Raw genomic sequence first — 69,725 nt, 5'->3', positions numbered from 1 at the left:
TTTGACAGCTCATGGTTGAGCTCCACTGTCCTCTCAAGACCGTCACGATCATATACTGTAACAACATCTCGATCTACCTCTTTTCTAACTCGGTGCAACACTAATAGACCAAACACGTGAAAATTGATCTCTATTTGATCCGAAAATATGTGACACTTTGGTGATATCCACGTACTTCGCATACCATTCTCTTCGCAATATACTGACATATTCACTAAGGGCCTTCTCTCACGCTCTTTCTCGATTTCCGGTCCAGCCTCAACATTTGCGAAGCCCCCTGTTGATGCTACGTGGATGTTGGAACACATCTTCCGCGCTCCCAGCATCCTCGCCTACCAATTTGTGTCTGCAGACAGTGTATTCTTAGAGACCTGTCATTGGACTTTTCGCATACGCTACTAGCCTGCTAACGCATCAACCGATGTGATGTCTATCTGTCAGTGATGTGACAGTTGCTACGTACGTGGCTGCATCTTAGCGAGTGCAGACTAGATACAGAAGGTTCGCATGCACTTCTTAATCAGTGCAGCACAGTACTCTAGCTGGTCCATAAGGGCAGCTCCAGTTCTGGTACTGGGTCTGGAGAATCTTGTTATGTTAGTACTAATAATGTACGAGTAGGTGTAGCTAGAATCGTCACTGTCATGCACTCATGCGTCGTTTGATCATTGATGGGTTATTGCTAGCTTAACATGTTAGGTACATCTCTGTACTTACCACCAGGTAGCCAACTGATTGATCGATGGTCACTGGTCACGAGTCAGGACAGACTTTTCTTGTCGAGATGCAGCCAGGAGCAGTACCTTCTGAATTCTGATAGATAACTCACTGCTGACCCATAATCCATCCAGCCATTCATATGTGTGGATTCACTGACAGTTATGGTCAGAACCAAAGCATTACTAGTCCAGTGTTTGCAACAAACTAATTACCAAAAAAGAAAAACTGAACTTCATGCACACATGAAGAACAGTAGAACACAAAGCGATTGTAACTGTATAGTATCTCCATCCACGTCAAGAAGAGTATCGATGCCCATGTAGGTAGCTAGTGCATAGTGGTATTTATGCGTTGGTAGCTCAACTCAACCGCCACCGCACCCCTCCTTTTTAGCATCCCCGTTAGGTCGCAAATCGCTCTTCCATGCTCAGTCAGTTCGTCAGTGTTTACCGCCAAACAGGGAAACCCTGACCTCTGCACTTACGCGACAACGACGGGTCTATCGGTAGGATCGAATACTTATTAAGTAGGCAGGCGGAGAGGGTGAAGGATTGGGAAAGCTAAATTTAAAATTTAATTGATCAATAAAAAATCTAAATTATTCTCGTATTCCGTTTTAGACAAATTGTTATCATGTTACTAAAAATTAAATGATGTATAAAAAGATCTGTAAGTACGATTGCACTCAAATTTTAATAGTAAAAACTAGGAAATGTTACAAAATTAACCTGATAAGAATCAGGTCAATCGGATTCCTAGATAAAGAATTATTACCCTTGCAATCAGACTATAACAGATGGTGACGAAAATTGATTAAATATTAATTTGGCAATTATGCAAGAATTACAAAAATTCAACTAATAAAACTTTTTAGAACCTTACCTAATTGCTCTAGGATATTTTTTGATAGATCAAATCAAGACATTACATCAAACCAAAATATCCACTAAAACCAAAACCGGAAGACAAAACAAAGAGCATAGAGAAAAAAAGACCAAATTAACAACTCATCAACTTGCAAAATTTTATCTTTATTATATAAATGGGTTCACAAGATGTATCTCTATGACATCCTAAGAGAGTCTATACATAAGGCTAACCCTGGATGAGTTCTCATTTTTCTCAAAAAAGAAAATCTCTCAACTCTCTCGGTGCTGTTATGTCCTATTTATTTTCAACTGGGCTCACGTCGCTCTCCTAGGCTGCGCCACCCGAGCTGGGCCGGTCCCCCCCCCCCCCCCCCCCTGCGATCAGCTCACCGCGCGCTCCCCGGCCGACTGGGCTGTTGCGCCCCGAAGCCACGCCAGGGCCACGCGCACAGGCTGAGCCGCCTCCAGGCCTCGGCCACCAGCACACCAGGTCGTGCTCTCGCTCGTGCGCCACTGGGCCACAAAACCTCCCAGCCACCGCTCATATGCCAACCGTAGCCAAAACACAGAACCCGCGCACATCCCCCATGCGCTCGTGACACGATCCACTTGTGTAGGTCTAATGTGTAATTCATCTTCACGTGTAATGTCTTCTAGTCCGAATGTGTCACGTGATCTTCAGACTGTTTTGATCTTAGTTTATCTCTAAATATAGTCTCGATCCTGTATCCGACTACGTCCGCCGTATGACACACCTACATAGACCAAATAAATAATCAATTTCAAGCATAAGTTATTCAAACTTGACTCATGTTAATCCACATGATATCGTAACAATTGTCGTGCTAAAACTTTGTCTTTGCCAATTTCATAATAAATTCAATTTTTCAGCATTCATGATTTCACACAGCAAATTTGTTTTATTTTTAGATGTCCCGTCAATTATATCTGAGACAATGGATGTGTTAAAGTTCTTTGGAGTTCCCTAATGTTGCAACCCAGCCAATTGATGAGATAAAAGCACTGGTTCTCGGCCATTTTGTGCTGTTAGTTTCCTCTAATTCGTTTTGTGTTGCATGGCCATTCCGGCACCTACAAGCTTCGGCCCGGCAATACAAATTCTGGCTGGGCCGGGGATTATACAAAAGACGCCAAAATCTGGGCCTTCACTAACTTATATATATACGTATGATATTATTGTAGGAAAGTGTGTCCTTTAATTATTTAATTGCATACTTGTTAATATAAATCTCATATTTAGGTTTTACTGGTAATTTCTAGATTATTCTTGTCACCTATGTTACAGTCAGGGTGTTAAGGGTATACTTGGTTAGCTCCGCTGTCATGAATATGGGTGTGTTACTTAATAACTTGATTAACTGTCTATGCAACATGAACCAGATTAGGTAATCTTTTAAACCAATATGATCATAGGGATTTAGGCAAGTTAGTTTGCTTAGTATGGTTGTTGTGTGTGTATTGGGTAATGCGCGAGTACATGTTTTAGATCATAAGAGCAACTCCAACAGAACATCTATAATACATCATCTATATTATTATATGGATTGCTACCTATAAAACTTCTCTCTATATTACTCCATCACTTCAACAGTACATCCATATTTCATCTTCTATATTCTCTCTTCTATTTTTTAATAGTATTCTATAACTAACAATATTTGAAAAAAAACACTATGCAACTTAGGGTTGTCAATAATTTTATAAAATAATACATTATTTTATATGAATATTAATGAATTTACCTAATTTTTGGGAATTAAATTTGTGCCTAAAAATTCAAGAAAAAGTACAAAATAGTTAAATTTGGAGATTTTTTTCATTTAAAATATGTAAGGTATTTTTAATGGGAACTAGTTAAAATGGATTCTTTGTTATTTATTCTATTAGTACAAAAATTGTTGTGATTTTAGGAGCTCTACAAAATCATTTTTTGAATTTATGAAAGAGGAGAGAAGAAATAACTTTTTGAAGCAAAAGCTAGCTGTTGGCCTCTCTCGTCTGTCTACAGCAGGATGGCGTGGGGGGACATGCACGCCACATCTGGCGTGTCCAACGATGTGAATGGCGTGCTCTGCAAAGTAGCTAGCTGGATGAATAGTCTGTTGGAGGTTGTTTTTTTTTGAGAAAATGGATCGAGGATGGGATGGAGGGTGGGATAGAAGGGCTCTTGGAGATGCTCTAAGAATATGTTTGTGAAGCATATAAGATAGCTCAATAGTATAACCACGAGGTTAATATGGGTACGGTCTGGTTGAATAATTAGTGATCCGTCTAACTATGTACACATTAATTAGCTGCTGAGTGGCATAAGATGTAGCCTTACAGTGGATGTAATCCCTATTAGCGGTGAAACCTTAGTGGATGTATATAGATTAGGAGACGTTTTGTAAAGACCTTGTAGTGAGGCCCCAACTCACACCCCGAAAGTGTGAAGTTACAATGGAATCATGAATCGTGTGTAAAGTTGTACAATCTCTGCAGAGAAATAAAACTAATTAATCAATCGTACTCATGGTCAAGAGCAGCTTGAACTTCTTCATGATTAGTGAGAATCTTGGTTGGTTTTGGTAGTCCAGTGGTGGTGATCTGAAGGGTTGGTAATTAGGTGTAGAATACCTATTGAGTTTGGTAGTCAGATGAAATTCGATGAGTTGTATCTTTTAAAATATTATCATCACACATAGTAAATAGTTCTATTATACCTTCTCGAGTCCTAAGTTAAAATGACTTAGTTACAACAAATCACAGCCAAGCATTTTTTTGTCTTAAAGACTCATGTCATATTTTCCCACACTTTCTCAATATTCTATATGCTCATCCTTTTTCCGTTCTCTTTTCCCTACTGTGATCAATTGTTGTTCAGATCATGGTGATGAATTGGAGTTCCAAGAGGAAGACTTCGACTCGAAGACCCTATTCTAAGATGGCGCTCCTCCGGACAGCGCTTGTGGCAGATACAAGACCCGCTATCACTAAAGGTTTATCCTAGTATTTTCTTTAAGACATACAAGTCCTTTTGTAATAAATTATATCATTATGTAATGACACTCTAATGATTTCACTTATAACGTCACCGCATATATATGAAATATGATCTTGACATACATACGGAATACATCTGATCTGTTCTCTTAAAACCGGGTGTGACACAAATATCATTATATACACACACACATACTATATATATCTATTGTGTGCCTAGACGCACTGTAGTTCACTGTTGCCGCCACCTCACAATTATGATAAAAAATAGTATAGTTGCAACTCACAAGATATGTCAGTTACTATAAACATATATGGTCGTAACTGGATATCTTATGTAGTTGTATTTATGTATCTTTTGTCATGTGATCGTAAGTGGGTCACCTCTACGCACACCACCAGTTACGATCCAAAAAACAGTATAGTTGCTACCGTAAATAACTTTTTTGTCATGTGATCATTACTCAATTATTTGTGTTATCGTAACTGATTATTTTTTTAGTCGCAATTGGGTTACCTCTGCGCACGCCCCAGTTACGATAAAAAAGCAGTATAGTTGCTATTGTAACTAATTTTTTGTCATACGATCGTAACTCAACTATCTATACTATCGTAACTAACTATTTTCTTAGTTGTAACTGCGGATTGCGCAGCAGTAAAGTACAATACTTCTCGTAATTATACACTTTTTACCATATAATCGTAACTTACCTATATGTGTCGTCGTAACTGACTAGTTTCTTATTCGTAACTAGGGTGATGCAAAGATGACTGTAACAACTGAGAGTGACGTAACATAGTTCACTGTTACGTCTAGACACAGAATAGACTCACCGTATATATATACATATATATATATATATACATATATACATATACATTCATACATATATATATATATATATCATAAAATAATATATACATATAAAAAATAGTATATAGTGTTTGTATATACATCTGATGGCAACAAATAAGCGCTGTTGTATTCATCTTTACAGGGCAGAGAAACGATGCAAAATATATATAAGCTGTGTTGTGTACATACATATGGAGCAGTATAATTTATCCTAGCTACATTACCTTTTACAAATCAAAAGAATCAATGGTACCTCTCCATCTCCTTAATTTTACTTTGCGACAGCAAGAAGAAGCAGAGAAGAATTGCATGGCCTTGCGGTGCACCGAATGGATCGTCGGACCTAGCTAGCGAGCTGTGCCGACTGCTCAGTGGATGCAGATGCCGGGGAGCTTCCACTGGAACTTCCCGGCGCGGCGCTCGTCGGCGGACCCGGTGGTGTAGTTCCTCCAGACGTCGAGGACGCCTCGGAGGTCGTGGAGCTTGGCGCCGAGGCCGACGCAGCAGTTGGCGTGGAGGGTGCAGATCTTGTTGAGGTCTTTGCTGAGCTGGCAGAAGCCGCTGATGTACTGGGTGTCGAGGAACTGGATGGTGATGTCCAGCTTGGCGACCATCTCGTGTTTGATGAGGTTGAACACGTCCTGCTCGTGCTTCCCGAAGAATCGCCACCGCCCCTGCTGCCAGCCGCGGTAGAACTCGATCGTCTTCTCCGACGACCGCACGAACAGGAACCCGCCGTTGGGGAAGTTGCGCAGGCTGTAGGGGTCGCCGATGAACATGTCGCTCGAGATGGCGATGTCCGCCGCCATCGAGATGTGACGGAACGGGTCCCGGAACCACATCACGTCCACGTCCTGCACCAATTCAATCGATCGTTAACTTTTTGTATATATAAAAGCTGCAACTGTTGGAGCATTGACAACGACTGTTGTCAGGTCGACGGCCAGGCGTTCAACTTGAAGCGTGTGCGGCTCACGGTCACGGTGGCAGCTGGCTCCGACGGCACCAATGTCGCCGTCGAGCCGGCGAGAAAGTCACAGCACCGTTTCTTTCTGTCAGCTACTTGTAGCCCTGGAATCTTTGAGGCCTCACAAGTAACAGTCGGCTCAACGTGACAAACCACATAATCCATATATGTTGAACCCAAGCCTATCACGGACTTTTTCAAAGTCCAAGTTGGACAACTCCGTCCAGCACGAGCACGAGTCCACATGTAACGTGTATACTGTCACGAACGTTCCAAGAAGAGGAAGAAACAGATGAAGAGAAGAGGAAGGAGTAGTACTGACCGTGAAGAGGAAGTTGTATCCGAGCTCGAGGACGGTCTGCTGGAAGCGGTTGCGTCCCCACATCATCTCGAGGTAGTCCTTGCTCATGAACATCTTCTCGGAGCGGTAGTCGACGCCGTTGGACGTGCGGAGGAAGTAGCAGTGGCGGTGCACCGCCTGGCAGCCCTCGTACGCCGCCGGGTCCATGGTCACGATCACCAGGTGCTCCAGCAGCCGCGCCACGCCGCCCTCGCCCAGCCGGAAGCTCTCGAAGAAGAGGTCCAGCAGCGACCCCGGCCGCGTCCACGCCGCGTTGATCTGCGTCATGATCACCGTCCGGTCCTTGGTCGCCGCCCGCCGGAGCACCTCCTCCAGGTCGCCCCACGGCGACGGACCCTGCAGGCATTTCATCGCTCGGTCAGAATAATTAATGTTCAATTGCCAAAACTAATCGAGCTTCTTGCTAATTCTGCGCTGGATAAGTTAATAAGTAGTAGAGTCATCCATCGATCCAGACCAATCAACGAATGCCATACTGCGAGAACCAAATCAACTGAAGACGATTCTTCCTGCACTGGTACTGCGACCACATAGATAGCATGAACATGGCCGGGCAGAGTGACGTCGCGGGCCGTCCGACCAGGAACCGGACTAGCCGTTTTCAATGCCACGCGTACCGTCAGCGCTGCGAACACGTGGCAGGGGCAGTGCAGTGAAGCGTGCCGACAGCAGCTACAGGAGGAGTCCAAATTGTTGCCAGGAATCCTCTAGGGCTTTAGAAGTAGCAGTAGTAACAAGCCATGCGATGAGTCATCAAGCTTTTATATTTATCTTTATCCTCTTTAGTAGTAGTAACAGTACATGTGGAGAAGCTAACAAATCTGGTGATGAGTCATCAGGGTTTTTTTTTTCTGAAATAAAGCGCATCAGTGTTTTTTACCGTGATGATACATTGGGACTTTGGGAGACGAGGAAGTGGTCGGCAAAAGGTTTGTCCGAGAGGAGGAGAAAGCAGGCATACTTCCACGGGCAAAAGGTTAGCCTAGAGACGTGAGCTGGTCTCTGTAGGCCAGCTTTTGCTTTTGGAGTCTAGGCTTTGGCTGATAAACTATTCACGCTTTGGTTAACCGGTCGCCGTCAGGCTACGTAACTTGTTCAAAGGGGATTCTGTTTATGTACTACTTTCTTATTGATTGCTGATTGAAGCACAAATTAACGGCATCTCTCAACTCTGATTTCTTTCTCCTTTTGCAATTAAATACTAGTGAGTAACATGGTACCAGCTCCATAAACTTGTTATGTTCCTTTTCTTCTCTCAAAACAGGGGCAAAGTGTTGTGAACACGACGATGAGGAGAAAAAATTCCAGCTTGAGCAACATTATGTTTGCCCGATGGTGAACAGTCAAAATAGCCATTTGTTCTGAAATCGAACGATTTTCCCGTTCAAGATTTCTTCAGGAGTATGATCGGACTCATACAGTAGAGTTTCTACAACGGGAGAAAAGAAAAGGCAGAGAGAAAAAATACCTCGACGGGTGCAGGAGCCGGAGCCGGCGTTGCGGTGGCCTCGGGCGCCCTGACGCCGAGTTGCCCTTCCGCCGTCGCAGCCCTCGTCTCGCCGTTGCCGTCGGCCACGCCGCCCTGCTGCACGGAGGAGAGCAGCTCCTCCTGGTCCGCGGTGCCGTTCCTGCTGCTGAAGGCGGAGATGTCGACGAGGCGGCGGCCAGGACTGGCGGACACGAAGAAGAGGACGCAGACGGTGGCCATGGCGGCGCCCAACATGAAGGACACCAGCGGGCTAATGCTGCTCATCTCGCCGCCCTTCATCTTGGCGCCCAGCATCGGTCACCGCTGGCCAAAGCTGATTCTTTTCCCTGCTGCGGGGTTCACTCGATCCCTTGTCAGCAGGTAAGGTTCTTGGCAGGGCAGGAGAGGGAGGTATGGGAGGAGGCCGAGCCTTTTAAGAAAGAAAGGGAGGAGGAGGAGGAGGAGCACCGACCTCGGAGCACAGCAGGGGAAGGATTGACCGGCTGATCAACAGCTTTGCCCCTGGCTTTGGGTTTGGTCGTTGGTGCCGTCCGCGTCGCGCTGTATGTCCACGTTGTCCCTGCGATCTTCAGGATCCAGGGGATTATGCTCCATGTTAATTAATTAATTAATGTTGATCCAGGCGTTGAAGTGGACGGAATACTCGATATTTTTCTGTGTTCGATTTACTACGAGTCGGGTATCATGTCCATTCTTGGTTTTTTAAAAAGGGAAGCTTTATTAATATCATTGCTATATTAGGATAATACAACTAGAGTTTATTTTCGATTTTTCATATTGGAACGCACCTAACCATATAAAAGGATGGAAGAAAAAGAAACGAAAAATCACATCCCAACCGATGCGATGTGAATTTTGGTGAGAATTACGGCGGGGAGCGTTGATGAGAAGTTTAGATTGTTATTTAAACCCGGTGAAAAACTCCTTAGCCACCCCTCTAAGTGTGCATATTTATGCTATTGTAACCAACTTTTGGTGTTCTTGTTATTGCAAGACAGATTACTTATGGAACAAATGTGTATTCTGGTAGATGATGATGCGCCTCAGTTCAGTTCTCGGTCGCTTGGGACGAGTACGTAGCTGAGCTGAGCTGAGCGTAACCCTTCATCGTGGCGCGGGAGAGCGATGTAGTACGAGCCCTGCGGAGGACAGCATGCCGTTCATCGATTTCAGCCGCTCTTTTTTCTTCCTTGGGAACTGTCGAATCAAGTGTCCAACGGCTGTAACTTTGCAACTACTAGAAACTGACAGAACTCGTAAGCTTCCACGTCATGGTAGTTAGAATTAGCAGTAATCGTTGCAGAACAAGACAATTCATGTGACGATTTTTTTCCACACAGGTAAGTGGCCACCGCGTGGCCAACTCAATCGTGTCCTCGTGAATCATGCACTCATGCATGTGGTGAAGAAATTCTCCATTTCTGTCGTAAACAAAAGCTGCAAAATTAAGGTGAAGGAGATCCTGCCGCCAATCCCGGAATCGCAAGACTAATCTCTGAATTCAACCGATATGATGGTCATTTTGTCGGTGCAGGGAACATGATTGAGGTCAAATCCAGAAGAAAAAAAAGAATCGTCTTCATCTTCCTTGCTTTCATACTCTTTTTGCAGTATGCAGACGTTCGTTTAAGTAGTTGCATCCATATTTTTTGGCTGAAGCTTGCTGCTACATGTTGTTTTTTATTTGTATATATGGCAGTGTCCCCGTGATTGATAGCTGAGAAAGGCACAAAAAAGCAACTTTTTGCAGCTGAATTAATACCAGAAAAGGAGACGAGCCCAGGCTGCGCGAGAACAGATAACCTCATCAGTCATCAAGCTTAATTACCACACAACTACACTTGCTGCTAGTGCGAGCTAATCAATGGCATGCCATCGATGATGATACTAGCCAGGTTCAGACGAGCGGAATTCCTCTGCTGCATGCAACTATTATTCCGGTTCCGGGCCTAATAATCAGCGTTGATTAGTTTGGCGTTTTTGGCTCCAATTGCCTCTTACCCTGCCGAACCTTAGGCGCAGCCGTGTACGGCCTCGGCTGAAATTCATTAAAAACTTGCACCAAACAGCCTGCTTTCCTCGGACTCGGCGGGACTGCTCTGACCTACGACCATCCCACCATTCTCGTCAGAGTCAGAATTCGGTATTTTTTTCACTTTAACCTTTTAATAATTTTTCTTCCCGATTTAAGATATTTTTAAAATTATTTTATTGAGGATAGGATTATCTTATTTTTCTATACGAATCTCTTTAAAGATAAACTGTTGAAAATAAGAAAAAATAAAATAAACAAGAACGAGAGAAAAAATAAAATGAAGAAAATATGATTACGATGATCTAACTTCACCGGCCGGCCAAGTTCTTCCTCGTTTTGAGTTGTGGCGTCGTCTCTTTCGAGTTGATGGAAGAAATTGAACAGCAACCAGGACACGATGGTTCAGCCTGATTGCACCGTGAATGACGCTGGAATGTGGTTGAAACACGTGGTTGAAACACGTACGTACTTTTGCGTTGACAGTAGTTTGACGAGACACGGTGTGATGTAATCATGGGGAGAGGGCCGAGTTTGACCCTGCAAGGACAGCTCTTCGGTATCATTAGGAAGTTTCCTCCTTTGCGTGACCTCATACTATACGTGCAAGCATAGATAAGGATGGCAACTTGATATGTATATATATACATCAACGGAATATATGGTTAGGTTGCATTGGTAGACGCGCGGCATAATCTTGATACCACCGATTAATTAAAGCAGCTATTATACGGTCAATACCGGTGGCTAGAGTGCATGATGCAACACAAGCAGAGAAAGAAAAGATGTAAAGGGGAGGTGCATGTAGTTGTTTGCACATGGCATGGCACCTATAGCTACATTGTATATGCGATACCTTCTCAAAATAAGGGAAGGCCTAGAGTTTGATTGGGGCTTTAGGAGAAAAACTTGTTTGTTTTGTGCAAAAACAGCTTTTGCATGGCTTTCTGAACGGGGGGCTCTGAGGCTCGCGTTGCAAAGTGGAGAAGTTGCTGTGTCACGCCCCCATGCAATGCAAGAACTACTACCGATAGCACTATAGCAGGGACGCCCTGGGTAGGTATAATAGCTACCATAGCAACTGGTTAGTTGTACCGGAAGAAAAGGAGGCTTCAAAGCTGCCTGCAAACCGTTGGCTCTGATTAAAAAACACGGGGCCTTTTGTTTTCATTGGTGTTGCCGCCGCTGACTGCTGATTACGATTGGTGGTCCAGACGCTCGCTGAATGCTGTCCACTCTGAGATACACAGCGTCTCCTTCTAAGGCAAATTTCTATTTGCGCATGTGCAGCTATAACTTATTATCACCGTTTATTTGGGTTAAAATTCATATTTTAAAGGTAGATAAAAAATTATATAGTAAGTTAGATAATTAACAAATAGATAAATATAAAATGGATGGAATAGATAAATATAACCTGTTAATCATCAAGTGGTCTAGACACCGATATATTCAGAACAACCCGGTTCCTGTAGACCTCTGGGGAAGGTGTTTCAAATGCCTCGCACCAGGTCACCGTGCGGCCAGGTGCCGGCACCAGACTCGCTACTTTCGCTGCCTCACCTGGGGCACCGAAAATTCGAGTGTCCACGGTCGCATGCCGGCACCAGAAGCGACGGTTTGATTGGAATCACATTTCACTACCGCCGAGGCCTGGAGCCACCGCAGAGCGCGCCGACAAGCCGACTGTGGTCGTGATGGCGGTGGGTGATCATCCTCAGTGCGCTGGCCATGGGGCTCGGGAGAGTCATTCTCGTCGTCGATCGTCCTCTTTGACTGCCAGGGCACCGGTAAACCGCCACCGCCTACCTCTGTGGTCATGGACTCGGTCCCCGGCTCCTTTGAACCCTTCATCGTAGTATCTCGGGTCGGTGGCGTCCTTAGCAGTCATTTGCAATCGGGGCAAACCAGTTCACACGCCGCGGCTCTGGCTGCTTCTTAAATAATCCTGGACCCGGCTAGCGCACGCGACTGGCAGATGACTACACTTCAGGGTTAAGCTTACCCTTCATGGGATTAATTCATGCTCACGCGTGGGAATTTGGGACGGCGCAACTCTTGTGCTCATAATGCTTGACACAATATCTACATCCATAGGACTGAGATAGACTACTAGATATACGTAAATAATTATTTTATAGTTTTTTAAAATAGATAATCCACTTCTTAAATATCTAACGCTCTAAAAAAAACGTATAAACAGAAGTATAAATTTTAAAGAGATAAAGTGATAGTTTTTTTTAAAAAAATAACTTCACAAATGGAATATGAAACATAGACTCTATTTAAAATCATTTCATATGTTTTTATGCACAAAATCTTGAAAATTGAATGAATACCGAAGTAAAAAAATAGGATAAAACACCAATAAATCTAAGGTTGCTAATAATTCTATCAAAACGAGTAAGCATGGCATATAAAGACTCTTCAGAGTTATGTAAGAACATATGGTATTTCTAGTTGTACGTGCTTTGGTGGCTGACCTTGATCTGTTTAGTATCCTCATAAAAGACACTAAAAGTGGATCAGATCTCGCAAATAGTATAGATGTGTTGAACTCTGTAAGACTCATTATGACTCAGACTAGTGAACAATATATTATGAGCCTTGTTGTTATCCTCATATTGTTCAACCTGCACCGGAGAAGAACAAGCAGCATGAATCATATAATTGGAGTCACAATATCCCATATTGCGCTTCCTTGGCTTAGGAGATAAGACTCCATATGCACCTTATAGTACGAAAAATCTCGACCATCGAAAAACGAAAATTTTCCACTTTTCTCCATTGTCGCCTAAGGATCACAAAACCGGTTAAGGTCAACAAGTAATCAAACTGGCTCTCAATTGTAGGACCGAGATATGCGACTAGAAGAAGGGGGTGAACAAGCGTCTTATAAATTTTTTGTGAAATAGATAGTCTACTCCTTATTCACCTAACGCTCGTAAAAAACACAAAAATAGAAACATAAACTTAGAGAGACAAAGCGATAAAGAAAGTTCCAAGGCAACATGACTCACAGATGGAATATGAACCATGTACTCTGTTCGATACAATTTCATGTGTCTTTGTACACAAAAGTTTGAAACTTAAATGAATAGCAAAGTAAAAAAGACAGTCACCAAAATAATCAACTCTCTAAGTTAATAGTCTAGAGACGAGAGAATTAAGACCCTCTCAAATACATAATTATATGAATATTTTTGCCTCTAGCAACAATAAAAATCAATCGACAAAGGTGAAAAAACTACAGCTCAAAAAAAAAACTTGCAAACTTGCAAAGAAACCAATAAAAAGACTAGAAGACGGTAAATTCAAGCATATGCAAAAACATAAACTTTATTACTCAAAGAGAACATCTCTATTTTAGACGGATTACAAGAATTTCTATATCAAAAACTCTCACATATTACATAGGCTAAACATCTATCTTTTCTTATCTAGAAGCCTAACACAAGACTCTCAAATATGTGGTACAATAGGTTTGGCTGGTTCAAACTCTCCTATAACCTTGCTTCTCTATTTATAGACCAAAAACTTGACGTTTAAGTTTTTTAGTTTGTTACAAAAATACTTCTATCTTGTAGTATGCTCATAGCTACCACCGAGAGTATTTTAGTCTATTTTTTCTCCATACATCGAACAACTATAACACCTTCACGACTTAGCTTCGTCTTGACGTAAGCTTCGCGATGATGCCACATACTCCTCCAATCATTCTATGATTTTGAGATCCAATCGTGAAACCCTTTACACGCTTCTCAAAGCGTGACTCACTGCTTGCTTACATCTTAAGCAAGCACTTTGATATTGACATTTGTACGCCGTCTTACGATCCTGACTGCCGGCAAGTCTCTCCTGATCCCGATCCCTCAGTCCGCCTTATCACTTGCACCGATATCTCTTTCGCTTGACTTTGTCAACACGCCGTCTCCATCCTTCGTTCCATGCCTCGCTTGACATTCACGTATACAGCTAGGATCACTCTTGACCCCATCCAGCCTCCTTGATCGTCTGGCGACAAGCATCCGTTTAGCTCCGATCACTCATCGTCGACCGCTAAATTGTATCTGTCACCTGCACACCATGATATAAGCAAATACATTCTTCAACTCCAACTTTAATTAGTCCGTAATCAAAATGCTCAAATCAAGCCCAAGTAATTCAAAACTGGAGAAACCAAATCGATAATCTTATTAAATTATTGCTTGGGCGTAAGTGTGTCAGCCGTGTGAGCTAGGTGGACTCGACATGCATGACCTCACCACCCTTGGATGGACACTGGGGATGAGTGGCTATGGCTACAAAGTATTGAACCTGACAGGCCATGGGCGTCGTTCATCGTGCCGGTTCATGCTAACCTCAAGGCTCTCTTCTCTGTCTCGGTGGTTACTCAGGTAGGCAGCGGGAGAAACACTTTCGTTTTGGAGTACTGATAGGTGACTACATGGACAGTCGATCAACGATCTTGCTCCGCATCTGTCTTCCATTGTTCCCAAGCGCATAGCGAACAAGCGCACAATTCAGGAAGCATTATACGGAAGTCGATGTGTCCAAGACATTCGTGGAGCACCTTGTGTGATAGCCCTCTCAGAGTGTCTTCACTTTTGGGATTTGCTTACCGAATTTGCACTCCAGCCGGATGCGCCAAATGTGCACCAGTGGAGGCTTTCACCTACATGATAATAATATTCAGCCAAGTCGGCATATTTCCATCGGTGCCACCCCATTCTGAGTCATGGAGACATATATGGAAATTGTGGGCTTCAAAGCGCTACCAATTCTTTCTTCGACTGGTAACGTACAATAGATGTCGAACGACGGATCGGCTGGCCTGAAGAGGATTGCCACACCCGGAGTGCCGACGGTGCCGTCAGCTTTTGTGATAAGGCTGACGAAACTGTCCAAATTTTGGCCACAACGTACAACAGATTTTGACTGACCAAGGTTCTGAGCTTGGCCGGTGAAGAGGCATGGCTCTGATGTGATGCAGGGGCCAAAGGGTTGTCGCTACTAGCAATGGGCTCTAGCATAATGTCATGTGATTAGGACATGTGGTTGTTTTTTTTCCCTTTCAGTTTGACGCGTAATGTAAGCCTTTAGGACGTGCGTAGTAGTGTGTTGTTCTCAAACTCTCTCTTAATGCAATGACATGTGTTGTAGAAAAAAATAATGCTTGGAGCCGCCGCCGCATTCGTCCGCCGAGGACACCTCAATCATTTTTCACTTGTGCTAATAATACACAGAAGCGTTAAATAACGCATCGGCTGAAAAATCCGAAAATCGACCACATATTTCACTTATTTGCTAAAACAGATAATATATCGATGTATTTAAAAGTATAGCATCTGTATTTGGCACCTTAAATATCAAAAAATGATTACGGTATCCGAGGTACCGAAAACTTCTGTATCGACATCTGAGATATTAAATACGGTGAACAGTATCGTATTTGGTACCTTTTTAGTAGAGTAACGTCGAGAGAATACAAAATCTAATTTGTCGAACAATAATAGTTGTGAAGTATGATTCTCATATAACATGTTATAGACGTTACATATGCTGATAAACATTATATGCGATATGAGTTTTTTTTATTGCTACGCAAATAAACTATAACCATAAAGCAATGATGACAACAAATGTTGACATGTATGATACACCAAAATACTAAATTAATAGCGTGTCACTGTTAAACCAAACATACATTAAGGGCGCGTTTGGCATGCTGAAACGTTTCAGTTTCTTGCGTGAATCGATAGAATCAGTTCCAAACGGTGTTATGCGCGAGCGATTCTTGTGAGAAACGGCTGAAACGTTTCACTGATTTTAGCCTGCACGTGAGAAACGGCCTGAGGCCAGTTCCGCTGGAGAAACGGGTCAGCGTTTAATCTTTTTCAAGTTAAACCAGATAAAATAGGTCACATTTGAATGGTTCTTCATCCAAAAAAAGTTTTGTTATTTTTTATGAACCATATTTATCTCTGTGAATTTTGATATCCTTTTTAAGAATCTGAATCCAGACGTTTGGTTGCAAGAAACGTTTCAGATTCTCTGGTGATTCTCTAGAATCCCTGCCAAACGCATCAAAACGTGAAACGTTTCAACTTGAAACGTTTCTAGGGAGAATCTGAAACCGAAACGTTTCTGAAAGAATCTGGAACCCTGCCAAACGAGCCCTAAGGAATGAAAATAGATCATGTTACAATAAATACTCTCTACTGAGTGTACCTATAATATTTGCCTTTTCGCAGGCATCGAGACCCTCCGCTTTAGCACGACGAGCCCTCTACAGCTTTCTTTTCCTCTCCGCTTCTCGTGTCTCAGCTGCGACACGCTCCTTAGCTGCCTTCCTTATACGCTCCTCCTCCTAACGCTTGAGCCATAGTTTCTCCTGCTGTTTCTCATACTTCTGGCGTTCGTACGCTTCACTCCTCCACTGCATACTCATATCGACCCACCGCTTCTAGTGCGTATTTTGCTCCATGTCTAGCCATTCAATAAAGTCACAGATAGGTGAATGTGACTGAATAAATGAAATAAGAGAATAGATTAGTAAGACACTGCTTGAAATCGTACGGTAAGTGACACATTACTAATATATGTCGTTGTATAGGTGGATACTCATACAGTCCATGTCGAGGTTTGTCGTATTGGTAGTTGATACACATAAAAAACGTAGGTCATAGGTGTAGAAAATATCCTAGGACTCGCGAAGACTACAAGAGTCGCCACAGAAGCACATCGGCGGTTTAATACCTTGGGGGATGAAAATCCCTCAATGTTTCTTAGGTGGGCTTGGTGGAGCTGAGTAAGGCATTGCAGTTGAGGGAGCTGAGGAAGAAGTGATCTATCCATAGATGAGGTTAGAGTTATTTATAGTCGTTGGGGGTTGGTGCATGGATTGAGTGCATGAGCTTGGCTGGGAGATGGAGCATAGGATTCCTTGTGAAAACTGAAAAAGTTATTGTATTGATGCTTAACAGAGATTCTCTGTGAAAACTGTTGCTTGGTGTGGTTATTTCATTCTGCAAAAATTTAGCAATGAGTTATTGTTGTCTTTGCTTGGAGGTATAGAATCATATGAGAGCATTCCCCGTTAAAACTGTTGATTTTGAGTGGTTGTAGAAATAACATGTATACTTTTGATCTTAATCCAAAGTCGAAGCCCGCTTTAGGCATTCATCCTAAAGCAAGCACAGTTCGAGGTTAAACAATTCATATAATCACATTGTTGATTTTAGAGTTGCAATTAATGCTAGTCCCTAGGTGCTGGTGATACATTGGCGTGTTTAAAGCATGAGTTCACAAATACCTTTCATATGTTAAAAATAATTGTGATTGTATAGTACGTTAATATAATAAACTTACCATCATATTGATTAGATAAATAGTTCACAAATAGTTCATAAATAAAATAAAAAGTCTTGTCTTCTATTTGCATAGTTCATAGTGCAAAGATGTTGAATACCTATATCATCTCAAGATGACGGAGGAAAGTGATGACACAAATTAGCAGAAGAATGTCAGCTGTGCCAGTCAATGCTATCATGGTAAGATAGTTGTTATCTTCAAGGTAGTAATAAAAAGTTGTAAGGTTGTGTACTATTAAATCCATCATCATTTTCAGAGTCATCAATATCCTCCGGAGATGGAGGCCTCGAAGGAAGAGGTTGTTGTGACATGAAATCGTCATCATCTTAAGCTATCATTGTAGTAGCACGTCCGATTTCCTTATCAGTTGTACACCATCTTGATGTGGTGCGTGAACGCCCTCTTGTAGTGATAATTGAACATTCTCCTATATTGTTGTTGGAACGTCGATGCATTTGAGGCATGAAATCATTATCCTCATCGTCCTCGTCATTTTCTGAATGATTAGTGGTGTGAGGAACCGTCCAAACAGTATTCTAATTAATCATTATGTTGATCATTTTCTTAATCACGACTTCAACGATTAATCAGAATACCACTCCGGTAGTCCCGGTACGTGTTTTGTGCCCAAGATCAGAACACATGTCTTTCCAACATAACACATCATAACATAGCTTGATAAAAATTGAGTAATTAACATTTATATTACAAGCTTTTAGTTATGCAACTATTTACAGCAATTTACAACAAAAATAACAATAACTACGTAGTGGAAACATAAACCTATATAAAAGAAGAGAGTGGAGACACATGCCCTTAGGCTTCACCCAAATAGCTCAATTTCAAGGATTATGCATTGAGCCATTAGCAAGTAAAAAGCCACCTGATTAAGTTAAACCTAAGCAGTAAGCAACCTAGATACATATATGTGAGCAACTAACTTAACCAATGATAACATAATTCTACCCAGCCATAACGAACTAAATATAAATAATTGGAACCATTATGATCATATAAGTAACAAAGACCAATTCATCCATCTCCCACGTATTCAACCACAATCCATAATCGAAAACTCTACGACCGATATTGATGAAACAAGAGCATGTTCATGACCAAGAGCGCGGTATTTCGAAATACTTTTACACCTTGCAGGGGATACTCCTGGACCCATATGACTTGAGGAACATACGGCTCATGCGACCACAGGTCCACACAAGGGGTACTCATATCAACCTTTACCAATAAGCCCCAACCATTTGGATCATGCATCGCTCAATGCGGAGTTACTAGAACTACTCCCGGAGCAAACTAGCACCTCTTACAAGCCCGCCCGCTCACACAGTCGATGTCCAGGCTCAAATGATCACAGCTACAGAGGTATTCAGCTCGCCTTACCATTAGATCAGTATGTGGTGAGTAAGTTAAGTGCTAAAGGCAATGGCATCGACGAACAGCCTTAAACGATGCAAGTGGTCTACATTGTCCGAGTTCCTCTCCCGAACTACCCCGAGTAACTCCTCCAGAGCAGAAAACACCCATAATACCGTCCACATCTCGCCATATACTCACCACCCATCCAACCATCATCAACAACCCGTGAAGCTTAAAATTATTGTGAACAACAATTAAACATATAGCTCACGAATGATAGAACATTCCACCGCTCGACTTCTATCAGTGATCTATGCATTGCTAAGCACTTAAGTCAAAATTGTACTTAGATGACAACATGCTCTCAAGGCTACAAGGATGCGTGCAACCAATATCTCAAGTAGAGTTAAGGCAATCAACATAGGATCTGCCCATTTATACCCGACGTCGACTCGCCAAACATGCACTGTACATAAGTATAATTTATCAATTTTAAACTTTATTCAATTGAACAAAGGTGCAATATACTTAGTTGGTTACCTTGCTGCTCACGTAGCTGCCTATAATTGCCCAAGCAACACTCACAGAAATCCGAAAGATTATAGTCGTCTTCAACCATGGTCGTATCATGCTTCAGCTCCTTGTTCACTAAAGAAAAGCGCATGAAATGGTGAGCATGAGTGAAATGCAATCGTGCATACTACAATATGCATATGATGAATTTTTATAAAATATGTCATATAAAGCACAAAAACATTTTTACTAGTTAGAACAAGTCATAAGGAGACTATCAAAATTGGTTTCGCTAATTTTGGACTTGTAAAGAATTAATGGTGAATTAACAAAGCCTCAATCTAATTAATTAATCTCAGAAATTTAATTAACTATTTAATAGCTGGGAATATTTTTAAAAGGTATATGAGGTTATTATGAAACAAAAAAATTAGTTTCATGATTTATTATGAATTTTACAAGTTCCAGCGGACAGTGAACTGCGCTGAAACGGTTCTATTTGAGTTGACCGTGGTCAGACCGCCAATAGGAGCGGTCATACCATCGGAGTCACGGTCAGACCGTCGGCGTCCAGTGAGGTTTGGGTTCTGATGGTCAGACCGGCCCAAGGGGCGGCCGGACCCATGGAACGGTAGTCAGACCACCAAGAAACGCGATCAGACCATTGTATGCGGCAGGGGAAACTTGATGAGCTCGCCGGTGACCATTCCGGTGACCTTTGGGTGCGTATTTGGACTTAGAGAATCATCTTGACCTCCTCTACCGCATAGGACCACACGCATAAGCCGTAATCGGCCAAAACTTGGCTATTGCTACCAAAACATTAAGAACTCATGAAATTTAACCCTAGCCCTAAATTCTTGGATTTCGACTAACCAATTCGTGCATTCATGAGATGGGAGCATAGGAGACTCACCAAGACGCTTTGCCGAGGTTACGGGTCGCCGGAAGAAGGTGGAAACGACAGGAAATCGAAGAACTCCGGTGTTTCTTGTGCTTTAAGCAAGAACACCAAAAGACATAAAATCCGGCTCGAATCTTTTGAAAAAACAAAAATAAATTAGATGGATAGATAGCTTATGAGCTCGTGATCGCGTGGATTCCATATACGTACCTCAGCTTCGCTTCTAGAGTGTGGATTCGAGGGAGGAGTGAGAGAGAGCTTGAGAGAGGGGGGGCTGCTCCCTTGCTTGGCCGGTTGAGCACGGGAGAGGCACGTGTGAGGGAGCAGGTGGGTGGGGCTGCTGCCCAGGAGGGAGAGAAAGGTGGTTGGCCCACTAAGTGGGCCCCACGTGCTAGAGAAAGGAGTTCACTTTAACGGTAAATTCTATTATTTTCTCTCACAAATTTCTTTCTCTTATCCAATTAACTCAGAACGATGTACTCTAGTGTATCAAAATATTTTTCCTCAAATTTAATTATGATGCTAATGACGCATGATTAAGCTTAATCACACGATTATGGAACTTGGGACGTGACAAGTAGAGGGCGCACCTATACCCCTTAGGTTCACTGACCGTCGTCGTCTTCTACGTGAACCAGGTATGACACCCCCGCCGAAAAACATATACATCACCAAAAAGTTTATGATATTTTTGTTGATCAAATGTGAGTCTTTCGGGAAAGCCTAACGCAAAAGAGGAGCATTTGAATCAATAAAAAAAAGATAAGTAGGAGACCGGACCGGACACCACCACCGTCTCCTCTCCTCTCCTCTCCCATGTAGGCTCCTGCTAGATCCATCAGTCTCTGCGTGATCTGCATCAGATCCACAAGTTCAGATTGGAGCAGATCCAGATTTCAGATCCATTCCTCCTCCATGGTCACACCCAGGGGGCTAAATCTGAACCCTACCCCATGGCGGATCTCACCGTGGCGCCGCCGCAACCGGCCTCGACCCCGGTGACAGACCTCTTTGGCGAGCCAATCGAGGTGCACCCGCCGTGGTTCAAGTTTGACTCCTTCCTCCGCTCTGACACGCTGCCAAGTGCCATTGCGGCAAGAAATGGAGCATGACCTTCCATACACACGATACTTATCCATTTGATTCTCTCACATATCTTATACTACTTGGCACGATTAATTTTACTATTTAAATTTTGATTGGCAATAAATTTTAATATACTTTTGTCAAGTAGAGTGGAAACGGTATTGTTAGATTCACCATCAATAAACTTTATAAATATTTTGTGCTTAGAGCTATTTGATTACATATTTGATTAAAATTTATGATCAAAATTTGAATAGTAAAATCAACAGTGCTAATTATTTTAAAACAAAGAGTATTTTTTCATTACTCTTCTAATATGAATTTTAATATAAATAAACGATACTAATAAACCGTACTTACTCGTGCCTAGTGGAAATTTCTGATTCCTTCCGCTGAAGCACTTTTGTGTCTTCTCGGATGGGTGCTGTGAGATCAAGCCCAAGGGAGTCCCTTCACGGGCAGATTTTCGTCGTGAAGGGATTCTCGTTCCCTTCAGCGTTCACAACGGTTTCCCTTCACGGTTCACTTCACGACGGGATTCCCAGGGTCATTCCCTTCAGGACGGGATTCTCTCTCCGTTTCCTTCGCGATTTCCCTCGAAGTGAAGCTGTTGGAGATGAGAGGAAATAAAAGGAATGGGAATGGAGAAGGGAATCGAGAAGGGAACGAAATGAAGGAAATATGGTTGGGATAGTCTGATGGCTAAAGAAGCGGAGCGGTAGCATGCATAATCCTGAGGTTGCATCTACTTGTGCTGCGCCAAATCTGTCCAACTGTGCTTGACTGGTCGGCCTGGCACGAGTTTCATTAGGCACAACCCAACTAAAACATGGTCCATCAGATTCAGGTAACGGTCCGTATATCGGAGGCGTGATCCACGACACGGTCTGTGAGCGACTACGTTGTATCAGGCCAGTCTAGACATGGTTGCGATACGACGACGACAGGACATGCCGTGGCGTCTACCTAAGTCACCTTTGTCCGGGTCTTGTACCAGGCACATTTGTCCAAGGTGACGAGGTCCCCAACACAACGTGGCAATGGCATTCAACTCTCAGTTGCGTGGTGAGCAATTCATTGCGTCTGCAGGCTACTGGCCAAGCATCGCTGACAGCTTTACAGTCGAGTCGATGCGTTGCGTCCATCTGGGGGCAGACACCTCGTTGCTTCGCAAGTCGTAACAGCTGCCTCACAACACGCATGCGATAAAAATGGATGAGAGCAGACTAGGTGACGTGACGTGACGTGTCGTGTCGTATTTCCTCTCCTTTTCGTCTTTTTTAAGAAGAACCAAGTGTGCTGTTCGTCGGGTTTTTAAGCTTCCTTTGCCTGACTGTCTCGATGCTCGTGCTTTGTAGATTTGTTTGATAGGCGGAACGAGTTAAGTTGGCTCTTGCTCAAAAACAAAGCAAGACGAGAGTAGGTAAGATTATTCTCAATCATATTTTTTTATTTCGTTTTCTTTTTATTTTTTTCCTATTTTCATTTATTTTATTTTCCCTTATATTCAATAGCTACCATATGAAGGAATTTATAAAGTAAAAGAAAAAAGAATCACGTTTTAAAGTAATGATCTTATAAATCCATTCGTAATCAAAACCATAAAAAAACTCGTTAAAATATTAAAAAAAACAAAAATCCAATTACAAAAGATTCTGCAAAAAAAAAATCCCTTCATATAGAGATGTCCTCAAATGCGCCTAAGTGTCTGTTTAGTAGAGTTATCTCTGATTCAAATTCTCTACAGAGAATGATTCTCTAGAGAAATTAATTCTGTAGCTGAAAGTGATTCTATATTAATTTTCTAAAATAAAATATATGAACAAAGTGATTCTGTAGCTGAAATATATGAACTTGGAGGGCCACTTGACCCGACGGAGCTCAGCGGTAAAGGCACGGCAACCGGTGCCGTACCCCGCGGCGCGGGCAGGAGTCCTTGGTGGCGAATGTCGGTGAGCCGGGGATTTCCGGTGATCGCGGGCCGGGAAAAAGGAAGTCTGGTCCTCTGCCTCGGCCTCCTGCCGGGTTTCCCGCTGGCGCTCGAGAGTGACACGAGCGTCCTCGTGGCCCCTCCGCTCGTTAAGACGCAAGCAGAGTCTCGGGCTTCGGACACGGCCAGGGGGATAGCACTCCACCTGGAGGCCCCCCGGCTCGTGCGGACGTTGCCCGTTGATGAGCCAGTTCTGGCGGCGCCACGCTGGGTGGTGGTGCGAGGACTCCCTGCCAGCACCTGGCGGCGAGCAGTGCCGACCAAGGCGACGACATCTTGGATCCATCGGCCTTCCGGAGTGTTCGGCGTGGCCTGGACGGGCGGGTGCCTGAGGAGAGCATGCGCTGCAAGCAGCGCACTCCTCGAGCCGGCCTCGCTAAAGGCGAGTCTGCGCCGAAGTGGCACCCGGCGCTGTCCAGAGGCGGACCTGGCGGCCGGGGTCTCGACCTCCTGCTGGGGGTCGGAAAGTGCATCAGCGGCGGCGGCGGCGGCCTTGCTGGGCCCAGTGCCTTGGTCCCCCTGGGAGGGAAAAACCGCGCGCGTGGATAGCGGCTGCTGTTGGAACGCAGAAGCAACTGGGGCCTCTTGGGCGTCGGGCAGCGCTTCGTCACTGGAAGTGGAGCCAGAACGCTGGAGACGGTGCCCACCGGCCATCTTTTCCTGTGGGAGAAAGCAAACGAACAGATTCAGGGATGTTCCCCCCTACCTGGCGCGCCAGCTGTCGGAGGACTAACTCCTGTCGCAGGGATCCCGAGAGACCCCTTTTTAAAGATTCGGCCGGGGGATGATCCTGAACTAGTTCGTCGGAGAAATGAATGGAAGTGGAAATAAATGCTACGGCCGGTGGTGGGGGACGATCGACCTAGTGCAAAGGGAAACAAATGCACCGGGGTTTAGACAGGTTCGGGCCGCACGGGGGCGTAATACCCTACTCCTGTATGGATGCGATAACTTTCCCTGAAGGGGGATCCATCAGGGAAGATGTCTGGTTACAAGAATATATGGTCTAACTGAGAGTTTGAGGCTCCCTTGTTCTAACTCTACCCAAGCTTGCTTGCGGTGTTCTTCAGATGATGTCCTTGATCGTCTCGATCTGTCTTCGGATGTTTTCTCGTGTGATTTCTGATTTGGGGGCCGCCTTTTTTCTTTCTAAAGGATCGATCCCTTCCTGTGTTATCCATCCTTTCCTTTTATACACTCGCCGACCACGACTTACCCCAAATGGGAAAGAGGGGGCGCGAGTTCCAAGACGCCATGGAGAAAGGCGTCATCATTCCGTCTGGGCGAAGTGACAGGTGTGGTGGAAAAAAGGCGGCGCTTCGCCCGATCGCCCGCCACCGTGGACGCCCCAGCGATGGGCGCCGTTGAGAGGGCCCACCGGGCAGCCATAGAGGCGCCCGGCGCGCCCACTCTGTCTTGTTCTTCTGCCAGGGTAGGGTGGCAGGCGGAGCGCTTCGATCCTGATAACGTTATCCCGAGATACCCCGGATGATATGGGACGGGACCCGTGCAATTAATGGACCCACGCCCCTCTGCCAAAGCATGGCAGGGACTGACACTGCGGCGTGGGTAGTTGGGAATGTCAGGATGTCAATGATGTCAGGCCGCGCATGCCCATTAAATGCAGCTTCGGACCTTTGACTGGCTGACACCTCGCCGACGGGTCCTTCCGGGTCGTCGGGGCGTCGGGTGATCTTGCGCGAACCTTCGGGGAACCTAGTGCTCGGGGGTTGCCACGCGCAGCCCCGAGCACTCTCTCCCGAGCACTCCTGTAGATCCTTCGGGGAACCGAGTCCTCGGGGGCTGCCACGTGCAGCCCCGAGCACTCTCTCCCGAGCACTTCTATAGATCCTTCGGGGAACCGAGTCCTCGGGGGCTGCCACGTGCAGCCCTGAGCACTCTCTCCTGAGTACTTCTGTAGATCCTTCGGGGAACCGAGTCCTCGGGGGCTGCCACGTGCAGCTCCGAGCACTCTCTCACGAGTACTTCTGTAGATCCTTCGGGAAACCGAGTGCTCGGGGGCTGCCACGTGCAGCCCCGAGCACTCTCTCCCGAGCACTTCTGTAGATCCTTCGGGGAACCGAGTGCTCGGGGGGCTGCCACGTGCAGCCCCGAGCACTCTCTCCCGAGCACTCCTGTAGAACCTTCGGGGAACCGAGTGCTCGGGGGCTGCCACGTGCAACCCCGAGCACTATCTCCCGAGCACTCCTGTAGAACCTTCGGGGAACCGAGTGCTCGCGGACTGCCACGTGCAACCCCGAGCACTCTCTCCCGAGCACTCCTGTAGAACCTTCGGGGAACCGAGTGCTCGGGGGCTGCCACATGCAGCCCCGAGCACTCTCTCCCGAGCACTTGGCTGTTCAGCCCATCAAGGGACTATGGTACTCGGGGGCGAGCGGGCACCTCCTCGAGTACTTTCTTCCCGGTACTTGGACTCTGCGGGTCATCGGGGAACTGGGGTGCTCGGGGACCAGAGGCTGTGGCCCCGAGCACCTTCTTCCCGGTACTTAGATTGTCCTCATCATGCAGGAGGGACTTCGCGGGATGGTGACACGTGGCGGACGGTCGGCCTGGTCTCGAGACTCAGGGACCCCCGGTTCCTGATACACCGACAGTAGCCCCCGGGCCCATTGGTAGGTGATGGCACGGAGACTGCGGATGGGCCCTTCGTCGCGGTCGAGGCCGAGGCTGACGTGGACGCCACATGGCAGGCTTTCGAGAGGTGGCCTTTTTAGACCCGGGCCTCGGGTACGACCCAGCGGGGAGACGAGTAGACGCGTGTCCACACAACTCCCAAAGGGTGTGACGACCGTACGGGCGGCACGCGCGGCCGCCGCGCAGATCGAGGAAAATACGCCTGGCAGCCGCTGACGCCGCACGATCGGCGGGAGATTCGCCTGACGGTTGCGCCGATCGAGGGGGCGTTTCTCCGAGCGAACCGTTGGGCGGCAACATTTAAACTTTGAGATATAAAAGGGGGAGGGGATCGGTCCGTCCCCCCCCCCCTTTACGCCTTCCTGCACTCTTGCTCTTGCCTCCTCCGTGCTCCGAATCCCTTTGAAAACTTTCAGGCGACCGGAGCACTTCTCCTTCCCTTTCTCCACCATCAAAGCACCTCCACTCCTGCCGAGATGCCGAGGGTCGGAGGAGGCCGTCGCGACAAGGCTCCGGACAGCATTCTGCCGGAGTCTCGTCTGAGGAACGAAGAGGCGGCGGCCAAGATCAGGAAGCTGTTGGTGCCCGGGGGACAAGAGGGAGCCGTGGTGGTGACGCCGGCGAGCCTGACGCCGGCGACAACCGTTCCCGGGCGGATTGTTCTCTTCACTTCTTTCGTGGCGGCGGGGTTGGTGCCGCCATTCTCTACCTTCTTCCTCCAAGTGCTTGAGACCTACGGCATCCAGCTGGTGCACCTGAGCCCCAACTCCGTCGTGGCGTTGGCGGTCTTCGCGCACCTCTGAGAGTTCGCCCACCGGAACCTGTCTTCTGCTTTCATTGCAAATGTTATGTACGGAGAGATTGTGGACAACCTAAGGTATGAGCCACGATCAAAAATCCGTGCTATTGAGCAAAGGTTCCAGTACACAATAAACTATGCGAAGGCATGGAGGGCGAAACAAAAGGCTATTGAGATGAGGTTCGGTACATATGAAGATTTGTATCACAATCTACCTCGTCAATTAGCCACAATTTGTGCAAGAAATACTGGCAGCTACTATGATATCAAGCATTACCCCTCTACTGATGGCTCACCCTTCAACCCCCGAACTTTTGGACCCTGCCGTGGACAAGAAGCATCGCAGCTTCTTATCCGCCGAGCACCAGACGGAGCTAGGAGTGTTTCGCCCATGAGGCCCTGGAGAGCTACTGACGGTAGACGAGCGATGGAGCCACATGTACTTAGAAATTTTGATACAAAATTGTCATATCACTGCTGTTGTTACATATTATTGATATACTGCAATACTTATAGGTTGGCAGCAGCCGGACTCCTACCGTTTTGCCGGTTGGTCGAGGCCCGATCGACGTAGAACCCCGAGGTTACGGCCCGTCGTTTCTACTTTGATCGGTCGCTGATAGCAGCACTGGTCAACCGTTAGAGGCCGGAGACACATACGTTCCACCTACCGTGCGGAGAGATGACCCCGACCCTGCAGGACGTCTCCTACCTCTTAGGCCTTTCTTGCGCGGGAGCTGCGGTTGGGGTCATCGATATGCAGGCTGACTGGATGAACGACATACATCAGCGATTTGGGCCGGTGGAGCGAAAGGCGGATGCACCCCCCTACGTGCCTGAGTTCTTATCCGATGCACGAGGGCCAACGAAGAAGTGGATCCTACAGTTTCAGGTACGGTAACATGCAACCTATCGAATACTAACAAAGTATGTCGTAATGATCCTTTCTGACACCAGTCATATGTGCAGCCGGCGTACATTCACCCACACGCCAACGCATACGCGGTCTCGAGATATTTGGAGGCCTACCTCCTTTGGTTGTTTGGGTGGGTGATGTTCACTAGTGGCCAAGGCCACCTGGTTACGAGGACACTTGTGCCGTACGCCCGGTCGATAGCGGACGCTGATGCGGAGGACGTACCGCAGTTTAGCTGGGTATCCGCTGTTTTTGCTGCGACGTATCGGGCGCTTTGCGACGCATGCACGAAGAAGGAGGCACTAGCCACTTTCGCCGGGTGTCCACTTCTTCTTCAGCTATGGTCGTACGAGCATTTCGCCATAGGCAAGCCGGTGGTGGATCGCTCCCCGTACCCAGAGGAATGGTACGGCGAGACGGACGAGGACGCGCCTACAATGGCCTCGCTGTGGTGTCGTCGACGGGTACGTATTTTACATTAACAGTTTTGTTCGTACTTTGTTAGTCTCTGAATATTTGTATTGATGTTTGTCACTCAGCCACACTGGGCCCACGAGCAACCTCGCAGCGCATACGAGTATTTTCGTACCCAGTTTGACAGGCTACGTCCTAACGATGTGGTATGGGATCCATACAGCGTTCGGTCCGTGCATACACGTGCAGGGTTGGGTTTGTCACCCTTGTGCACCCGCGAAGAGGAGTACTGGCTCACCAAGGCGCCCCTTATCTTCGACATCTACGTCGAAGAGTACTCACCGCACTGCGTCATGCGGCAGTTTGGCCATCACCATGCATTCCCGCTCGTCCCCATCCGTACCGTCCCCTTGCAAGTCCACAGGTACATTTGCAAAATTATAGTTTGAGCAAGCTTCGTTTCAGTTTGACTTACATTTACCGTGGTTTGAATGCGGGTACACGCGGAAAGGCCAGTCAGCTGGCAACATCTGGGCGGAGCGCTTGGCCCCTTACGTGGCAACATGGGCCCAAGCGCTACATGACATCGTTGATGAGGCGCGTCCCTACACCGAGGGGAACTTCAGGGAGTACCTACAGTGGTATGTACCACGTACGCGGACCTGTGTCACCTACACCCCTGAGGATGTCCGAGCCCACATCGTATCGACAACGGAGACATACCCGGTGCATTGGGACGAGGACGTCGTTTTAGCAGTAAGTAACTTTTTGAAGTCCGTACTCCATATTGAATGCACATAACCGTATACTTTAATTGTTCACTTTTGTTCGTATCCGCAGACATATATCATTTATGACATAAATAGGGATGCAGCAGCTGCCATGGACCACGTCCGGCAAGGGCATCACCTAAGTGTGTCGGATGTTGCGAGCTTCATTAGATGGGTTTTCGACAAGACGACGCGCGCCTTGAAGCTCACCTCCTGCCGATCTACCACAGATGTAGCAGGGCCGCCTCCTAGGACGAGTGCTGTACACGCTGAGTCGTCTCGGCCGTCAGACGTGCACCGACGTTCTTCAATGTCGGCACCCACACGACCTCTTCTATCACGTCTTGGAGGGTCCGAGCAACATGGTACGAATTTTACTTTTGAATAATATTGACCAATATCCTTTACTTATTGTTATTAAACATTCATTAGGTCCGTCTGCATAAGTCTCGACGCACCCTCGCAGATCGAGCCCTGTGCGTCCACAGTCAGGTACTCCAGGAACCCTTCTTCCTAATTTCTAATACTTTCAGCAAAATAAGTTAGTACTGTGCTCATGTTACTTCAGTGACGAGGCCGTCCGTCTTCGGCGGCCCCACTCCCTACCCTGCCCGCAACGTACTACGGCACATCAGCGTGGCCTTCTTCTGCTGCACCGTCGTACCACGCAGGTACAATTATACATTTTTACTACTACTTTCAATACCATATTGTTCGTATCTAATGTGATTATTTGTTCACAGTCCCCTCCAGCCAGTACACATGGACGCCTGCCGAGCCTTCACAGTCCTCCTACCCTAGTCAGGAGGATGAGGCTGGCCCCGACACCGCATACGACATCGTCCGTGACTTCTTCGGGGGCACACCTGACTACGACGTCCTTCAGCGGTCCAGGTTTCCAGTGCACCGCTTCGAACACAGCCCACGCATGATGAGCCCTCGACACCGGTGGTCCCTACTAGGCCTACCAGACACATCGGCCCACCCGACCCCCTCACCTACTCCAGGGGTCACGTGAGGGTTAACCAGCGGCATCGGGACCACGATGGGGCGCACGGGCGATGGCAACGAGGGAGGCATGAGTAGCATTTTACATTTTTTGTAACTAACATATGCATATTCGCTTCGTGATGTACTCCTATGTATTAAGACACGTTTACTTTGTATGGTCGACTTAGCATTTCGTAAATGCATTTCATATTCAGACACGTTAAATGAAGAAGTGACCACAGCACTAAACTTTAACCATAACTTGACAACACATGCCTCCTGCCGCAGATTTTAAACAAGATGTGACAACACTACCCAGCTTTTTCAAATTAGTAAATGACAACACAGGTACCAATAAACATGGAATCTCTGACCATGGGCAATGACAAAACTTTCCCATTCTTTAAGATGGAATCCGATGCTCCTCCCACCAGCTACGCCCATGCCCTCACTCCTTTCTTCAAGAGCGAATCCAATGCTCCTGCCTCCCCCAACTATAAATAGCCGAACCTCCTTACGGTGAAGTATCGCTCATTTCTCATATCTCTCAAGTGCAATGTCTTCCTCAGCTCCATCGAGCCCACCAAAGAAACATTGGGGGACTACCATAACTGAAGGTCTCAAACCACCAATGTGCTTTTGTGGTGACCTTTGTAAGCTCCGCGAGTCGCAGGACATCTCATACACCTATGGATTGAGCTTCTTCATGTGTGCCAACTACGAGTATGACAAGCCTCGTCATGCAACAACTAGTTATCGACCGGTACGGTAACAGATATCCGCCTCATCTCTTTCGATTACGCACTCTCTTTTACTAACTGCTCATCTTGTTCCATTTGTTCAGTCCCCTCCACCGCTCTGTGATTTTATTCAGTGGCTCGACAATGAGCAAAATGACTCACAGAAGCTGTGGGTCGACATGAACATGAGGTGGAGAAGGGAAGCGTACGCACGTCGGGAGTACGAGCAACAGTAAGAGGAACTTCGCCTCAAGCGGGAGGAAGAAGAGCTCATGAGGAAGGCGGCGCACGACCGTACCGTGGCTCAGGCTCGAGAGGCTGAGTGGGAAAGGAAGCGGGAGAGAGCCTACAGTGCTAAGGCGGCAGGTCCCGATGCCCTCCGAAAGGGAAAGTATCCTAGATGCACGCAGTAGAGAGTACCTAATGTAACCCGACATACTTTCCCTCCCTAAGGCATGTTATGATTAGAATCAACGCACTAATAAGTAGGTCTTAATGCGAACCGTACATGCCACATTTGTTTCCTTATCGTGTCGTTGCGGTTACAGTGTATTGTAATATTTTCACCCTGTGTTTAATACTATGTTTGTCCTCGTTCGCACCCCATACCCACGTAAAATGCTGCAACTACTAATTACTGATTTTTTTCTCCCGTTATTACATAACCTACTCCAAATTTAATTTCTTAATTTCCTTACACCCCTTCCTTTTTTATTTCTTTAATTACAAAAATAATACATTTTTAAGGATAAAATAGAAAAAAAATAATTTTAGAGGAAAAAAATGCCCCTAACCGCCCTCTCTCTATGAGAGGGCGGCTAGGGGCTAACCGCCCCCTCAGGACAGCCCTCTCAGGACGTCCTGAGGGGGCGGTTAGCCCCTCTTGCCACCCTCTGAGGGGGCGGTTAGGCCTACCGCCCTCTCAGGGGGCGGTTAGCACCCGTAGCCGCCCTCTCAGAGAGCTGGGGACGCCTAGTTTTGCAAATATTTTCGACAGGAATCTATTTATTTAAATTTTAACAAAAAAAATAAAAAAATAAAAAAACTCTCCTTGAGCCATGTCCCATTCTTCGGTGCCCGGCTCGTGTCGCGGCCTTTCGGCGCCGCCGGGCCCAGTTGACTCCAGCGAAGCGGGCTAAATCGCGGCGTCATGTGGGCATGCGGCCCGGCATCCAAAGGAGCCCACCGCCGTCGAGTCGTTAATCCTCACCCGACTTGTTCCCCTTCCTTCCCTCGCACCGGCTCCTGCTAGATCTCCATCAATCTCCGCGCGCTCTGCATCAGATCCACGAATTCAGATTGGAGCAGATCCAGAAGTGGAGATCCAGATTTCAGATCCATTCCTCCTCCGTGGCCGCACCCGGGGGGTTAAATCTGAACCCTACGCCATGGCGGATCTCGCCGTGGCGCCGCCGCAACCGGCCCCGGCCCCGGCGACGGACCTCTTCGGCGAGCCAATCGAGGCGCACCCGCCGTGGTTCAAGCCCGACTCCTTCCTCCGCGTTGACTTCGACCCGGACGCCTACGTGGCCGAGCTCCGCACCTACGTGCCCCTCGAGAGCCTCGCCGCCGAGCTCCGCGCCCACCTCGCCGCGCTCCGCGCCGAACTCGTCGGCCTCATCAACCGCGACTACGCCGACTTCGTCGGGCTCAGCGCGCGACTCAAGGGCGTCGACGCGGCCGCGGCGCGAATGCGCGCGCCGCTGGCCGAGCTCAGGGACAAGGTCGCCGGGTTCCGCGCCGCGGCAGCCGCTGCGCTGGCCGCGCTCCGTGCGGGGCTCGAGCAGCGGGCGGCTGCCACTGCCGCTCGCGAGCTTCTAGAGCTGCTTCTCGACACCTCTCACGTCGTCTCCAAGGTCCGGTCTGAGGCTGCTCCCGGCCTCTTATTCGTTCAATGTAGCTCAGTCCTGTAATTGTTACTATAAATGTTTCCTCAACATTCGTAGATCCGAGTAGATGTACGATCTCTCGACGTTTGAATTTCCAATTTTGGGGTTTCAGTGTCCATCGTGGACATTTGGTTGCCCTATTTCCTCAACTATGTGAAAATCTGTAGTTTTAGCTATACTCTATATCAGGAAACTACTTTAGGGGTGCTGCAATTAGCCACGCCAATTAGTAGGTATTAGAGATATTATGAATATGATAACCTGGCTGCTTGCATTGTGAATGGAACCTGTGACCTATCCTTATGTCATTGCAGACTATTTTTTTTAATGTGAGTTTAGACGTTTCTATATATATATATAATGCCAAAATTAGTTTTCTGTTCTAGAAGTTACTCTGACCAGTTAACTGATATATTTGCCTAACAGAAGGCTATCATTAAAGCAAGTATCGTATATGTTTGACATTGTGTGTTCTCATAATATGTACTTGTAGGTAGAGCTTTGGGCCATGTCGTGTTATTATTTTTAAATGTTTCTTTTCTTATCCAGGTTGAGAAATTGATCAAGGAATTGCCAACCGCTCCATCTGATTCGTCAAATGTTGAAGTGCATTTAGTTGATAAGGGCTACCCAAGCAATGACCCTGGAGCACCAAATGCGGAGGCTGGGACAGGTGTCAGAGAAACTCAAAGCATTCTCTTAGAAAGAATAGCCAGCGAGATGAACCGACTTAAATTCTACATCAGTCATGCACAGGTTTGTGTCAGCGTATACTTTTAACCTGAAAGTACATTTTCTTTGCTTCTGTTGCTGAGAAAAATCTTAAGGAGATGGGTGCTCACTGTGAAATAAATATGTCTAGTTCACACCATATGCTTGGTTTTTTTGTGTCATCACTGAAACTCATTTTTTATAACCTTAAAGTGCAATGCAAAATAAGATTTGGATTATGGCACAAGAAATTTGTTTGGCTAAGTGTATTTTGTAGTTAACTCTCTATTTTCTACTTCTTTCATTCTTTTAAAGTTTTGTTTGATAATCTTAAGCCAGACAACCGAAATTTCAGTTTTATATTGGTTGGTTTCATTAGATTATATAAACCAGTTCATATGTTAATTTTGTTGCAACTTATGTTTATGATTCTTATTGTGTCACATTATGGCAGTACAGAACCTTCCTTTCATTGTGAACATGGACAAGAGGGTCCAAGGTGCCACAAAACTACTTGATGGTAGCTTGGAGCGTTGCTTTGTGGATGGTCTAGAACATCGTGATGCAAGAGTAATATACAACTGTTTGCGTGCTTATGCTGCTATTGACAATACATCTTCAGCTGAAGATCTTTTCCGCATAACGGTGGTGTCCCCATTGATTCAAAAAATTGTCCCTCAAAACTATGCAAAAGCAGTTGCTGGGGTATCGTCTGATGAACTGGAAGATGATTACCAGAAGATAAAGCAATGTGTAGAAAAGGATTGCAAATTTATTTTGGAAATATCTTCATCAGGTAACTTTTGATTCCACTGAAAATTTTCATGTGTCATAAGTTGAAGCACAAATGCTACAGATAGACTTAGATTCATGTGTCATCTAAGATTCCTTGTTCTTATATCGATTTGCAGCAAACTCTGGACTGCATGTTTTTGATTTTCTGGCGAATTCAATACTCAAAGAAGTCCTTTCTGCGATCCAGAAAGGCAAACCTGGGGCCTTTTCTCCTGGAAAACCTAAAGAGTTCCTGAAAAACTACAAAGCAAGCTTAGGATTCCTTGATTTTCTTGAAGGTATTCTAATGTTTCCATTTGATTATTTGTTTCTGCTATGAATATGTTTGCAAAATATACCATTATATTCCAAAACATGTTGGGTTATCTATCTGGTACTATTAATGGAATGACCATCATATTTGACTGAGAAGAGAGTGACTGAGATCGGGTTGTTCCTTAACTGAGAAAGTGATGTCTCGAGCACCAAGATATACATCCTGCACTAGATTCTACTGCCAGTGATGTTGGGAATGGAACTTCACTGCAGTGTATCCCTTTTCATTCTTTAGGTTACTGTTCCTCCAAGTCTGCTGTAACAAAGTTCCGCTCAGAGCCTGCTTACACAGATTTCATACGACAATGGAATGTTGGTGTATACTTTTCATTAAGGTAAGCATAAATACGTACAACTATTATGTCGTGAGGTGTGCTTAGAATTCAGCACTGTATTTTAACTAAATTAGGACCTGTTCACCTCACAAGGTTTCAGGAAATTGCTGGTGGCCTTGATTCTGCTCTTACGGCCACAATTAGCCCTGTTGGAATGCAAGAGAATCAAGGGAAGCCGAAAGCGTTGTTGTTGAAGCAGAGTATTAAGCTCTTAGAAAGTTTGCAGTCCTGTTGGAGTGATGAGGTTCTTGTTTTCTCGCACTCCGATAAATTCCTCCGTTTGTCTTTGCAACTTATTTCAAGGTATAAATATTGCGAAGGGTATATTTGTCCTTACGTCTCCACCATTTCATATATGGAAGTTGACCTATTTTCTATGTTCTTGTACAACAAGGTATACCACATGGCTTTCTTCTGGTCTGTCTGCACATAAAGATTCTGATGGGAGCTCAAGTTCACTTGCAGACGCTGAATGGGCACTACCTGTACCTGCTGAGGATTTCATATATGTAAGTCACATCTACAATAATTATTGGCATTATTGTGTGTCCAGTGGCGGACAAAGAGCCGGTGGGTAGGGGAGGCTCACTTCTTCCTCCTCCACCTCTTCTCCCATTGGAGTTCCAGCCTGTAGATCCGCCCCTGATTGTGTCTCTCTGTACAAGAAGTGTTCTTTTCAAGTTTTTGGACTTAAGTTGGCCTTAAGATGATTAATTAGTTCCACTGTAAGCTTTAAGTGCTCAAGAACTCAGTGCAAAGATCATTAATTTCGCTTTTAACCACACTCACACGCGCTGGGGTCACCTTAGGGGAAAAAATCATGTAGTTGTTAGCCCAGTTTGTGGCAAGTATGAGGCAACGGAAGGGCATGACTAAGTTTTTTCTGATAGAACTGGAGAGGGCTGTTCGGTTCTTATTTTCTTGTGATTTATGATTGTTTGTCAGGTTGGAGGAATTGAGGCTAGTCAGTGTTACTTATTTTTGTGCACCTTTCCTATGTTTTGGCTTCTAGCTCTCACAGTTATTGTTACATTCTAGCACATATTAGAATATGGCTCTTGGACCTACTTTATTTTTGTATTTAATTGTATTTGTTCATTTATTTACAGATAATGCATGATGTACATGCTGTAATTGGTGAGCTTTCAGAATCAGGCAACATCATTGGACATGTAAATCAGTTGCTAGCATCATGCCCCATTGAAGTACTTAATCTTGTGAAACAAAGTATACTGCAAGCTGTTGAACCTTTAAAGGAACTGTTGCCTGCCATTATGAATGTCATGATTGGAGTCATACTTAAAAGGTCTAATGAGGTGAGTAGACCACCGTCAGCAAAAAGGCTATCAGCATGTCCTTAGTTTATCTGCAGTTCCTCACTTCTCCCAAACTAGATTACACAATGGTTTTGGGCTCTTGTTATTTTGCTAGAAAAGATCCCAGGCTAGACATAACGTAGCAGCAAACATACATGTCTTGAGCTTTAGCATGAAATATTTACTTGTAAATTATTTTAACACAACAATTTTAAGCTGTGTTCATTTTGTTCTTTGATTGTCCAACTTTCTTTTGGATTGATTGTAGGACCTGAAGCACCTGAAGGGCATTACAGCGACCTATAGGATGACCAATAAACTTCCAGCGAGGCATTCTCCATATGTATCTGGGATTTTACATCCACTAAAGGTTAATGAACTTCTCATTTTACCGTTCTTGTTTTGCTATTTATATGCATCTAAATTGAAGCACCAAAGCTGAACTGAAAGTATGTTCACCCAAGGGAACAAATATATTTGAAATTGAGGTCCTGCCTCTTAAAGCCTGTCATTAACTGAGGGAAGTGAAATATTTCTGAACTCTTACAACAGAGATGCTCTTTTTTTTTCCCTCTCTCTCTTTAGGCATTCTTGTATCTGGTTTGAGTGTTGTTTTCTTGTTAATATTCGAAGTTCCGGAGTGGATAGCTGGAGGTTTATGTGCTTGAGTACATGCATTCTGTTGTCAAGCTATAGTAGTTTAGCTTAAAGTTGTCGATAATCAAATAGGTCATATTGCATGACTAGTGATGTTCTGTAATTGCACATTTCGTTTATATCCAATGGTGGTGTCAAAATCATTCAAATTCTTATATCAGGTCTATACGTTTAATTGCCATTTTTATGCAGAGATTTTTTTCTCTGTTCCTGTAGGTGTTTCTTGATGGGGAGCGTATCCATTATTTATCAGAAGATGATAAAACTAAGTTGCGCCATGGATCTACGGACAAGATCACTGCAATTTACTATGATTTGGTCTCCGAAGTTGTCAATGTGGTAAGTAAGGAATGCCTAGCTGCCTCTGTGGATTCGTTTCTATGTACCTGTTACTTAGATCAATTTCTTTCAATATGAAGGCAAGGAAAACCGAGTCTTCATTGCAAAGGCTGCGCCAGGGTGCACAAAGACGAGTAGGGGCCAGTACTGATGCCTCAGATAACGCCATATCTGATACAGACAAGATCTGTATGCAGCTATTTCTTGATATTCAGGTTTGCTAGCTTTACTTTTACCCTTGTGCTAAAAAAGATGACATTTTTTTAAAGGAAAAAAAAGATGACATGCTATGCATTGGCTGTAAGATATTCTCCTTGTACTCCTATGCATGATATGCAACGTCTCGTGCTTACAAGAATTGAAATAGATATCAGGCAAAGTCGTTTGATGCTGTTAAGTATGATATAAATGCATGAAGTTGTATCTAATGCTCTACATCGCTCGTGACATGTTCTTTTACTCGTTTTATTTTGCAGGAGTATGCACGGAATCTCCGCGCGATAGGAATAGATGCAAGAGAAATTGATTCCTACAGAGCTCTATGGCAGTGTGTTGCCCCAAAAGACAAACAAGAAAACATTCAGTTTTGATGTAAAGAACGTTGTCAGTGTATAGAAATATTTCCCGTAGGTCCCTCAACATGCATAGGTGCATTTGGCGCTGTTCATTTTGATTACCGTCGATGTATCGTCTCAGTTGCCTCCGGATTTTACAGGGATAGTCCAAGATTTGAGAATGTGTATCAAAATCTGATTTCATCGAAATACATTCTGTTGGGAAATGGTTCCGTGACCCGTATGCGCTATTCATTGATCATGTATTGCTCAAGATATACCCAGTGCCGCACAATTCATTCAGATCTTTCCCGTCAATTGAGTGTGAAACGTCTACTAAGAAAGGTAGCCACGGTTACATATCCGAAATTTAGAAAAAAAATGCAAAATGAAACACATAACCCCAGCCGTATCATACGAAAAAACAGTGAACATAAAACGCCCAGGCCCAGCCCCTTCTCATCCGTTCATAAGTCATAACAAAGATCCTTTGTGCATAACCCTACCTACGTACACACTTTGAGTGCAGCTAGAATCCATAATTGAATTCCAAAAAATATTAATCTAGTAGCAATGAGACGAGATTGCGGGATTCAATGGGGGACAAACGGACCACAAGTTACAAAAACAGCTCAAATTAGTGAAGCTCAAGTTTGCAAAGTCGTGTTCTGGCACGTCTTGCTACCAAACAATATTACAACAAGGGCAACATAGTAGGGCTCTCTTATTTTACAATGACAAAACAATCGACACAGGTTTATGTGATTCTCAAGGACAGGGGATGGATATCAGTTCTTGAACCAACTGAAGCATGAGCAACCCTGCAAGGAAGCAGCACAGTGAGTTAAATAGGATTATGTAAGTAATGGCTAGTAAGAAGTGGGTTACATTCAACATAGACAAAAGTTTGAAAGCTACCATAAGCAACTATCTTGACTAGATCCCTTATAAACAATCCTAACAAAATATATTGCCGTGCAATGGTGCGGGTGTGACCATACTTGTAGACTACATTGCACACGATTATTAGGCATTAGTTTGAGCTAAAGAAGAACAAAATGCAATAAGGTGAACACTGATTACTACAGTAATAAGCGTTTGCCCATAACCAAAGGTAGCATTGCTAGGATCATATCTAATCAGTTGTTATGATTTTGGTCAGATATTTAGGGTTTTTTTTAGGTGTGGTCAGGAATGTAGTTGCATTATCAGCTCTAGCTAGAGTTTAGTGGAGTTTCAATTATAGCAGAACTAAGCATGGTGCAGTGATCCATCAAACCAGTAAAATTGCACTAAGCAGTTGTATTATGGCCACTATGTTGCTCCATAATGGCCAAAGATGTTGGCATGAAGTGGCAATCAATTTCACAAGAAAATCAAAACACAAGAGAACTCAAAGATATATTAAGCACATGCACTATGAAAACTTTACTCTGCACATTTGATAAAAAATAGTATAAAACAATAGCACAACAACCAAGTTTCAAATGGACTCACTGAGGATTCATATTTGCGGCCTTGATTAGATTGTTTATAACCTGTATCACCGGTGATGACAGGAGCATTGCCGGAACCAGACTGCTTCTCCGCCCTCACTTTGTCAAATATGCCTGTGAAACCTTCACCTGTAGATGGATCTTTCTCATCCCATTCTCCAAACTTGGGCACAGCTGATCCTCTATCAGGCTGTATGTGCAAAAAATAACAGTACATTGCTTCAGAAATTATACAGCAAGCAATACTTAAAATACAATTACAGTTTGTTTCACTTCTGTCCATAGTCAATTTAACAAACGCACAATTTTCTTATATTGCACTTCACAAGTTAAGACTATACCGTTTCATCTCCACGGCCGCTTGATCTCATCTGGGACCTTCCAGGCGTGGTTGGAGCAGCCCCCCGGTTTCCTTCTGATGAACCCCTCCGTTCCCAAGGAGGAGATGAAACCCCACCTTTGTTCACAATTCTTGCTTGGTGACGAGGATGAATGGGTGAATGTTCCATGCTAGTTTTTCTCACTGCACTGTCATGGTTGGTATGATCACTGTATCTATGATTAGGCGGTTTTCGAGCAGTGGCCTCGTGCCGACGAAGATCATCTTCTTGATATGCACGTCTTTCATCCTTGAGCTTCCGCACTGCTGGATCTGATCCAGTCCTCAGAGGAGAGGCTTTAACTGATGGTGGATCCTTTGAGAGCGCTTCCGGATCTCCATTATGGTCATTTTGACTAACAGACCTCCCCGGTGATTTACCCTTCCGAGCATTTTCAAAATACTGTGTGTAAAGGTGATCGCCGTCATCCTTCCAGTTTCCAAATTTAGGAACTCCTTGATGCTGGTATAAATTCTTATTAGATTGTGTGGTTGGCCAAATAAAGTAACACCTATCATATTAGGTGGTGTCCAGGAACAGAATGTTGAAATGCATAAGATAAAGTATTAATAACTTCCAACATTTGGTCATGGTTAACACAATTAAATGGAAACCTACTTTGTCTAAAAGAACTACTTAGATGGAGGTGTCCAAGAGCCTGGCAAGTTCCATACACACGGGTAGTATACAAACTATATGTCTATATCATATCCCACATTCACAAAGGTGATATCATTTTTCACTACTATCTCCCTACGTTGTAACTTCAATCCTCCTTAACGAATCAGCCCTGCAACGTAGACATGTACGTATGCTTATAGCAACACTCATGACACAACAAAACCACATGTTTGAACTGGATCTTGGTAACTGAAAGGACTAATTAATAACTGAGTAAAGAAACAACTCAACTAATTTGATTTCAAATTAGTAAATTTCTTGGGCCAAGAAAAATAGCCCCAAAGAAGGCAAAAAGAAATTGGTTCCGCAGATATGCAATCTGTCTCCCCACTACGAAGCTAAACAAGACAACCTAGGCAAAACTAGCACTGGGCATGCAAGGAGAAGAGGAAAACGACGAAGCTCTTCTGCCAACCGAGGGCAATTCCAAGAAATCCCACACGCGAGCACGAAGCAACGCCCAAAACGAACCTTTTATCCTACAAGCAAGCAAGCAAGCTAACCCGATCCAAACACGAGCTACCTCGGAAACAGCAGCAAGTTGGGGAGCAGTCCAGAGCAAGAACTTACGGCCATTTCGTCGGAGAAGGCTCCAAGAACGGCTGCAAAAGGCGTCTCCTTTACGCCTCAGGGCGCCGCCTCCGCCCTCTATACCTGGATTCGTAGCAAGAATCGCTGCGCTCAACAACAGGAGAGAGAGAGAGAGAGAGAGAGAGAGAGAGAGAGAGAGAGAGAGAGATGCGGCCAATAAGAGAGCAGCAGGAGGAAGACGAGACGAGGTTGCGGCGAGAGGACCAGGAGGAATTGAAGGGAAGGGAGGAAGAAAAGGTACTAGTCATGTTTGACCATTATGGCGTTTGATTCTCGCTGCTGCTTCGTCGTCGGCTCGTTGCTTGCTTCCTTCCCCTCCTTCCCTGCCGCTGCTGCTGCTGAATGCGGTGGGCAGTATGGTGGTCACTGGTCACTCCAGCCCCGTCCTTAACTCGGATGCCATCGTGGTGATGGCGCTTTGCTTTGGCTGTTCGGTTCCGACATGGTCAGGGATAGCAAACTGTAGACTGTAAACTGTGTAGTAGTAACCGGAGCGTAGGGTGTGTTTGATTACCGGATAACGTCCCGTACATTTGCTAAGTTCGGTAGAGCTGCATAGCAGTTGAGGGTAGTTATATTAGATTGAGGGTAGTTATATTTGTTAAAAAATATTATTTAGTTAGTTGTATTTGTTTTAATAGATTGGATTGAGTTTTTATTTGATCTGATTGAATCTGAGATGAGTTACTTATATAAAAATAATTTTATGATATTAATAATTAGATTCGTATATACAAATCGATGCAGATACTACATCTACTGAGACAGACTACGATCCTACATAAGGATGAAGTCTATATTTATATCATCAAAACAAACTGAAACAATTAATATAAATAACTAAACATATTTTCATTTAAAATTAAACGTATCCACTAAACTAGATGGAGGAAGATTCAGACAAGCAAACGCACCGTTTACTGCTGCTGCTGTTCAGCCGCTGGAAGTGAAGTCTTACATGTTGACCTGTTTACCAGCAGTCGTCTTCAGACGGGAATATACAGAGTCCAGTTTCGTAGAAAATTTTAGTTTATACACGTGGCATGGGGTACCTAACATTGTTGCATAGTATAATTATAGTACCTTTTTTATTGTTAGCAACAGGGGTCTGGTATGGATGCATGATGCTACCTCAAACTAGTCCTTCCTATAAAGATCCATTTTACTAGCAGTAGTACGTATCTGGTCTGGTGCGTCATCAAATTTAGATATGCTATTTAATACTGACTTAAAAATGTTGGAATCCAAAAGATAGAGACGAATCATGTTCTCCAACTAAGATGAGGGTAATCTGTTGTTTCCTTGTCATTACTAGTATTTGCCATGGTGATCGCAATTTGATTTACTAATAACTCTATTGGAGGGGTTGATGTGCTCATCTTCTTGAATCTTTGTCCCATGTTTCAGGCCTGGCCTCAACAGAAAGAATTATCTGCTGTGTGTTTTGTTCCTCAGATGAGATATAAATGGTATAGTCTAGTTGAGTGAAATTATTATTAAAAAAGGTAAATATTTTTAATTAGTTATATTTATCTAGATAAGAATATGAAAACACAAGAGCGAATACATGAGTTGATTTGATAATTTTATAATTCTGATAAGTAGATTTGTTTATATGAGCGGATGCAGTAGTCTGCATCTGTCAAATCAACCTGCACTACTTAATCAGACTAAAGACATATATTTGCATATGTCCGTCAAAACTAAAATAATAGATACAAATAATCAAATATATTTTTTTAAAATTATATATATTTACCGAGCTAGAACAAATTTGGACAAAAGGAACACCCTTAATGCATCCTGCTAGCTGAGAATTCCATCCCAACTGTACCTTGACCTTGAGGGCCTGAACAATTATATTGGACCGTTATTGGAAACAGCATGCGAATACAGGGCGTGGACCATAAAATGGCCACAAGACGAGTAATACTGTCGAATTGATAATTCCGCATGCATGCGCTGCAAATTCCCCCACGGGCACGTTACAGAACCAAGCAAAAAACAATAAAATAAAGAATCGAACAAAAACAACTGAATTCTTCTGTAGCTTTACCCTAAACTACAGATTGAACGCATTGGCTAATATTTTAGCACAAAAAATTTCATTTTCCTTTTGAGGGGAACTCGCATTTTTGTTTTCTTTTCTTTTGGAAAAGATACAAGTAAAACTGCATCGGCTTACATTACATGCAAAAAAAGGCTGTCTCGATAAAGTTGCAAATGCATTGCTCATAACTTTCTTAAATTCCTTGAAAATAAAGCATGTCGGGAGAATTTTCGGGTTTGCATGCTAAGCACCATTGTTAATAAAAAAGAAAGAGGTAGAGAAAGAGGGGGGAAGAGCTTGGGAGTTGGGAGTGAGAGTGTGCGAGTTTGTTCTCACTAGTTCTTTCTCTCTACTGCACGCCTCCCCTCTCCGTCGCCTTTCGGCGCCGTCCCTTTGCTATAACCCTTCACCTTTCGATCCCCTTTCCCACTTTCTTTAGCATCATCCCATAATCCTTGCCCAAAGTCTGCAGATTCTTGATTGCTCTGAGTTCTTCGTCTGGTTCTTGGCAGGAGAGGCAAGGTGAGCTGTTTCTTTCCCCTATTATTCTGGAAATGTCCATTTGCTTCCCCTTTTCTGGTTTGGTCTTCTTATTGTTGACGACCCACCCATTTGCAGACCAAGAAAGTTGGTGATTTCATGCCCATCTCCAATCCTCCCCATCAAATTTGTGATTTTTCCGTCGGCAGAAACGAGGTGACTGACGATTTGGTCGGAGTTCTTGAAAAGAAACCTCCAATCCTGCGCCATTCCTAAATTTGGCGCTGAAGAAAGGAAGCGAAGTCGGTTGTTCGCTTAAAATCGCAGCTTTCTCGAGCACGCGCGGCCAAGGCGTGGTTGTAGAATCGTAGCAGATTGGTGGTTGAGAGGAACGCGGCAGCCAGTCGGTATGATTCAGCTTCTGTTCCTCGTACTATTCGCGGAGGGCGCGGTGGCGCTGCTTCTGATGGTGAAGGTGGGGCCGCTGCGGGAGCTGGCGATGCGCGGTGTGGACCAGGTGAAGACGGGCAAGGGCCCGGCCACCGTGAAGACGCTGGCGTGCACGCTCTCGGTGATCCTCATGTCCAGCGTCGCCAGCATTCTCAATATCCAGAACAGGCGGCTCAAGCTCGGCACCGTCAGCCCCATGGACCAGGTGCTCTGGAGGACGCACCTCCTCGAGGCATCCCTCATTGGTGAGCATGCGTCTCCCTCTCTTGGTATTCTTTACTGACAACATAATGCCGGCAGCTTAGCATTGGTAATGGACGAGTGGCAATGGATGCTTTGATGCAATAGTGATTGGCTGATTGGCGATTGCTGCCTAGGTGTTAGAGGATTTAGAATGTAACACCCGATGTTTCAGGTCCGTCAGCTAATTTAGAGTTCATTCATGAAGTTAAGAAATCACGGGTTGTGCATCCCACCTCTTGATTACAACCAGGACTTTGCCTAGGGTCAAATCTGTAGATAACTTCAGTCTTTGTTTTTATGATTAAAGAATGCTGTTTTTTCTAATATCTATTTGCTAGTAGCAGTAGTCATCTCTGTTGTCCACCTGGTTGGTCAACTGTTCAAGAAATACTAGATTATAATGGTCTATTAGGATACAGTAAGAACTCCTACTGTTTTGCTTTGCATTGGACTTTTGTTTGTTACCTTGCTCCTTAGGTGTTAAAAAGGAAGATAGTGTGTTGCAAGCAATTGTTTGCTCTTTAGATATTGTTTGGTACTGTTAGAATTTAACTAGTCTCTTAACTGAAATGCTATCAGGGTCATCTTATGCAAGAATGCTGCTTGCTGCATGTTCTGAGCATGTTGCTGTGTTTGTGCGATGAGATTTCCAAGGCTTGAGAACAAGCTATCTTTGATAGCACCAGTTCGATGTTTTTAGAATTTAAACGACTTAATGTTGTAGGTCAGAACAAGAGACTCAAGTCTTTATGTCAAATATAGCTAAGGTACTGTCTTAGTTGGGCACTTTAAGAGCCATCTCCAGGAGACTAGCCAAATTGCACCCTCCATATCTCCATAAAGAGTGCCCTCCTCTTCGCACTCCAACAGACTATCCATATTCCAGCCTTCATATTCCACTCTATATTTTAGTAATATCTTGTAACGCTACTCAAGTCAACGTGACCTTGGCCAAGCTCAGTAGAGAGCAGCTCTGTACTGGCACACCATGCCATGGCTGGCGATGAGTGAGCTCGCCGGCGGCGAGCGGCACTGCAGCTCGGCCAGAGGACAGCAGCAGCACTAGCGCACAAAAGCGAATCCATTTGAGGCATAGCCGTCCGGAGGGCCTGACCAGAGCATGGCTGGCGGCGAGCGCCATGGCGCGGCGCCTCTCGGCTCGCGCGGACGGTCGCGCCGGCGACGGGCCAAGGACGATTTGACATGGGCAAAAGCTTGAGGGAGGTCCAGGGAAGCCCATTGTGCTCTTGGTTGCCCAGGGAAGGCTTTGCAGCAGCGGTTCATCGGTGGGGTCACGGAGGAGCTCGCCGGAGTTGGGAAAGATGGCGTGCAAAGGCTCAATTTGGCCGGGGATGATGGGGTTTCGCGCGGGAATTAGCGAGGAAGACCCTGTGCGACCTTCCTCTACGCGATTTGAGGCTCGGTTGGGGCAGATTTGGGCTTCGCAGCGTGGATTTGAGCTTGAAATGGTGCTGTGCAGTGCTAGCTGCTCTGTAATTTGCGTCTGGCCATGAGAGGCGGGTTTGGGTATGGGAGAGGCGTTATGCAGTGCGAGCTGCTCTGTGATGGTGGCGGGAGCGCACGGGGACTACCAACAGTTGGAGAATGGCGTGGGGGAGAGACACGCCACATCCAGCGTGCGGGAGGAGCCGGATGGCGTGCCTGTCAAAATGGCGTGGAGGATGGAGGCTCTGCTAGAGACCATGTTTTGCTTGTTTTGGCTTTTGGCTCTGATGGAGGATGCGATGGCTACTCTCCTGGAGATGCTCTAAGGAGCTGGAAGAATATATGCATCGGAATCCTTATTAGTATAGAGATGTCATTATGTCAATAGGTGTATTTTTCCGAAAGCAATTTACTGTTTTTTTGTGATCACTTTGGAATATTACTGTTTGCTTCTAGTTTGTGATTGCAGTTCAGTACCAGCGTTTGCTCATGAATTAGAAATCTTAGTTAAAATCTAGAAATCATGATGAAACTTACAAGGATTGGAATATAAAATTAAGATCCTTTAGTATTGGTTTTGAGGACATGCTTTAGGGCATGTTAAAATTACAAAGATAACAAGTATATTAGGACCGACTTTTCTATGTGTTTTATGGGGTTTCCAATTTTCCATAAGTTATGATGCACTTGTTCAGAGTTGATATGGGTCATAGGATTTGCTGGATTTGTGGACGACTACTGTAAAGATGTATAGCCAGCCTGTTCAAACATGAATACACAAGTCAGCCTTATAACTAAGGTTCCTACCCAAGAGTGGTTCCATTAACTAATGAATCATCTAGACACAATTAAAGTCTTATGACAGCATGGTTTAAGTGACAGACATTAATCTTGTTTGAAGCTTTTGGTGCAATATAGCCTTTTCTCTTCTTGAACTTTGGGAGAATCTCAGATTCATACCACAAATGACAAAAACAGGCTTCAGAGAAGTGATCCTGTCAGTTTGTTTTTCGGAATGGCTGGCACAAGTATCTGAAACTAAACCTGTACTTTGATGGGAACGTTGGACATATCCATTTTTGGCCATGTGTAACGTTGGTGTTTTTAATCAAAATTGGAAACCACATTGTTATCAGTTGGTAGTTGGCACAAATAGAAATGTATAATATGCAGTAATGTGTTAAATCTGGCACTGTTGTCTCAACATTTTATTGCTTCTTGTAGGATATACGCTATTCCTTGCATTTGTAATTGACCGGTTGCATCACTACCTCCGGAAACTCATTACACTGAGGCAAACAGCCAGCACATCAAGAGAGGAGGTCGAGAAACTTCAAATGGAGAACCGATCCCTCCGTGAAAACGAGGAGAAATCCCCCAATGAAATCAAGAAGCTTCAGCGGGAGATTGCTAAGCTGAATGAGAACATGAAGAAGCTGAAATCCGAGACTGAGGAACACAAGAAGAAGGCATCGGCAGCAGAGGCCCATGTCAACGCCCTGCAAAAGCAGTCGGAGGAGCTGCTCCTGGAGTACGACCGGTTGCTGGAAGACAACCAGATTCTACAAGCTCAGATATTTAACAGAGGCTGAGTTAAGCTGGTACATGCAACTTTAGTTGATCATTAGCAAGATTCCTACCAGATGGCATCAAAAAGCCAAGGGCTTGACCTGTTTCGAATGATTATGTGCCGCTGCTCTAAATTTTGAGCTCGTCTGTGTGATTCATGGTGTCCATGCTCTTTAACTTAAGGTCTTGTTGATGTACGGATCTAGTGTGTATTTTGGAGTTGTCGTTTCTTGCTTTTTGTATGGAGGCGCTGTAAGAGCCGGGGACGATGGGATGGGCATGAGGATTAGTGGTATGTGCATCCAGAATGTGCTTGGAAACACAATTTGATTTGATAATTGAGAACGAGGCCATCGTTTCTGGAATCCTGGAGAAGAAACGGTATTCCGTGTGTTCTGAAACTGGGCACTGGCCCGGCAGTGTTTATGCGTCGGTCTTCTTCAGGGATGAACATCTGATCTTGTCTTGTTCTGTGAGCCTGAACTGGAACTATGGGAACCAGAGTTCCTAAAACCAATTGTCAAAAGTTTCATATACCTTGGCTGAGCAGGTAATGGAAAGATTCATTTCAAATTTCGATGGTATTCAGCCTCGAAGATCACTGTGCGTGAACTAGGTTCGTCTGAAAGAAGGGAAAAAAAAAGCTTGAAACTTCCCAATTCATCAGCCAAAAACTGAATTCTGGGATCGATAAACGTGTCCGTGGGATTCCAAAACTTGAACTGTATGTTTATGATGTTGCACAGACAAATAACAGAACAGAGGTATTTGATCAACTCGAAATTGCACTTGGACTTGTACACTCACGGTGACAGTTTAGGCACCGGAGAGAATCGATTCATGAAAGAATAAACACATAACACATGCAGAAAACTCGGATGAGCCGCAGGTCTGTCTCGGCCCTGGTCCCTGGATGAACAGAACGGCGGCAGCTTTGCTCCGCGCGCTCGATCTTTATTGGCGAGTGGCGGTGGCAGCGGTGGGACGCCTTGGTGCCTCGCGGACGTGCTCGACGGGGAGACGGACCACCTTGCCGGCGAACATGGGGTTGAGGTTGGCGGTGTACTTGACGGTGTAGTGGGAGGCACCGGAGGCGAAGACCACTCTCGCCGACAGCCAGAGCAGGATGCGGCACTTGATGTTGGCGGGCACGAACGTCGTGCGCACGTACACGGCGGTCCCGCAGGCGAGCCGCCGAGCGGGGTGCACCGTTTGTGCGCCGCGCGAAGCCATGAACTCGTCCCCGGCAGGCGCGCGCGCCGACTTCTTCGATGACGCAGGGCGGGACGACGACGCCGGGTGCGAGGGCTTCTTGATCGGCTTGGTGGGCCCCATGACGCAGCGGGACGACGACACCGGGCACGCGGGCTTCTTGATCGGCCTGGAGGGCGCAGCGAGGGTGAGAACCACCGGCTTCTTCGCGGCGGCCGGCGAGAAGGAGGCGGAGACGAAGGGACTGCTTGCGGCGGGCGCGCGCGTGCAGGCGGAGCGCTGCAGCGGCGCCATGGCTCTCCTCGCCGAGGGCTGAGACGCTTGCAGCACTCTGATGCTGCTAGGGCAGGGTAGGGTTGAGCGGCAGCGCGAGTGAGATTCGGACGGGACGTGCGTCGTGCCTTATAAAGACCCCGTTCGGCAATCCGAACAACTAATCCGACTAGAGCTCGGAGAGAGCTGTTACTGTGGAAAGCTAATGCGTGCCTCCCAAGCTGTAGTTTACTTGCCACGGTGATGGTAAATTGATGGTAACTCTGTCCCCAAGCGCAGTTGAGTACGCGTGGCCCCTTAGATCTACGGCACCCGGCCCGTAGTGTGTGAAAACAAAGTCGTAAGTTAAAAAAAAAATAGTGTTACTATCCGGCCTTATATATTATAGGATAAAATCTTAATATCCATATTGCTATAATTAGTCTTTTATGTTTGAGATCAGATCTCAAATAATAAAATATTATTTCTATCTTGAATTTTCTCTCCTCCTCCTATCGCATGCCAACTACCATCAGTCAAAGCCATCGCGAAGATTTTTTATTTTATTTTTGATTGGGATCTATCTAGAGTCTGATCTGAGTCTCAAACATAACATAAGAAGATCTTAAATCAAAACAACACATGTGAAATACATCTTAAGGCTTATTGAGACCTTAGAGGTGTTTGACAGAGCCCTAGATCTAAAATCCACGCTAAATCTAAGTGAAGCTCCTACCAAACGGGGTAGCTCCATGTTTTTTTTAGCAACCGTCGGTAAGATCTCCTCATAATACATTTTTGAGATGAGTATGCAACCTATTAATTGGTAGCATATGTATATGTCGTGCTTGTTGTGTTCTTCGTTTAATTTTGACTGCTTGTATTAGATTGATTGGATCGAGGAGAACACAACAATTGTTTGTGAGTTATTCGCCGAGCAAGTGAACATTGGCCATCGGCCAAACACACACTTGAACAGTGTGGGGTATGTTGAGGTAGCAAAGAGATTTAAAGAGTGAACCGGTATAGAGTTACACAAAACTCAAATTAAAAACCAATGGGATAAGTTGAAAGCCAAGTATACCATTTGGAACAAGCTGTTGTTGAGGCAGACCAGCAAGGGGTTGGATGCAAAGAAGGGCATGCTTTTTATTGATTTTTTTGTCTATTGTAATGGTATTGATGTATTTTTTCTATGTAACATGAGATTCCACGTTCTTGGCCATTCAAGAATAAAGGTATTTGCAATGAAGATCTTCTCAAACAAATGTTTGGCATCAACAATGATGGTGAAGATCATTGGTCTCTAACAGGGAAAGTCACTCTCAAACCCCCATATGAAGATACTGTTACTGTAACACTTTGAGTTTTAGCATTTAGAAACTAGTCAAAATTCACTCATGATTAAAATTTTCTAATTATTAAACCAGTATAAAATCAAGAAAATATATATTTTATGTATATATACTCGTATGTATATATTCAAATATATTATTTTGGTTAAGTATTCCAGGGAGCACCAAATTAATTTCTAAAGTAATCTTTGTAATAAATTGAGCATAAGCATTTTGGTTTATTGCTTTTATGGTTCTTTGAGTGGAGATTTGAATTTGAAAGTATCCCAAATTCAAATCTATTTCTTAAATTCAATTTATCTGAAATCCAAATTGAATTCAATTATTTATGAATTCAAACCTCTCTCAAATCCCGAGGCTTCACCTTCAAACCTTTTTCCTAATTCAAATACCCTTATTTGAATTAATGCCGAACTCCATTTCAAATCCAACCTCATTTATTCTTTTTGAATCAATCTCAAATCCAAATCCTAAATTCAAATACTCTTATTTGGATTGATGCCAAATCCAAATCCTAAATTCAAATACTCATATTTGGATTTAGTCCCAAATATCTCAAATCCAGACTCATTCAAATCCTCATCAAATTTGCATTCAATTCGAATCATTCGAGACATATTCAATTCATTCCAGCATAATAGCTTTGCAATTCAATTAGTTTCATTCAAATCAAAGTTCAAGTTCGAATCTCATATTCGAATCCTCGTTCCAAAGTCATGACCATTTTCAATTCAAATCCAATTTGAATTACCACTCAATCAATTCAATTTGAAGTCATTCTTTGAATCATCATACATTTGATTTCAAATTCAAATACATTTATTTGAATCATCGTGCATCCTGTTCAAAATTGGTTTCATACAATTGTTTTGTCATCCAGATATTCCCTCTCAGATCTTTACCCTAGATCATTCACTCTCTCTCTCACCTCTGTCTGACATCTCTCTACACCGGCCATCACTCCTCTCTCTGCCTCTGATATTCCACCGGCAGCTAAAGCCAACTTCTTCTCCTCCTCTCTCTTCTTACACCTGCAAGGCACTCACCTCACGTCATACGTACACACACGGGCACACATACACATAGGTAGCAGCATCGGCACCCTCCTCAGCTCTCCTCTCTCCCTCGCTACTCCTCTCCACACACACCACGTCGTCGTGTCCTTCTTCGTTGTTGCCATCACACAACCGCGCACCACGCCGCACCACCGAGCCCACAGCCCAGCTGGCACGCGCAGCCAGACCGTCTTCCTCGCTGTGCCATCGTGCGCGCTACCACTGACATCGCTCGTGCGCCGCCTTTGTGCCGTCAGTCTGCGCGCCACACCGCCCGGCCGAGGCCGCGCCGAGCCGCTAGCACGTGCCTAGCCGCGCCATGTCGCAGTTCAGCTCGCGTCGCGCCGCCCTCGCGCCGCTGGCTCTTCGTCACCGCGCGTAGACGCCACCGTGCCTCCGTCGTCCTATGCACCACGCTGCCGCTCGGCCGCGTACAACCGCCGCGCGCACGATCGTCCTGGCCCTTCCCCGCGGAGTCGCCGCCGCTTCGCCGTTCGCCACCAGTGAGCTCCCCGTCCTCTGCTCCCTTCTTCCTCCCCACCGTCTAGCACCGCACGCCACGTCGCGTCGTGCCGCCATCTCGCCATCACCGAGCCTTGCAACATCGTCCCGCGTCGTCGCTCAGCCACGCGTGTGCCACCTCCTCCCTGCCATGGCTGCCTCATGTTACGTCGCCGCTTCTCTGCGTGCAGCCGCCCCACTGCCCGCCGTGCGCGCTCCCGGCCTGCTACTCCATCGTGCCGCCGTGCTCGCCCGCCTCTCTCTGCCCCGTGAGCCACCGTGGAAATATCACCCCTCCCTTATCTCTTTGGCCACACACTGACGTGTGGGACCCACTGAACGAAACTCCCTCCCCGGGACCAATCCATGGTGGACTGCACACCCAAACACCCTTGGTCCACCAGCCTACGCATCGAGCCTACCGTACAGTACTCGCCCCTGGTCCATGGTGCACCCCTCTCTCGGCTCACACCGGTTCACAAGTTCAATGGAACAAGTCCGTATAATAGTGTCATTTTCTATTTTATCAGTGATTGTTTTGCCGATATTCCTCTAAAATCATAATCTATCTCCCTATCAAATCTTATAATTTTTGGAGTTCAATTAATTTTCTCGCTCGGTACTTACTTTCGTGTCACGGTGTTTAACTAGAATTAGGTTTCGCATTTTTTTAAACAAAAATGAGTAGTTAATTTTATATCCATGTTTAGGTTATAATGGTAGAATAGTTTCTTATGTTAATCTAGATTAAGTATAGGTTTAGGCCTTTTGCTAATTAGAATAGTTTTAGAATAAACTAGATGTTTGCTTTTAATATTTAGAATACTTGTTATTTTATGCTATTGTTTATAAATTAATCTTAGTTTACTTAATGTAATAAGATTAACCAATGTAGTTGCTTAGTGATAAATACAATCTATTAGGATGTGATAGAATAATTTAACATTGGTAATTAATTAATTATCATCTTAATAATTAATTAATTAGTTTTAAAGAATAGATTAACCTAGTTAATTAATTACATGTATGTTTTTACCATATCAATAGTTTATAGCTTATTTAGAGTGACAATTAAGAAACACTCGATAACCTTAGAATAGTGTTATAGATTAAAATAATTAATCTTGACACTTAAGCACATGTAATCATTTAGAGTTATACTTATGTATAGAGTTATATACATGCTCACATACATATAGACGTAAGTAATGCATATGCTTACATATGTTTATGCCAGTACATGTGCACTCACCTATACGTAGAAACTCTAGCTGTCGCTTTCCAGCAGTTAAGCTAATAAACACTCACCTAATCGTTAGTAACTTGTTTAAGCTTTTTCCGAAGTTTATAAAATAATTAGGCTAACAACTTGATATAGCTTCACTAGATAACCTCGCTAGATTCTATATGTCAATTTCGTTTAGCTTAGAGTTGCTGATCGTCCTTCCGCTAGGTTAGTTTTCGCTGTTTTCTCCGTCGTTCTTCTTTCGCTTTGGTGTTTCCCTTGGTTTTATTTTGGTGATTTCTTGTTTAGTCGTTGTGCATTTTTTGTCATTAATCTGCGTAGGCTCGAAGTCAAAGATCTAAGTAAGAACGCGAGGAAGGATCTAAAGGTGGAACCCGATGATAAAGAACTCGGGATGCTCGAACAACAAGATCAATCGTGAATTGACCTTTGTGAAGGTAAGTCATATCTTCTTATCATATTGAACTTATGTTTTCAGATAATCTACATGATTAACTAAAACTTGATTTATTATCGTCTGTGCTATGTATTGCGCTTTTACAAACTACTTATGGTTGTTGCTCGTATCAAACACTTGTCATACCTTAAATATCATCATCCAGAATATATATCATCCTAGGATTTACCTGTCGTTATCTATATTAACATTGAATGATGCCTTGATATCTAGCATGCTTAGAATTGAATACGTCTCCTCGGAGATGTCGCTTTTAAAATGCATCTCTTCAGAGATAACAATTTATTGTTATCAATGTTAACTCCTATACCATGAATCCTTAATAGTTGTGAATTCTGTAATGATTGTGAAATCTTTGATGTCGTGTGGAATATGGAGGGTGATGCGTAAGAATGGGTGAAAAATGTTTTGGCAGGGGCATGTAGAGTGGTCCTCCGGTTGAGGATGCTCTTGAGGGTTTGAGTTACCTTTGTGGTATTTATTGCTAAAGGATACCTACCATGACTGTTTTAGCACCGAATCTTGCGTCATGCCGAGTCACCCTCGTGCAACCATACGTCCTTTATGGACATGACTTGACTTTTTTCTCACCGAACTGGGTTGGACATCATACTAGGAGGCTGAGAGCCACGAGCAGTCAAGTGACTATTTGACCCTCTGTTTGAATGTGCAGAGACCGTCAAGTGCTTAAAAAATGGAACTTGGTATTCAGTACAAGACATTTAATACTTAGGGGTAAATCTCATTATGATTCACTCCTCGGCTTGTAATGGTTGGAGGCTGAGCATATCGCGTGGGTATAGTGTACAACCTCTACAGAGTGTAAACCTCTTCGAATAGCCGTGTTCACGGTCATAGATATGCGAAGGCATGGTCACACTTGATTAGACTTTGGGTGCGTGCGTCTTGATGAGTGAGTGTGTGGACTAGATATCCGTGTGATGAGGTTACTGACTCATTCCGCCACGAGTTGTGTGATATTAGAGGTACACCAGAGATGATGAAAGGGACTGTGGAGCGAGTTGTAACCCCTCTTTGGACCCAAAAATCCTCAGATATAACTTGTTACCGTTTTCTGGATTTAAAAGTGTTTCAAAAGCTTTGTTACCAGGTTACCTTGTTTTAAAACTGTTTCAAAAACTTTGTTACTAGGTTACCTTTGTTTTAAAAGGTTAACAACAGAGAATGTAATTGGATACCTGCATAAAACATGTTTTATGCTTAAAACTATACCGTAAAGTCTTATCCTTGATTTATCTATTATGCATCTATCAACCCGTTGAAGTAGTATAGGACTTGTTGAGTACCGTCCGTACCCAGTTTTGCCGCTTTCATATTGTTGAGATGGAGATTAACCTCAACCCAGTTGCAGTCAAAGGGATGAAGTCTAAGGTCGTGTCCGCACCTGAGTTTCTTGTGGCATTGGGTTGTTTCGCTTGTTTCGCTTCGCTTTGTTGTAGGCTATTCTTCATGGCTGTTCTATCGTGAATCCTTGTCCACAAGACTAACTTTTGCCCCTTTTAGGTAATTATTTTATTCAAAGTATATTTTTTATACTATTCTGTTGAATTTTGTGTGTATCAGCTGCTTGATCCAGGGACTGATATAGGAGGCATAAGGGAAACCGAGGTTGGGGTCCTGATAGGTACAAACAATATTGACAGTCAGGAGGGCGAGGTAGGGGATGAGTCTAATGTTGAAGAGCTTTCTTCTGTCAATGCAAATAGCAAGAGACCAACTTGTGATGTTACTAGTAAAGGAAAGAAGCAGAAGATAGGGACGGTAGTGCTATTTAACAAGAAATTAAAAAAAAATAGCTGATTACACGTCTTATATCCCTGCAAGTAAAGTTGGAACAACTACTGTTAAAGAAGTGATGGACCTTGTGCTTGATTGTGGGGCAGACGATGGTTCAAATGAGCACTACATAGCCACATCTCTGTTTCTGAAACTTGAACAAAGAGAGATGTTTATTACCTTGCCCACTCCTGATATTAGGTTTTAATGGCTTCGAAGGAAGTATTAGAACAAGTATGGTAACTAGATGTGTTGGGATGCAAAATAATATTTTATTCAGACCTATCTGCGGTATTGTTCGTACCATTTGTTGTAAGACTATTTGTATTCAAACCTATTTGTGTTAATGTTCTATTAAGATCTATATATTGCATTGTTGACTATTATTTAATATTGTCATCTATTTGTATTGTCTATATTTTGTTGTTTTATGTGTTACATTTCAAATGTTATATGTACAAATGTCTGGAAATGATAGCAATGACTCCAATGGTGAGACTGAGAAATTATTTGATCTTTGTCAAAGAGGTGTTGAAATTGCACAAATATATTGTGATATGCATCTGCAAAAAGCGGAAGCAAGGACATCAACATTGAGTGGGATGGGATGGCTGATGGAGACATTGAATACGCAAGGGGAATGTCATAATATGCTTCAGATGAGCACTCAAATCTTCTATGATCTCATGACTTGTTGGTAAATAGCTATGGCTTGACATCATCTGTTCACATGAGCACTCATGAAATATTAGCAATGTTTCTATACACATTGGGTGGATATCAAACTAATAGGAGTACACAAAATCGGTTCAAGCATTCGAGTGAAATAGTTAGTAGAAAGTTTTATGAGGTTCTCAATTGTGTGATTGCAACAACAGAATATTACTTGAGACTAAGGGGTTATTTGGTTCTTGCCTCCAAGAAGACAAGCTAAAATTTAGCCACGTCTAGAAAATTTGGCTTCTATTTGGTTTAAGGACAAAATTTGGTCGCGCCTCAAAAAATTTGGCTAGCATTTTTTCTATAGTAAAGCGAGACAAGATTTTGGAGCCAAAAATAGCCGCTCCGATTTTTAGCCAGCCAAAGTTTGGCTTGATCTCAAACTAAACACTACTTGATATGGCTAAATTTTGGCTTGGCTTCTTGGAGGAGAGAACCAAATAGCACCCAAAAGATCCTAACTTTTTCATTGTTCATAAGAGGATTAGAGATGATCAGAGGGTTTATCTACACTTCAAGAATTGCATTGGTGCTCTTGAGGGGACTCATATACATGTATTTCTTTCTTCAAATGAGTAAGTGAGGTATATTGGAAGGTCTAGAATTGCAACTCAAAATGTTCTTGCAATATGTGACTTCGACATGAATTTCACATATGTGGCTACAGACTAACCGGGTCCTATGCATAACACAAGTGTCATATACCATGCAATTAGGGTTGATGTACAAGACTTCCCACGTCCTCCCCAAGGTATCACAATTTATATACCTCAATGCAAAAATTCTTCCATAATTAAATACTATAGCAACCGATAACTTAATTTCACTACATGAAAAAAGGTCATTAGCGACGGGTGATAACTATCATTAGTGACAGGTTATGCACCTGTCACCCCAAACACATCACTAATAAGATGTCATTAGTGACGGGTCGTAATCTTGACTCATCACTAATGACTGATAAACATTTTTTTTGTTTTTTGACACGAAAAAAGTTAAAAAATATATTTATTTTCACCCGAGCCATCCCCACACAGGTCCATCGAATATGCCCCACAGGGCATGCTATTTTTCACAGTATTTTTAGTCTGCGTTCCGTGGAAATCGAACCCGCGACCTCCCCTTGCGTGTTTAGCCCCTTTCCACCTCACCTATCACGTAGTTGTGATAAAAATCAGATATTTTATCCTCTTAACCTTATTTGCCAAAGGTCATTAGTGACACGTTATAGCTGTGACCCCGTCACTAATGACTGGTTTTGTCAAATTTTGTCGAGAGTTATAATTTACATATAATTTTTTTCTTCATTCAAATTTGTATTAATATTTTATGAATTTCTAAATATCACATGCAAACGATCTCAATTTGATAGGTGATCCGGAGTGCTCTTCGGTAAAATAAGCAGAACTTTTACATACAGACTACGATTTCGATGTTTTTTTACTCTATATACATCTACAGTAAAAGTTACATATATTTCTCCCTTACTATATCAGGTTTGGAAAAAAAATGAGGCCAAAATCGACCTGAAAGATTGAATTCTCGTCCCTGAAGTTTCTACACTATTTTCCAAACGCATATTTGTGTCTATAGCCACCACCTCTTACATCAAACTTGAGTAGAAATGTATAATAGTTCCTATTATAGTACTTCTGAGGTGAGAAAAAATAAGAGAAAAATAATAATAATAATAAAATATTTGTGAATACTGTCATTAGTGATAGGTCATAACGTGACCCGTCACTAATGACTGGCCTAGATAACCCGTCACCGATGAGTTGGTCATTAGTTACGGGTCACAACTTAACCCGTCACTATTATCATTAGTGACGGATCTATGTTGAGTCCCAATCAGATGGTACATTAGTGACGGGCCGTAGTGTGATCCGTCACTAATGGGTCTTCAGAGATGGATCCCGATAACCTGTCACTAATTTTGTGTCTTATTTGTCTGTTTTTCACGTAGTATTTATTCTGTTAGGCAAACATTATATGGTCAATACAGGCTATCCTAACTGCTTAGGATACCTAGCCCCATACAAGGGTTAAAGGTAGAAGTATCATTTACCTAAGTGTCATAAATGTTTGGAACCAAACACCCCTAAGGAGAAATTCAACCGAATAAACTCATTTGTACGTAATGTTATTGAACGATTATTTGGAGCATTAAAGATGAAGAGGCAAATTCTTTATTAGATGCCAAGCTATTGGATGGAGAAGAAAAATTGATTGTTGCTGCTACTACGGTGTTTCACAACTTCGTACGTGAGCATAGAAGTGAGGACTTGGATTTTGCCAATTGTGATCTAGATCCAAACTATGTTCCTACCATGCCGAAAAGATATAACATATATGCTATTTCTCAAGTACCATACTGGAAAGATATTCATGGATACATTCGTAATGAGATGACCACCGCTATTACTCTTGCTTGGGATTAGTATTATTTCATGATGATATATACTATTTTTTAATTACATTTCGCTATAAGATGGTACCTACTCTATTGTAATATTTGTAACTTGTTTATTTGGAATAATTGGCTTTTCTATGGGGAGAGGATCTACTATCTCTATTGTTGCTAATATTCGTAACTTGTTTATTTGAAACAATTGGCTTTTTCTATGGGGAGGAGGACATACTATCTCTACTGTTGCTGTAGTAGTAGGAACAGTGGCGTATCGGTTTGTTCGTATCGCCGTTTCTTTTCCCTCTTCATTTTCACTGCAGTGAGTAGGCACAACGTGTGTGCTTGCTGGGAGCAATGAAGGCATGCAAGGCCACGTATAAATGTTTTTGCGCCTCAATGCCATTTCACAAAGATTCATCCAAAAGAAAAGCACAAAGATTCATCCAGAAATATTAATTGAAAATATGCCCACAAGTAAAATAGTACATAAGTGAAAATATAAAGGATAGTATGAATATCATTCATAGATCTAGAGTCAGCATGCTAACCAAACACATATACTGATAGCTTTAGCTCCGCTAGATCTGCTCCACTGTGGATCTGTAAAGCAGATCTAAAGCTAGAATTCTGTCAAACAAAACCTTAAACACTAATGCTGCCCTTATTCGAAGGTTCAGAATCATATACCCTTTCATTCTATTAGCCTCTGCAATGTGGTATACAGAAACTATATTTTCGCTTGAAGGTGCTCCCAGATAATTTTCGCTTCATACGTCCTGATAGTGCAAATGCCAGCCGTGAATCAGGTGGTTTAGTACCAAGAATCTATTCTTTGCAGGGAAAGGAAACACAGATTTCTGCACAACGGCAGCGTAGTTACAGACAGTGGACGGAGTTCATCCACGGCCAGACCGATCGAAATAACAGGGGCCAACAGCACTGCTACTGTATAGTGAATCATATGAACTGCTTCAGGAATTCTGTCGCCACTAGCCGGCCACGTGTGTTTACTGACAGCTTCAGCTCGCTGATCTCCTTGTCAATGTCCTTAAGTACAAGTAAGCAGATATGATGTCAGTATGCATATTATATGTTAACATCTAGTACGAATGTACAATGTGCACCTATCAGGCAAATGTAAAGAGCTGGTGGCAAAGTAGAAAAGCTTTTAGGAGGCCATTTTTCTTCATCATCTTACCTCCATAAATTGCACGATGAAATCTATGAGCTTATGCTTATGCATGTCCTCACAGTGGTAATTTGTTATCAGGAAACTAATATCATAACCCTGAAAGATAACAAAGCATAGTTTGTAAGCAGTACGATCATAAACAATTTCTGCAAGTAACAAAAAGGGAGAAACATTTAGTAATAGAACTGATCACTACGTAAGAACATACCAAGATAGGGAAAAAAACTGCAAAAAGAGTCAGCAAAAATACGGACCAGCTTTCAGTTGTGTTTAATGCTGTATCACTGTGCCTAGTTGAATTACTAGATGGGATTCAATTACATGCGGTAAATGTACTACTAAAAAGTTGAACTACTAAGAGCCATAAGCATTACGGACAGTGATCAGTGCAAGTAGATATAAGAATACCTGAACTGGTTTTCTCCTCAACACTTGGAATGCCTCCGCCCTCATTGATAGAAACCTAAGAAACTTCTTTGCAAGAATGTTTTCTAGTTCATCTGCCTGCTTAACCTGTCAGATCAATCAGAAGCTTTTGAAGGTATAACTGATGACAAATGCTTGCCTGACATATCAAGCACATGCAAATTATAATGAGTAGGCAGTGCACATTATGTTATTAGGTCTGCCTTTTTAGCTTGCAGTTGGAATATTTCTAACATTGTTGTTACCAAAGTACAAATTTGTAAAGCAAGCAAATCAGAATACAGCCCAAAGTTTAGTAGATTCAACAAATGACACATAATTATAGCACAACAAAATCCAAATAAGCATATAAACATCCAGCAAAGATCTTGCATTACCTTCATGCTTATACGTATAGAGTTGATTGAAGTCTCTATTAAACATTTTTCTGCTTCATTGCGGCATATCAGCACCTGTAGAAAAATATAGGATTATAAATCATAGTTGGAAATACTAAGAGAACTTCAAATTGTCTTCTCCAAATTAGCAAGTGTCAAGAGATGATGTAAGTTAGATCTGAAAGTGAACAGAAGATCAATTGGTTTGGCAGCAGCCAACTTCTGTTAAGGTGTATCTTAAGGGACAGAAATGTTTGAACTAATATCAAAGACCTTTTTTTACAACAAGTAAATCATTGACAATTTCATGGCATGATGAAAGAAGATCTAACATCGAGTAATCGATCTTAGAGTTCACTTAAGCACAATAAAAATGAAATAAATCTGTTCTTCGTTCGTAGCATGGTCCCATAAGAGTGTGTGCTTGCTACAGATAAAAAATGACAGCATTGCCATTACTTGTTCTCGGTTTTTTCACCTAAGTGAGTATAGTTTGTTCATAAATAATAGAATGCATGGTTTAAAGAAAAGAGAAAATGACGAATTGTAACTGAATTTAAGATGTTGTCACAGAAGTCTCCCTTACCGGATTCAGCAGAAGTTCAGGGCTTGTCCTGTGAACAAGGAATTAATAATGTAAGAGCGAAATGAACTACTCACATGAGCTTCAAGGGAAGATGTAAAAACAAATTTAAACTGAAATATCCACAAGCTATAAGAAAAAGTACTAGCATTTATAGGAGTCAACATGGAATGAACCATTACAATTTAATGACCACAGTTCTTGGTTCAAGAGTAGACAGGGGCATCTCAAAGAAGTCAAAAATAGATATGGTTTTCTTTTATCTTTTGCAATCTACACTATGAAGTAATCAGGGCAATTTATGCATGTTTATAGCACGACGAGCTTCATCGAGGAACAACTTGGACTTGGTATGCATCAGAGCCCAGAAATGCACCACAGATGAAAATAAATGTACAAGTGATGAAAAGAAACCGAAGGTGTTAGCTCTGCAGGAGCAAGGTTTCCATAAAATAACGTAACATGGCATCGGCAGTAATTTCATGCAGAGAATCCTGATTCTGAAATTGAAATTGGATTGGATACCATTTCACTAACAATTCTTTGGAGCCTTTATCAGAGTCAAATAAAGTACACAAGAAAAATAAAAGCATAGAATAAGCAGTATTCTGTTTGCAGCACGACTTACTTGAGCTCCACCTCTGGTTTGTTGTGCCTCTCAACTTCTTGGCAAGGAAAATTCTAGAGGAAAACAAAAACAGAAACCATCTAAGTTACACTTCCAACGAATTGACAACAGCAGCAGGAGCATTGTGTAAGGAATGGTAGTTCTGGGAGGGAGTGGAACTGAAATACCTGAAGGCACATCGCAGCCTCCAGAGTGTTCCGGATGCAAGTCAGGTACAACCGCAGCGTATTGGCCTACAAGAAGAAATAGGCGTCAGTACCAACTGATGTTTCAATCGCCGAAAAGAATCTAATCGAACAAAGCGTAGGCAACACAATCCGGATGCATCCAACCAAGGCAAAATTCGTGACCGGTTTGAGGCCACGAAACAGAACTGGCCAGAGGAAGCGTTGATTTGAGACCAAGAAACGGCGAGATCTCACGGTTCAGGGTGACTGCGTTGTACCCGAGAAGGAAATGGAATCAGGGTGAGAGCTTACCATGGTCAGCACGGCGGCGATGACTACGGGGTCGGTCACCGGAGGACCGCACGGAGACGACGGTACCTTGGAAGGCGGCGGTTCGAGGAGGCGCCGGCCAGATAGTGTAGCGAGGTTTCTGGTGGCGGCGAAGCTGATTTGGGGGCAAAGAGGAGGCCGCCCGCACACCTGATTAGTTGGTGGGGAGGTCTAGTGATGTCCTGGGTGGAGAGAGGAGGGGCAGCCGGCAAATGAGGTGGGCGTGGCGGTGTTCTGAGCGGGCGCGGGAAACGGAGGTTGAGATTGAAGGCGGCGGAGGATAGCGGAGAGCGAGGAATGCGGTCAGGAAGGCAGCGGAGTACGGTGGAGACCTAGGGATGCGGTGGAGGAGAGAGCGGCAGTGGCCGGCGTGGAGGCGGGCGCGGCGGTGTTTCGAGTCGGGGTTGGAGGGGTGGGGAAAGACGGGAGGCGAGGAAGGCAGGTCGACGAGACCCGACCCGAGAGAGGGGTTAATTTTTTTTATTTTTATTTTTTTTCGCCACCGGCTGGAAACTTCCCAAATCACTCCGACCCTGCTGTTCCAAAATACCACGTCGTCCCCAACAAAAACTCGCTTTGCCATTTTGAGATACGTTTCACCGTACCTGACATTTTTAAAAAAATTTGGACCAAGAGTTTTTTTTCATGGGGATCAGTGACATTTTCAAATAACAGGTCGGATGAGTAGTGCGTAAAATCTGAAAAAAATTGTTATTTGGTACAGTCGTAAAAAAATATAATTAACTCTCGAGAGAAGAGGAGTTGAGATACGAAAATCCTATTTCACACGGCTCGCGCCAAACTTGTGAATGACTATTGCATGTACCTACATAAATTTTTTTTACAAAAAAATCTCAAATTTTCCAACTTTTAAATCAAACTTTTATCATACCAATTTTTTTAAAAAACTTTCTCATACAAACTTTTCTTAAAAAAGGAGATAATATACGTGACCGTATTTACCGAAATAGACAACATGTTAGCGTATTTACAATTTTAGCATCCGTATTCGGCACACCGTGTGTCGAATATGGCACTGTAGTTCATATTCGGCACACGGTGTGCCGAAAATGACACTGTAGCACAATTTTCGGCACACCGTGTGCCGAAAATGGACTGTAGCACAGTATTTCGGCACACAGTGTGCCGAATATGGACTGTAGCACAGTATTTCGGCACACGGTGTGCCGAAATACGGTGCTACAGTCCATTTTCGGCACACCACACTCCGAAAATGAACAGTACCGCGCGTGAACAGTAACAGCAGTGCGTTTGAATTTTGCTTTTCCTCTTTTTCAAAACGGTGGTCTTCTGTTACTCCAAAAATGTTAAAACTTTTTTTACATATTCCATAATCCATGTGCAACCCATTTTAGTTGGATTCACCGAAAAATCCTTTGTATATTTAAAACTAAAATTCTTCAAAAAAGACTACTTTTATAACTTGTAATAATTTTTAGTATCTCAAATAAATTCCCAAAAATTTAGAAAAATTCACTAATATTCTTATTATGTGATGGACTAATTTCAAAAATTATTTTTAGCCCTATTTTATATGATGAAAAAGTGAGTTCTTTTGTAATGCTTCATTTATATGTATTTTTATCATTTCATGTAAATGAAGCATTACAAAGTAACTCATTTTTTCATCATATAAACTAGAGCTGAAAATAATTTTAGAAATTAGGTCATCACATAATAAGAATATTAGTGAATTTTTCTAGATTTTTGGGAGTTTATTTGAGACACTAAAAATTATTACAAGTTATAAAAGTAGTCTTTTTTGAATAATTTTAGTTTTAAATATACAAAGGATTTTTCGGTGAATCCAATTAAAATGGGTTGCACATGAATTATGGAATATGTAAAAAATGTTTTAACATTTTTGGAGTAACAGAAGACCACCGTTTTGAAAAAGAGGAAAAACGAAATTCAAACGCCCTGCTGTTACTGTTCACGCGCGGTACTGTTCATTTTCGGAGTGGGGTGTGCCGAAAATGGACTGTAGCACCGTATTTCGGCACACCGTGTGCCGAAATACTGTGCTACAGTCCATATTCGGCACACTGTGTGCCGAAATACTATGCTACAGTCCATTTTCGGCACACGGTGTGCCGAAAATTGTGCTACAGTGTCATTTTCGGCACACCGTGTGCCGAATATGAGCTACAGTGCCATATTCGACACACGGTGTGCCGAATACGGATGCTAAAATTGTAAATACGCTAACATGTTGTCTATTTCGGTAAATACGGTCACGTATATTGTCTAATTTTGGATTTTTGCCCTTAAAAAAGAAAGAAAAGACAGGCGGGTGGGCAGCGAGGCGCCGCCAGGTCGGGACTGAGGCGTTGCAGTGGCAGGATTAGTGAAGGGCGGGGTCGAGGTGGCGAGAATGCTGCCGGTCACCGATCGTGGAAGGGGAGAGGGTGGTCCAGTGAGCAGCCACAGTGCCGATGGAGACGCCGGAGTCTGCAAGGGGTGGCCGAAGCACAGAAAGACAACGCGTGCCGGCGAGCGGGACGAAGATGATGCTCGTAGGGGGCCGCACGATCCGCAAACGGGTCACACGTTAACCCCCTCCAATCGGAAAATGCACAAGTGACCCGAGCCATTCAGGAACTCCGAATCCAATTTGTAACCTTGATATACTATGTCCTTTATTCTATCCCGACATACCACTCACAGATTTCCATTTGGTAAAATAGGCCCATAAAAGATCGGAAGAAACTGTGAGCAGAATGTCTAGGACACAGTTTAGAAACAGAAACTAGAGGATTGAATCATTGATGCTACAGAACGACTACCTGCTCAATACCATCTCTTTATCCACACAAAGCTCGAAGAGAGGATGCTGCTGATCACCTGTTACCAACTCCATTACGAAGTTAGCAGCAGAACACCATAACGGCAAGCAATACACACTTTGTCCACACTCAGATAAAAGTTACTACATGGTTCGGGATGCAAAAGTGTCTTTGCCCACCTCTTGAGATGTACAGAAGTGGAAGACTAGGCTAGCACAACTGCACAGGTATTATGACATTTACAATCAAGTCAGCTGAGCACTTTCAAGTTCAACTCAACAGCAGCACGATCTTCTCAAGACATCACGCAGCAGTGTCACGTGAAGCGTCTTTGCCCACCTCAACTTGTTTCACGGAATGGTCGGTGGTATCCATGTAGTGGTTAATCTGGAGAAAGATTATATCAGCAACCAAGCTTACGAGAAGAATCTTATTGAGGCTTCTACCTAAGACATACCGCCTCGGAAACTACTTCGAATTTGGCATAAATTTCTTCCTGTTTTTTTCTGGCAGCGACTCCTGCTGAATCAGCTTGAGAGCATAAATCGGCAGACTGCGCGTTGACAGGTAGGAAAACAATATGTCAGCAATTCCGAAAGAGGAGCACACGATAAGGAAATAGGATCACAAAAACCTACAGGCTTTAGCAATCAAATAAATTCATAGACTGTCTCTGGATTTATAAAGTCGACAGGTACTAATCACCCTCCAAGGAATCACCAAAGGTAATATGTAAAGCAGTAAACACCGGATGCAACAATTCAAGCTGTGTAATTTCAAAAGGGATTTCATTTCACTAGCCAAAATTTCAGGATAAAAGCATCACCTTTGCAACATCTTCCTCTAGTTTACTTTCTCTATCTTCAAAACACTTAAGTTTCTGTTCAACTTCAGATTTCAAAGCAGCCATCTTCAGATTATTATCTGCAATTCTTTGATCCCTTTCTTTCTCCTTTGCCTTCAGATGCTCCTCAGTTTCATGTGCTAATTTGGAAGAGGTTCATGCACGGTAATGCGATAACAATGTTTGAAATTAGAACCGACTGAACAGCACTTGAGCCGTACAACAAAAAATACATTTAAAATGACAACCTTTTCGTTGCCCTTCAGCAGATTTAGCGTCGAGGGCCAGCATTTCCACACTTTGATCACTAATCTTAACTTTGAATGCTTTCACTTCCTTCTCAGCAATTTTAGCAGCATTGGTCTAGCAGGTTCAATAAATGTAACAGTTAGTACAGCCTCATTGTTAGACCAATATAACTCAAGCATGCAATCGGCCAAAAAAATACTCAAGCATGCAAGCAAGCTTTGCAGCTATTCATACTTGTTCCTGAAGGGCAGAGATCCTAGAGGAATGCTTCAATAGTTTCTCGCAACTCTGCAAAATGGAGAACAGCATGCAGCTACGTAAATGAAGTATCCACGAATAAGAAAGGTGAAGCCTCACAAGGAACAACAGTAAATGATTCAAAGCTGTGTAAAGAACTAAATGGGAACTCAAGAGTACTAGAAAACACTACATTGCTAGCACGTGATCTGTATGTTTATAAGAATTTCATAACAAATTCCATTTTAAGACTGCAACAAGTGTAAGAAGTTGTTGCACCAATTGGAATCAAGAAGTACACATCATAACAGTGGGACAAGAGTACCTTAGTATACATTTCGAGAGTATTGTTTTTCTCCTGGACATTCTGCATCATCATCTTCTCTAAGTTCTTTAACTCAGCACGGGCTGCTTTCTTCTCCTCAAGGGCCCTCTGTGACAAAAAAAAATAATAATAATAAAAATAAAAATAAAAATAAAAATCCATATTTATTATGCAAGCTTGCACAAGATGCTGATTAGCTAATAGAAGTGCATAGTGTTGGTCTAGACAATTTTACGAGGTCATGTTGACAGTTGAAAGAATTGGAGCATCCTTAATAGTCCTAGTTGCATTGAGTAAATAACTAAGAAAAACATGGCATATTGTTCTATTGTGGGAAGTAATTCTGGAACCCGCAGGATTCCTTCCTTGAATAAAACTCAGTTTTTTTAGCATAGGCCCAGCATATACCAATAAGTAAAATTCAGTTTCATTTTGAAATTTGTGCCTGCAACAACAAATCGAAAAAAGGAAAGGTCCTACCTGAAGCTTTTCTGGGGACTGAACAACTTTGGACAATAGCTTAGAATTTTCTTGCGTCTGTTTCATCAACTCAAAATCGGCTTGGGAGACCTGCACAAGGGAAAATACAATAAGTAAATACAACATTATTAAGTCAGTGTTGCTTTTTATAGAATATCAAAATTCTGGTTTAATTTAACATGAGCATTTTTAGCCTGTCAATGTCCACATACATGAAGTAAAGCTGATGTAGCTGGATACCAATAAGTTAGGAAGAAATGTCAACAGTAAATGGCCTATAAAAAAATATATCTTCCAATTATGCTGAAAGACCACTTTCCTAAACAGACTTCCAGAGCTCCAGAATCAGTTTGGCCTGGAACACTTCTAACCAACAGAAGGTGGAGCAGTGAAGTTACGGCTTCTAATAGTCAGGAAGCCAGAGCAAGAGGGGTGTATTGCCTAATAGCTCCAGGTCCTCCACTTTAAGTCTAATGAGATCTTTAACCTACAACAAAATACAGTATTCAATGCATAAACAAAACCATTCGCAAGTTACATAATCTGTTGGCACTGGGTGGGGTCAAATTTTCAGCTAGGGCTTCCTTCCAGACTCGAGATAATCTGAAACTCACGGTGTTAGACCAAGTGGCTCCAGCTTTAACCTAGATGCCCCGAACTGAAGCTAGGCCAAACAAAACCTAAGCCTTGTAGGTTTGCCTATCAGGCTGCTATTGAACAGAATTTTGCAGCATATGACTTGCTGACTAATTTCATCAGTAACTCATACCACTTCCAATACTGACCATGTTGTAGGCATAGGATTAATAACATGCTTGGTTAAAAAAACTCGACCACGAGGAGAAGACGTCCTCTGGCTTCATCTTAAGAGAGAGAAGTATCGAACCTTTTAGGGAGGTACTCACATAACCTGCAAGCACCCGGGTTTGAGCCCGGGTGGGCGGCCTCTCAACTGGAGGCTCTACTAACTGAGCTATTGCTCGGTTCTCTAACATGCTTGGTTAGATGCAGGTGAAACTTGCTCTCAACAAGGACTATTAGCATAACATAATGGACTCTTGAGCAATAATTAGAATATTAAAACCTTTTATTTTTCATCTATAACAATTTATTGACAGAAGTCATCAGCAATACACAACATAATCTACTGGGTCGCAATAAATTACTCAGCATCCTAATTAACATACCAAGCTAGACGTGAGAAGTTTATTGACAGAAGCCAAAACAATTTGGTTGTTAACGGTTGTTTAAAGTTGAACTATATATACCAATACTAATGCAACCCCACATACAAAACATATACTCCATCCGGTCAAAAATACTTGACGTTTTGGACAAGATATGGCCAAACTTTTGAAACTTTGACTATCGATAACTTTCGAAATATTTAGTTTGGAAGCATGAAAATCATATGTGTAGATTTAGCTTGAAAAATACTTTTGTGATATCGTAAATTTATTGGTTCTCGTAGATATATTCTAGTGGAAAATAATGGTCAAACGTAGACATTAGAGATCATGTCATGTCCAAAACGGCAAGTATATTTGACTCTGTGATACTCCGTTGTGCATCAATCACACAGAAGCCAAGCATAACAGATTTTTGGCAGCTAACATATCAAGAACAGCCTAAGCACTATCGAAAGGAAGAAAAAGCAACACAACATAGGTATCAGCACCTTGCTGAGGATCCCCTCTTTTCTGTCTTCTATGACTTTGGCTTTTCCTCGCAGTGCCATCTGCTGTTTGTTGTATTCTTGAATCTTCTGTTTCAGGCTGTTGACCTCCGCCTCCAGCTGCTGGATAATGGGCTCCTCCATCTGCTCCTTGCGCTTAAGATCCTCAATTGTCTTCTGATGCTGCATGAGGGGAAAACCCCCACAAAAGAAAATAGAAAGAGGAACTTTTAAGCGTCTCTTCACCCAATCATTTCCCCGAACACGAGGCAGACACTGAACAAGGATTAGCACCGGACCTCGGCGATCCTGGCCCTGAGCTCCGCACCGCGCTCATCGGAGTCAGGGAACTCGTCGACGATGGGCTGCAGGAGGCTGAGCCTATCATCCCTGAAGTGGAGGTAGTTGATGATGGCGCTGAGCACGAGGCGGACTCGGAGCGGGTCGGGGCGGAGGAGGTCGCGGAGCGTGAAGCCCCCGAAGCGGATGGACTCGAGGAATTCCCGCGCCTTCTGGTAGAGGCGCATCGCCCGTAGGGCACCGAGGTGGTGCTCCGGGTTGTCGAGCGCCTCCAGCGCCTCGAAACCTAGCTGCTGGTCGAGGTCTTCGCTGCAAAATCCCCACCGAAAGGTCCAATCCAGGTCACACCCACAGCGGTGCGGGGGGAGGAAATGAGGGGTGGAAGCAGCGAGCGACGTACCCGGCAATGGTGACGAGGAAGAGGGAAAGGACGGCGGGGAGGAGGTTGGGGTGGGGGCTGGCGATGTCTTCGGCGCGGAGGTTGGCGTTGGGCGCGATGCCGTAGCTGTGCAGCGCCTCCGCGATCTGCGCCGCCTTCATCTCCGGGAACGAGAAGTTGCTCGCCATCTTCTCCGCCCCCATTCGTTCCTCCGCCGCGGGCGTTTTTGGTTTTCCTTTTCCCGCGCCGTGGAGATGGAAACGAAATCCGGATGCGGTTGCCTAGGGCTAGCGAGGGCCACATTGTACGGTTCGTGAGTTGATTTGGCCAACCAGTCATTGCCCAGGCCCATCGCGCGCTCTCTCTCTCTCTCGAAACTTTTTTATTTTTATATTTTTTAAATAAAAAATTGTAAATATATACGTCCATTTTAAAAAAAAATAGAAATCTTGACTAGGTTTAAAAATCAAAAAATATTGCATTTCAATGCTATCAAAATTCAATATACTATTGAAATAGTCAAGAAATATTTTGCAAAAATTATATGGTGTAGACGATGATATCATCTGGCTCTCAAAAAACTTCATCTCAAAAAATTACTG

The 69,725-nt window shown here is 43.7% G+C and overlaps 6 protein-coding genes across 10 annotated transcripts; 2 read left to right on the top strand and 4 right to left on the bottom strand.

Moving 5' to 3' along the window:
* Positions 1-5,494: 5,494 nt before the first annotated feature.
* Positions 5,495-8,780, bottom strand: LOC133913777 (uncharacterized protein At4g15970-like). The gene is made up of 3 exons (XM_062357038.1): positions 8,245-8,780; positions 6,738-7,112; positions 5,495-6,302 (listed from the first exon to the last, which is right to left on the bottom strand). The coding sequence occupies exons 1-3, from the start codon at positions 8,557-8,559 to the stop codon at positions 5,817-5,819; spliced, it is 1,176 nt and encodes a 391-aa protein (XP_062213022.1). The 5' UTR covers positions 8,560-8,780; the 3' UTR covers positions 5,495-5,816.
* Positions 8,781-31,935: 23,155 nt separating this feature from the next.
* On the top strand, positions 31,936-37,966 carry LOC133913776 (conserved oligomeric Golgi complex subunit 2-like). 2 transcript variants are annotated; one of them, XM_062357036.1, is made up of 12 exons: positions 31,947-32,678; positions 33,261-33,467; positions 33,882-34,218; positions 34,334-34,495; positions 34,768-34,867; positions 34,961-35,170; positions 35,262-35,376; positions 35,977-36,183; positions 36,452-36,553; positions 37,057-37,179; positions 37,260-37,394; positions 37,656-37,966. In XM_062357036.1, the coding sequence occupies exons 1-12, from the start codon at positions 32,211-32,213 to the stop codon at positions 37,767-37,769; spliced, it is 2,280 nt and encodes a 759-aa protein (XP_062213020.1). In that variant the 5' UTR covers positions 31,947-32,210; the 3' UTR covers positions 37,770-37,966. The 2 variants fall into 2 exon arrangements, with proteins under 2 accessions (XP_062213021.1, XP_062213020.1); XM_062357037.1 differs by lacking the exons at positions 37,260-37,394; positions 37,656-37,966 and having other exon boundaries at positions 31,936-32,678; positions 37,033-37,082.
* A 384-nt stretch (positions 37,967-38,350) lies between these two features.
* On the bottom strand, positions 38,351-41,305 carry LOC133913774 (RPM1-interacting protein 4-like). 4 transcript variants are annotated; one of them, XM_062357033.1, is made up of 5 exons: positions 41,123-41,305; positions 40,861-40,944; positions 39,571-40,071; positions 39,231-39,419; positions 38,351-38,554 (listed from the first exon to the last, which is right to left on the bottom strand). In XM_062357033.1, the coding sequence occupies exons 2-5, from the start codon at positions 40,864-40,866 to the stop codon at positions 38,522-38,524; spliced, it is 729 nt and encodes a 242-aa protein (XP_062213017.1). In that variant the 5' UTR covers positions 40,867-40,944; positions 41,123-41,305; the 3' UTR covers positions 38,351-38,521. The 4 variants fall into 4 exon arrangements, with proteins under 4 accessions (XP_062213017.1, XP_062213016.1, XP_062213018.1 ...); XM_062357032.1 differs by having other exon boundaries at positions 41,137-41,304; XM_062357034.1 differs by lacking the exon at positions 41,123-41,305 and having other exon boundaries at positions 39,272-39,419; positions 40,861-41,105.
* Positions 41,306-43,167: 1,862 nt separating this feature from the next.
* LOC133913775 (uncharacterized) lies at positions 43,168-47,544 on the top strand. The gene is made up of 3 exons (XM_062357035.1): positions 43,168-43,453; positions 43,550-44,106; positions 46,775-47,544. The coding sequence occupies exons 2-3, from the start codon at positions 43,821-43,823 to the stop codon at positions 47,140-47,142; spliced, it is 654 nt and encodes a 217-aa protein (XP_062213019.1). The 5' UTR covers positions 43,168-43,453; positions 43,550-43,820; the 3' UTR covers positions 47,143-47,544.
* Positions 47,545-58,626: 11,082 nt separating this feature from the next.
* Positions 58,627-62,292, bottom strand: LOC133913772 (actin-related protein 2/3 complex subunit 4). Its single transcript, XM_062357027.1, has 8 exons — positions 61,810-62,292; positions 61,498-61,563; positions 61,331-61,383; positions 60,706-60,733; positions 60,120-60,194; positions 59,725-59,829; positions 59,323-59,412; positions 58,627-59,171 (listed from the first exon to the last, which is right to left on the bottom strand). The coding sequence occupies exons 1-8, from the start codon at positions 61,810-61,812 to the stop codon at positions 59,082-59,084; spliced, it is 510 nt and encodes a 169-aa protein (XP_062213011.1). The 5' UTR covers positions 61,813-62,292; the 3' UTR covers positions 58,627-59,081.
* Positions 62,293-64,494: 2,202 nt separating this feature from the next.
* On the bottom strand, positions 64,495-69,379 carry LOC133913770 (kinetochore protein NUF2 homolog). The gene is made up of 10 exons (XM_062357026.1): positions 69,145-69,379; positions 68,744-69,053; positions 68,448-68,627; positions 66,770-66,859; positions 66,290-66,397; positions 65,962-66,015; positions 65,727-65,841; positions 65,461-65,618; positions 65,092-65,187; positions 64,495-65,021 (listed from the first exon to the last, which is right to left on the bottom strand). Exons 1-10 carry the CDS (start codon positions 69,324-69,326, stop codon positions 64,938-64,940), a joined length of 1,377 nt encoding a protein of 458 aa, XP_062213010.1. The 5' UTR covers positions 69,327-69,379; the 3' UTR covers positions 64,495-64,937.
* Between the last annotated feature and the right edge of the window lie 346 nt (positions 69,380-69,725).

This window comes from Phragmites australis, chromosome 3, assembly GCF_958298935.1.
Source record: "Phragmites australis chromosome 3, lpPhrAust1.1, whole genome shotgun sequence".
NCBI lineage: Eukaryota > Viridiplantae > Streptophyta > Magnoliopsida > Poales > Poaceae > Phragmites > Phragmites australis.
The sequence above is the reverse complement of the archived record's forward strand: the minus strand, read 5'-3'. Positions and strand labels throughout refer to the sequence as shown.

Coding starts and splice junctions, on each gene's coding strand:
- LOC133913777 (XM_062357038.1), bottom strand. CDS start 8,559: ATGCTGGGCGCCAAGATGAAGGGCGGCGAGATGAGCAGCATTAGCCCG. Junction 7,113..8,244: donor CGGCTCCTGCACCCGTCGAG/GTATTTTTTCTC, acceptor AAATGCCTGCAG/GGTCCGTCGCCGTGGGGCGA. Junction 6,303..6,737: donor GATACAACTTCCTCTTCACG/GTCAGTACTACT, acceptor GAATTGGTGCAG/GACGTGGACGTGATGTGGTT.
- LOC133913776 (XM_062357036.1), top strand. CDS start 32,211: ATGGCGGATCTCGCCGTGGCGCCGCCGCAACCGGCCCCGGCCCCGGCG. Junction 34,496..34,767: donor ATTCCTTGATTTTCTTGAAG/GTATTCTAATGT, acceptor TTCATTCTTTAG/GTTACTGTTCCTCCAAGTCT. Junction 36,184..36,451: donor TACTTAAAAGGTCTAATGAG/GTGAGTAGACCA, acceptor GATTGATTGTAG/GACCTGAAGCACCTGAAGGG.
- LOC133913774 (XM_062357033.1), bottom strand. Junction 39,420..39,570: donor GCGGCCGTGGAGATGAAACG/GTATAGTCTTAA, acceptor TTGCACATACAG/CCTGATAGAGGATCAGCTGT. Junction 38,555..39,230: donor GCCGCAAATATGAATCCTCA/GTGAGTCCATTT, acceptor GCTTCCTTGCAG/GGTTGCTCATGCTTCAGTTG.
- LOC133913775 (XM_062357035.1), top strand. CDS start 43,821: ATGATTCAGCTTCTGTTCCTCGTACTATTCGCGGAGGGCGCGGTGGCG. Junction 44,107..46,774: donor CCTCGAGGCATCCCTCATTG/GTGAGCATGCGT, acceptor TGCTTCTTGTAG/GATATACGCTATTCCTTGCA.
- LOC133913772 (XM_062357027.1), bottom strand. Junction 61,384..61,497: donor AGGCTGCGATGTGCCTTCAG/GTATTTCAGTTC, acceptor GTTTTCCTCTAG/AATTTTCCTTGCCAAGAAGT. Junction 60,734..61,330: donor AAACCAGAGGTGGAGCTCAA/GTAAGTCGTGCT, acceptor CCTTGTTCACAG/GACAAGCCCTGAACTTCTGC.
- LOC133913770 (XM_062357026.1), bottom strand. CDS start 69,326: ATGGGGGCGGAGAAGATGGCGAGCAACTTCTCGTTCCCGGAGATGAAG. Junction 66,860..68,447: donor AAGAGGGGATCCTCAGCAAG/GTGCTGATACCT, acceptor TCCCTTGTGCAG/GTCTCCCAAGCCGATTTTGA. Junction 65,619..65,726: donor TGCTGAAGGGCAACGAAAAG/GTTGTCATTTTA, acceptor CTTCCAAATTAG/CACATGAAACTGAGGAGCAT.